At 42.5% G+C, this 60,948-nt stretch overlaps 2 protein-coding genes across 3 annotated transcripts; both read right to left on the bottom strand.

The window, feature by feature from the left end:
• Positions 1-559: 559 nt before the first annotated feature.
• Positions 560-36,647, bottom strand: MFN1 (mitofusin 1). 2 transcript variants are annotated; one of them, XM_058188249.1, is made up of 18 exons: positions 36,497-36,647; positions 32,766-32,887; positions 31,199-31,334; positions 29,449-29,611; positions 25,068-25,192; positions 23,334-23,442; positions 20,685-20,792; positions 19,955-20,108; positions 18,646-18,713; positions 13,817-13,938; positions 10,695-10,821; positions 10,197-10,301; positions 9,836-9,938; positions 6,837-7,066; positions 4,081-4,233; positions 1,955-2,151; positions 1,706-1,840; positions 560-898 (listed from the first exon to the last, which is right to left on the bottom strand). In XM_058188249.1, exons 2-18 carry the CDS (start codon positions 32,878-32,880, stop codon positions 820-822), a joined length of 2,229 nt encoding a protein of 742 aa, XP_058044232.1. In that variant the 5' UTR covers positions 32,881-32,887; positions 36,497-36,647; the 3' UTR covers positions 560-819. The 2 variants fall into 2 exon arrangements, with proteins under 2 accessions (XP_058044232.1, XP_058044233.1); XM_058188250.1 differs by lacking the exon at positions 4,081-4,233.
• Positions 36,648-40,797: 4,150 nt separating this feature from the next.
• On the bottom strand, positions 40,798-59,164 carry ZNF639 (zinc finger protein 639). Its single transcript, XM_058188655.1, has 5 exons — positions 59,051-59,164; positions 48,905-48,982; positions 47,111-47,218; positions 44,638-44,769; positions 40,798-43,644 (listed from the first exon to the last, which is right to left on the bottom strand). The coding sequence occupies exons 2-5, from the start codon at positions 48,960-48,962 to the stop codon at positions 42,491-42,493; spliced, it is 1,452 nt and encodes a 483-aa protein (XP_058044638.1). The 5' UTR covers positions 48,963-48,982; positions 59,051-59,164; the 3' UTR covers positions 40,798-42,490.
• Between the last annotated feature and the right edge of the window lie 1,784 nt (positions 59,165-60,948).

Genomic DNA, 60,948 nt, shown 5'->3' with positions numbered 1-60,948 from the left:
ATAGGCCATGGGGTGTGGCTCCATGACTCAGCACTCATTAAGGCCTGCCCCTCCCTTCCTTCTGTTGCCTCCGCCTATCCAGTCTTCTGATGCGAGGGTCACTCCAATCAGCAGCTGTTGGAAATAAACTTTCCTCAGGCTCACATGCTGTGGAGGAGGGGGAGGGGTCTAGCTGCTCCGTTTGCCTGGGCATGGAGCCAGGGCTGGGGCCGGGGGGTGCTCCCTCCTCTGCAGCCTGCTTGGGCATGGAGCCAGGACTGGGGCCGGGAGGCATACATTCCTCCGTGTTCGGGAGCAGATAAGAAGGCCCCGGCTGCTGTGAGAGCGGGCAAGACACAACAAAACACTACAAATCTCTTTCAAAAATTGGCAGCATTCTGTAATACTGTATTGGTTTGTAAAGAGTCTTTTGGGGGGGAAATCATCACTGCTCCCTCACACAGAGAATTGCAGTTAACAACAATATGATATTAAGACTGGGGTGAACAAAGAATTGTCTTGGATGCCAAAAAGAGGATCTGACTCTTGCTGTAAACATTTATACAAAATACTACGTGTCTCTTTGTTTATTTTATATACTTTACTTTTTACATTTCCAAATAAATTTTCATATACTACAGTAGGTACAAATTAGTTCATCTTATGAAAAGTTGCAAAATGATTCAATCAATAGTAAATAGTGCTTCCTTCCTGAGTTCTTGGGCACAATTCATAGCCTAAGTATCAGAACGGCCAGGTGGCGACGGAGAAACCGAGTAGTCAAAGCAGCAGGAAAAATTCATGTGACTAAATCCCTGTGAGGAAAACGGTGCTAATCTTTTAAATTCCACTCTTCTTTTTCTGGAGAAAATCCTTTGAAAAACAGTCAAATTCATCTTCAAGACAAACAGCTTTCTTCCTACAAAACAAAAGGAGGAAAATAATTAGTCCTCCAGGGACCTCCGACATTAACAATACCCAAGTCAGTTTGAGGAAAACTAGTAAATTAGTGTTTGAAATAAAAACAGTAATTACAATTAAAAGTACCTCTCTAAATGAATCTAAATTAGACACAGATACCCCATTCATTCGCATAACAGAGGTGCAGTGGCTCAATGATACTGGAGATGGCAGGGTGAGCTCTTGTCACTCGCCTCAGCTTCTGCCCACTTGTAGTTCGAAAACATGATCTGTGTGAGTAGATAGATAGGTACCACTTGGGCAGGGAGATAAGTTGGTGCTCTGTGCAGGCAGTCAAGGGCTCTGAACCTTCCAAATTGCGGGAACCTTCCCAGTGGCAGGAACCTTCCCAGTTCCTTCCAGGAAGGGAGGGAGCCTTGGGTGATGCGGCAGGTAGAGCCACTCGTCTTTCTCTCTGGAGCAAAGCCAGCTGGCCCACCATGGGAAGCACGCAAGTGTGTCCTATAACAGGGCTGGTTCCTTGGCAAGCCAAACTACTCTGCAATAGCACTGGACTCCTGGTTACTTCAACAATGCCATATGCTAATAATAATAAAACAATTAAAAAAATTCTCTATATGGCATTGTTACAGTAGACAAAGAGCACATTCACTTACAGTTTCCAAGTGATTGATTGGATGGATGGATAGATGATAGAGGGTGGGGGAGGATAGAATGGAAACAGTAAGTGAATATGCTCTTTGTCCGCTATTCAAATATTCCCGACCTTTCGTCCAAGGCACTGACCCCCCCTGGGCTTACTCACCGTAGATGCTTTGAGGTGTTCTGGATTTTTTCTAGCTGAGTAATTTTTTGAGACAATCGTTCAATCTCCTTCTCCAGTTTGCTTTCTGTGATATCGACCTGCTGGCAGAGGCGAGCAAACGTGGTGGCCATCTCCCTAGGAGAGAAAACAGCAGCGCCCAATCCCATCAGCAGCCCAGGGATAATACCGCACGACCACCAGAGGGAGGGAGGGAGGGGGTAATGCAGTGACAAAACAGGTCAGACATACTGTTGCACCTGATGGCTACAGTTGGCGCTGGTGAGGTTGATGATCTGTTGCAGCTTTTCTGTAGCATAGTTGACAAACTGTTGCTTGAAAGCCCGCTCTTTGGCTTTGACTGTCCAAGTAAGCCTCTCGTAGAGGTACAACACCCCGTACATACTCAGCGAAAGAGAGATGACCTTCCAGCCCACAGTTCTCCAAACCTGGAAGAGAACCACTTGATCAAAAACGGTCCCAATTTGAGAATGTGAACCTTGGCTAGAAAAACTTGACTTGGGTGGGAAAGGAGAAACTAATTTTTCAGTTTCTGGCTTTTTTTTTTTTTTTTAAATGCAAAGCTATGTTTCACAAGTTTGATAGAAGTTGGCTTATTAAGGTAGGTTTTTTTCTGTTTTTAACTTGAAGGTTTGCTACTTTTTCTTTAAAAAAAAGAAGAAGAAGAAGAATGGCTGCTTTTAAGGTTATACCTGTCATGAAATTTTGAATTCTGCAAACAATCTTGTGTTGCGAACGATTTGTGACTGAAACAACTGCGGTGTTTTATAGAGGAAGTACAAATGGAAGAAAAAAGCATTCGCTATGATACTTTTACATATTAAAAAGTGCTAGGAAGTGAGTGAGTGGCAGTTTGGAGGAAGAGGAACTGCACCTCACAGCGAGAAGATAGAGATTGTGAATGGCCCGTTATTTTAATTTTTGTAACTGCAAGAGAAACGTTCCCCTTTTTCATGGGCATCTTCGAAGCAGGGAAGTTCTCTTTAGATATGGGTGACGTCTGCTCGCTTCATGTAGCCTGCCTATACTTAACTTGAGAGCTTCCTGCCTTCGGTTAAAAAAAAAGATCTACCGGATGAATCCGCAAGCCCAAGTCTCAGCTGTTGAGAGCGGTGGGCTTGCTCTCAACAGTATGGCTAGAGAAAAGAAGTTGTCTTTTGGTGAGATACAGGTGTTATACCTGCCTTGTATGCAGCTTTATTCCTCTCTAGCGTTCATCTCCATAGTTCTGTGATGCATTTCCTGCCACTCTAGGACTCACCTCTCTGTGCTCCTGTGAGGCACTTCCTGTTATATGTTTGTGTGTGTGTGTGTGTGTATACATATATATATGTAGGTCTTGGCATTTTTGGGTATTTTCCCGTATAAGGCTGAGAGTATCTTGGCGACGTTTCGACAAGGTCTCACTCATCATCTTCAGGCTTGTGTCTTGGGCTTCGTGCTTCTCAAGCAAAGAGTGGTTGGAGCTGCCGTCTCTCTATAAATACTGGTGCGCCCCCCTCTGATCCCCACACAAAGCAGGCTGACACACACCAGGAACACGACAGGACCTCAAACTCGGAGCCTAATCAAGGCCCGGGATGCTGCATTACAGCCATCTGCTCAAGACATCACATCACAGAACTTCAGAGGCCACAACACCAAAGCTCAGGAACAAAAGACCAGGACCACACCCACACAGGATGCTACGAAACAGCCAACCAATCTGCAAACACCCACTCCATCTACCAATCAGGATGCAACCACAGCGCCAACCAACCCGCTCACAGCAACACTCCCCACCTCCCCACCAGTATTTATAGAGAGACAGCAGCCCTGACCACTCTTTGGTCGAGAAGCACGAAGCTGAAGACACCAGCCTGAAGATGATGAGTGAGACCTCGTCGAAACGTCGCCAAGTTACTCTCAATCTTACATGGGAAAAGACCCGAAAATGCCAAGACCTACATACCTATACCCGTGAAAACCTACGAAAACACACACAGACACACACATATATATACACACACACACACACACACACACATATATATATACATATGCACACAACTATATATATGATGGCTTGTATAGCGTTTTAATTGCATTTTTAATTAAACTACATGAAACAAATACAACTCCCATAGAATCCCTATAATGTAATTTTGCTACATAGCAAAGCAGTTCTGTACCACTACAGTTTAAGTGTTCACCTTGCTCTTCATTTAATAAAAGCTACATGAAATATGTCTTTGGAAAAGATGGGACGGGCTCAGACCTAGATCACCCAAGCTGTTTGGGCAGAAGGGGCTGGTTTGGAAGACAGAAAGCTCCCCCCACACACACACAACTAAGGCAGAGATGGTCATGGTACTCACCAGACCACCAAGGATGATAACCGTCATGGAGGTCCGAGATGTCAATGATGCCAGACTGGTGACCAAGGAAATCATGAGCTCCTCTTGCGAGGCACTTTCTGGGGTTAGACTGGGAACACTAGCACAAGGAGTGGAGGCAAGAGATCTAGGGATCTAGGGAAGAAGAATGCAAACTCCTGTTGCTCACGGTCACTCATGCTTGGGTCACCTCCTCTCTGGATTAGTGCATTGTGCTCTACATCAGGGGTCTTCAACCTTGATTCCTTTAAGACTTGTGGACTTCAACTCCCAGAGTTCCTCAGCCAGCTTTGCTGGCTGAGGGACTCTGGGAGTTGAAGTCCACAAGTCTTAAAGGGACAAGGTTGGAGACCCCTGCTCTACATGATGGGACTACCCTTGAAGGCCAACCAGAAACTTCACCCAGTCCAGAATGTAGCAGTGAGCACAGTAAAGGGGCCCCTCTAGGCTTGCCCGCGTAACACCTCTGTCGCATCAGCAGCACTGGTTTCCAGTTTCTTGGGTTCAATTCAAGGACTTGGTCATGACCTTTAAAGACCTAAATGGCTCCCTGCAGGACTGTCTTTTCCCTAAGGACATCTACCCACCCTTACCAAGTCAGGTAGGGCGGGCACGTTTCTATGTTCCTTCCCCTAAATATTATCATCTGATGGGAGCTGGGAAGTGTGTCTTTTCCGTGGCCCTGCCCCGTGGAACCCTCTCTACCCTTTGACGTCAGGAGGCCTTGAACCTTTCAGCCTTCCACAAGCCTTTAAAGACCCAGTGTTTTCCCTAAGCTTTGGCAGAATAACTACACATTAGAAGAGATTGATGCCCAGTTTTGCTGCTTTCAATGTTTTAATAAATTTGAGTTCACTTTAAAATAGCAACAGCCCTTAGATTTATATACCATTTCACAGTCCTTTACAGCCCTCTCTAAGCGGTTTACAGAGTCAGCATATTTGCCCCCAACAATCTGGGTCCTCACTGTACCCACCTCGGAAGGATGGAAGGCCAAGTCAACCTTGAGCCTGGCAAGATTCGAACTGCCAAATTCCAGGTAGCCGGCCATTTGATTTTATATCTCTTCTAATTTTTGACTGGGAGTTGCCCAGAGTAAATTGAAATATGGGTAGCTATATGAATGTTTTAAATAATAATAAAATTTACAGTAAGTCTGCTTGAGGGTGGGGGGTGGAGGGAAACTGGAGACAGCTGGGCTATTCATAAGAGCTCTCCATTCGTGCATTCATGAGCCAATCAAATGCTACCAAGGGTAGGTCTGAAGACACAGTGCAACAACAGCTTTTGGGAAGAGTCGCTCTCTATGTAAATGATATCCTGCTATTTCATCAGAGGCATCCATCTGAACAGGCAAGCTGTTGTGGCCCGCCGGCAACCAGCGGGGCTGGCAGCAGAGTCAGACAGTGAGGAGGTTGGGGAGGAATAAGGGCCTGTCTTGGGGGTTGGAGAAAGCTCGGATGAGAGCTCTGCATCAGAGGCAGAGAGGGAAGTAGACAGCAGTGAGGCAGAGGAACAGCTGGAGCCCGTTCCCAGTATGTGCATGCACAGAGTTGCCAGACAACAAGAACAACTCAGAAAGCAGGGTCGACTTGGGAGTAAAGCCACACCTTGGAGGTGATTGGCCCCTCCCATAGGAAACAAAAGAGTGTGAATGGGGAGTGGGCTTTTGCAGGAAACAATTTGTCTGTTCCGTGACTCTGAGAGACTGTGCCAAGTTTTGCCTTTGGAAACTAGTTACTCAGCAGCCTTCCAAGCGACATAAGATCTGTGTTGAGAAATATTCCTTTGAAAAACTGTTTGGACAAGCCTTGCTGACTGTGAATGAAAAGAATTCACAGTTGTGTAAATAAAAGAGGTGTTGTGACTCGTCCTCCCTCCTCTCCTCAGCTGGGCCCCTCCCATCTCCAACCGGGCCTTTTATCAGACTCCGAGTCTGATAATGAAGATGAACGGCCTGTCATGACTCCAGCCCCTGGCCCTGGCCCCATGCCCGGAGAGGATTCAAGGAGTGAAAGGAGAAGCCCAATAAACCTCACTCATACAGCGTGTGTTCCTTTGGCTCAGCCTTCAGAGCAGGAAGCCAGCCAGGTGGTGGAATTACCCGGGCCTACTCCCTCTGACCCCTCCCTTTCCCAGACGCTGACAGCAGATCCAGCTGAAGACAATTCAGCGTGGGTGGACCCTCGCTTCCCGAGATCTGAGAGGCGACGCCAGCAGAAGGAAGGGTGGGGCAGGCCTGGATAAATGCTGAGTCATGGAGCCACACCCCACAGCCTATATAAAGGACCTGCTTTTGGCATTCCAACCTTGAGTCAAGCAAAGTCTTATCTAGTTTGCTGATATCAGACCCTATCGCTGAAGTCACAACTTGGACTCCTGCCTGCCCTGATAAGCCTCGAAGGAACTTGGCAAGCTGCAGAGGCTTCGTTGCCAAGTTTGTTACGGACTTCCTTGACTCGTTCGTCGGAGTGGGGGTGGGACACGACAAGAGGTTTTGCTGAGACCAAGACTCTGCTTTCTGCTTTTGAAGGGAAACTAGCTCAGAACACAAGCACAACCAGTGGCACTTAGTAACAACAAGGCTCCCCTTCAATGTTTCTGGGAGCTGTTGACAATCATGAGCCATGACTGGTCTGCTGAACAATCTCCGATATTCAAATCTACTCTGCCATTTTGCATACAGGGGGACTATCTATACATACGAGCGCTAGAACGAAACCATCTGAAACACTCACTGCAAGAGCCGGTTCGGCCATGGTGAGCAGGACCCGATGGGCGTGTTGAGATCCTAAGAAGCGACTAACAAGAGCCGTCCAGCCCAGGGAGAAGCGAAACGTGATATCTTCTTGAAAATCGGAGCAAAGGGTGTTGCAGTTCAAATCGTAGCTCAGGTCAAATTGCCGGCATGGAATCAGCAAATGGAGCTTGTTCTGGACCTCTGACGGCAAGAGGGACTGCAGATTTTCTACAGCAGAAGAAAATAAAAAGCATTGAGTGGAAAAACAGCACATTGAACTAATTTCTAGAAATAGGGAGACAGGCCGGACTGCCTGCCTGCCTCCTCAGAAACCCAGACCCAAAGACATGAACTGCAAGGATGGCATTATTTAGAACACAGAACAGTGTTGGCGAACCCATGGCACGGGTGCCGGAAGCGGCACGCAAAACCGTTTCGCGAAGAATGTGCAGCCTCGCAGGCTCTTCTGCATTCCTGTGATCACACGCGTGCTAGTCAGCTGGCCATCATGCGCGCGGGAGCGGGGGAACTCGGAAGAGTGGTGTTCCGGCACACATGCACAGGCCAGCACCCGAACCTCCGGGTTGACATTGCGTGCATGCGCGATGGCCAGCTGTTCGTCGGGCACGCTTCCATTCCATATCCGGATGTTTGGGTGCCAGCTCGCGCAAGTGCAATGGACCGCTGCTCCTCCAGGTATCGATGCTCCTACGCGCGAAGGTCAGCAGGGCAGGGCATATCTCACGGGATGGTTTTGCGTGCCACTTCCATACTTACTTCCATACATACTTCCATACACCCTTCCATACTTCCACCTCTCACAATACTTGACAACACAGTATCAAAAGTAGAAACCTTCAAATTTCTAGGTTCTATCATATCGCAAGATCTCAAATGGACAGCTAACATCAAAAACATCATTAAAAAAGGACAACAAAGAATGTTCTTTCTGCGCCAACTCAGTAAGCTCAAACTGCCCAAGGAGCTGCTGATCCAGTTCTACAGAGGAATTATTGAGTCTGTATTTGCACCTCTATAACTGTCTGGTTCGGTTCTGCAACCCAACAAGAAAAACACAGATTTCAGAGGATAATTAGAACTGCAGAAAAAATAATTGCTACCAACCTGCCTTCCATTGAGGACCTGTATACTGCACGAATCAAGAAGAGGGCCGTGAAAATATTTGCAGATCACTCGCATCCTGGACATAAACTGTTTCAACTCCTACCTTCAAAACGACGCTATAGAGCACTGCACACCAGAACAACTAGACACAAGAACAGTTTTTTCCCGAAAGCCATCACTCTGCTAAACAAATAATTCCATCAACACTGTCAGACTATTTACTGAATCTGCACTACTATTAATCGTCTCATAGTTCCAATCACCAATCTCTTTCCACTTATGACTGTATGACTATAACTTGTTGCTGGCAATCCTTATGAGTTATATTGATATATTGACCATCAATTGTGTTGTAAATGTTGTACCTTGATGAACGTATCTTTTCTTTTATGTACACTGAGAGCATATGCACCAAGACAAATTCCTTGTGTGTCCAATCACACTTGGCCAATAAAAAATTCAATTCTATTCTATTCTTCCAGCACACAGGCCAGCACGCGGGAATGCAAAGGTTCACCATCACGGACACAGAACAATAGAGTTGGAAGGGACCTTGTAAGTCTTCTAATCCAACCCCCTCCTCAAGCAGGTGAGCCTATACCCGTGATGGTGAACCTATGGCAAGCGTGCCACACGCAGAGCCCTCTCTGTGGGCACGCCAGCCGTTGCCCCAGCCCAGTTGCACTGTGCATGTGCACGCGCCTCCTGCCGGCCAGCTGGTCTTTGGGTCTCTGTTGTGCATGCGTGTGGGTGGGGCCTTCCCCGACCTCTGCAGGTTCTATCCTCCACAGGTGCCTCTCTGTGGCAGGAATACAGGAGAAAGCTAGGATGCGCTGGGGGTGGGTGGGTGGAGAAACTGTGGAGATCGCAAGGCCCCCCGCCGGCCCTGTTTTGGGCCTGAAAAGCCTCCTGCACCAACCCGAAAGCCAGGGTGTATGCACGAGGGCTGCATGCGCAGGCAACGCGGGGCGCTTGCATTGCATTTTGGGGGTTGGGGCACATTCATTTGCACATGTGTGTGCACGCTTTGGGCACTCGGCACCAAAAAGGTTAACCATCACTGGCCTATACCATTTCAGATAAATGGTTATCCAGTCTCTTTTTGATGGAGCACCTACAACCTCTGAAGGCAAGCGATTCCATTGTTGGATTGCTCTCATCGTTCGGAAGTTTCTCCTTAGTTCTAAGGTTGTTTCTCTCCTTGGTTAGTTTCCATCCATTTGTTTCTCGTCTTGCTTTTTGGTGCTTTGGAAAATAACTTGACCCCTTTTGTCTTTGTAGGACAGTCATGGCTAACCTTTTCGGCACTGAGTGCCCAAAGCACGCGTGCGCAAATCCCCAAAATGCAATGCATGCACATCCCCTGCTCATGTGTCCTGCCCCCCTGTGCATGCGCACGCACCCCTACACATGTGCGCACAGCCCCATGCATGCACTCCGCCTCCCACGCATCTTCCTGCCCGCGTGCATGCCTCCCACCCCACTTCCCTACTGTACATACGCGGTAGAGACCCAGCTGGATGGCAGGAGGTGCACACACATGCACGGCGGAGCTGAGATGGGGTGACGGCTCGTGTGCCCAGAGAAGGCACTGCGTGCCACCTCTGGCACACGTGCCATAGGTTCACCACCACTGTTGTAGGATACTGGAACACTGCTATCATGTCACCTCTGGTCCTTCTTTTCATTAGACTAGACAAACCCAATACCTGCAACTGTTCTTCGCATGTTTTCTTAAGACCTACTTAAGAAACATCAAATGCAAAAACTGAAGGCAAGAGTTGGCTCCTGAAATGAATTCCGTATATAGCCACCCAAATATGCAGCGCAAGGGGAGAAATCAAAGGGCAGTATTTATTCATTCTTCTTTACCAATAATTTCTTGCTGGGATTGATGCATAGAGCTGTTGACTTCGCTGGAGCACCGGTCTGCCAGATTTCTTCCCAATCCTTCCTCTAGGTGCTTGCTGAGTTCCTGGCGAAAGGAAAATCAGGACCTTTACCATGAACCCAAATGTATTCCTCCTTTTGCTAAAACACCACACGGCAAGTTTATGAAATTTTGACCAGTTCTGGGCTCTACGTATTAACATCGTAGGAATTAGTAGATATGATGCTCAAGTAGTTGATATGGGAGTACCACACACACACACACACATACACATAGACCCCAAAACCAATCCATAGATATCAAAACTAGCCAAGGAATGGAAAGCCAACGGAAAGAACTTACATTTTTATAAAGTTTCAAAACTTGTGGAGATGAATGGAAATCAGAGTTAAACTCATCTACCAAAACGGAAAGCCGACAGATTTCATCAGTCATGGCAGAAGACACCTAGAAAACATGACGCATGCCTGAGTAAGGTCAGGAGAAATGAATGACATCTTTCCAACACAACCCGCCTTTTTAGAGCCCTGAGGAGTAGGCCAATAATCGCTTCCAAAATAAAACGGAGGGAGAAAAGATTTGATGTAAGATAGCGGCCTACCTCAAATTACTCAAGAGATTTCCACTACTTGGCCTATAATAATTTTGTAGTGGCGAAGCAGGTACCAACATGGCTAAAAGCTCAGTAAGGACCTGGCAAATGAACTAGTTATGGCAGTAACCATAGTTATGTGAATTTTGTTGTATGGGTATACTGTGTGTATACATACAATGACAATACACCTAAACTTGCTACTGTGGGAGAGTGCTGTGAATGGAGATAGAGACTTGGCTATTTACCTTGTTGGCAACTTCTTCTGTAACATCTTTAATTTTCTTCTTAACCTCATCTGTCAAAAGGCTGAGCTGGTTTCGTACAAATTCCAATCTATCCTTCAGGTCTTCTCGTTCTTCCATTGAATGCACTCTAAGGCAGGGGGAAAGCAGCCATCAGCCTCTGGTGGACATAAAACTCAGACTAACAGTGGGGCCACCAACCCTACTAGGTAGATTCCAGGCAAAATGAAGAGCAAGGAGACAGATTCAATTTGTAGCTCAATTTTAAGACTGTTTTTCTCCTCTGGTCTTAATCCTGGTCCTTTGAGCCATGTGCTTAATGTTGATATTAAAGGGTCACATATACCTCTTGATTATTGTGTGACCCAGATAATACTGTAGATCAGGGGTGTCAAACTCAATTTCATTGAGGGCTGTATCAGGGTTGTGTTTGACCTTGGGGGGGTGGGCATGGCCAGGGTGGGCGTGGCCACCTTGACGTCACTCGTGTTGGGGGTGCCTGTGGCTACCATGCTCCATTTTCGGCTGAGACAGCCTCCTGTTGCCCTCTGCTGCGAAAACGGAGCTCGGGGAAGGCCACTGTTCTGTCCCCCTCGCCTCAGTCCGAGCAATGACTTCATTAGCCGGCAACTATCAGCTCTGGCAGCAAACTAGCGAACGTCTGCCAAGTATCTCTGTTATCTCTCTTGATGCCGATGAGTCAACCAGGAACAAACAGTACTTCAGCTCTAGTTAAGCAGTTGATTTGCTTGCCACGAAGTGGTATAGCAGCCCTTGCTGCTTTTATATCCTGTGGGGTGTGGCTCCGTGACTCAGCACTTCCTACGCCTGCCCCACCCCTGCTTCGGTTGTTCCTGCCTCTCCTGCCTACGAAACCTAGGGTCCAGCCGGCCCTGATTGCCATCAGCCGGGTCTGGAGGCGTGGCAAGAGTCAGGGGACGGAGGCCTCGTTCTCTCCTCCACCTGGCCTGCCTCTGGCTCCTGGAGCTGAGCCAGGGAAGCCGGTGCTCCAGAGTTAAGTCCTGATGAGCCTTCCCCCTCACTTTCCGAGTCACTTTCTGGCAGGGGACCCGGCTCGGGGGGCGCAGACACAACAGCCACACATGCCCCTCTAAGCTCCATTTTTGCTGCCAGACGGCCGCAGGAGGCCATCGCGACAAAAAATTGAGCCTGGGAGAGCTGCGCGCAGCCCGCTCGAGTTCTGATTTTGCTGGCAGAGGTACCACTGGTTCTTCATTGTTTCCAGGCCTTGAGTTTGACACCCCTGCTGTAGATTACTCCCTGTCTGGGAGGGAAAAGAAGCCAGCCATTAATTAATTTGGAAGGCAGAACCTGGAGGTGATGTATGGAAGGGAGAGCCATGGGAAGAGACAAAGCAAGCACAGAATTCTTTGGCAGGGCACATATGGCAGCCATGACTCTTCACTCAGCTATTTCCAGAGCTAGCCTGCCTTTTTCTAAAAGGAACCTCGCTTTAATTATTTGCACTTTTTATCGCTTACTCGGACTGTAAGTAGCATGGTTGGCCTAGTGGTGAAGACACTCGCCTCCCACTCAGAAGGCTGAGAGTTCAATCCTAGATACCCTGGCAGATGTGTCTCTCTCTCAGGGCACAAAGAAAAAAAATATCTGCTGCAAACTCCACGTAGGCGTCAGGAAGGGCATCCGGCCAATAAATGCTGAGCTCCACTCAGTCGCCCCAATGCCACTTAATCACCCCAAGTCTACCACAAATTAAGGAATTACAGTGCAGGGTCGTAAAAAGAAAAAAATGCTTTCCCCCCCTTTAAAATGTGTTTATTGTGGAAGATTGAGGGTTGGACTAGTTGACATCCAGGCTTAGCTTCCACCTCAATGATTCTACCCTATAATATTTACTATATATATATTTAGTGCCTATGTCAGCTTTGGCTCCTGGCAACTGTCTGGACCCATTATGGTGAACCTTTGGCAGGCGTGCCACGGGTGGCACACGGAGCCATATCTGTGGGCATGCGAGCGTTGCCCTAGCTCAGCTCCAGCGCTCATGCGCGCGCTGCCCAACTGATTTTCAGGCCTTCCAGGCCCACCAGAAATCAGGAAACAGGCCGTTTCCGGCCTCCGGAGGGACTACGGGGAGTGGGGGTGGGGAAGGCCATTTTTCGCCCTCCCCAGGCTCCAAGAAAGCCTCTGGAGCCTGAGGAGGGCGAAAAATGGGCCTACTGGGCCCGCTGGTAACCTTTTGCCGTGTGCCAAAAGCGAGGAGAGCGGGGTGGGTGGGGTGTCACATGCGCATGCAAGGGGGTGGGGCATGGGGGGCACTGAATTATGGGTGTGGGCACAAACACACGCGCTCCCCCCTGCACCCCCCCCCCCCGCTTTCGGCACGTGACAGCAAAAAGGTTAGCCCACACTGGTCTGGACTATTCCCTGCAGCTTTCTTAGCAATATTTTTCAGAAGGGGTTTGCCATTGCTTATTTCCTAGGATTGAGTTCTCTCAGTGACTGGCCCAAGGTCACCCAGCTGTCCAAGGCAGGACTACAACTCAGTGTCTTCCAGTTTTCAACCTGGTACCATAACCACTACACCAAACGGGCAACCCATTTTAAGGGTTTTTAAACGATCATACCTGCAAACAACTTGAGCTCCTCCATAGCAATAGCACTTAGACTTATACACCGCTTCCCAGAGTGCTTTACAGCCCTCTCTAAGCGGTTTACAGGGTCAGCATATGGCCCTCCCAAAAATCTGGGTCCTCATTTTGCCCACCTCGGAAGGTTGGAAGGCTGAGTCAACCTTGAGCCTGGCGAGATTCGAACTGCCAAATTGCAGGCAGCTGGCAGTCAGCAGAAGTAGGCTGCAGTACTGCACTCTAACCACTGCGCCACCAGGGCTCTTGAATGACGGAAGGGTGGTATAGAAATAATATTAACAACAATAAAGATGACTTGGAGACCGTTTCGTGTTTGCATGGGACTATAGGAACTCGGCAGCGGGCCAATCCAATGTCACAGGCCAAGTCTCAAAACCTGCTTTCCTCATCTGCTCTACTCACCTCCTACTAACGGGGGAGAAAAGGTCAAGTGCAACCGGGTGGCTTTGTCCAGTTTTGGGCAACAAGGCAAATGCAACAGGAGAGGCCTACCTTTGATGGGCTGCCGCCACATTTACGTTGTCCATAATGTTTTTCACAGTCTCAAGGATCTGTTTAGCTCTGATAGTGTGCTGCTCAAACTTGGTTTTCACAGCTGACTGCGAGATACACTCCTGCGAGGGGCCCAAGCCACAACACACATTACTGTAATTCCGTCGCCAAAACACTTGGGAATTTCGAGCTTTCAGAGAACGCTCTGATGCGATTATAGGTATACATATGTATAAAATAAAGCTAAAGGGGGTGGGGGAGAAAAACAAAACACATACAACAACAGCAACAACAACAACAACAAAAAAGACAAGCAGTAACCAAAATCCCAACTCTAGAGCAGTGAAATCCTGCTCTCTTTTGCAGTTCAGCTAACAGTAATGTGTAGAAAATAAAAAGAACCATAAAGGCAACAGTTAAGAAAAAATAATAATCCACTTAACGCGAGCATTTGGGAATCTCAACAGAATTGCCTGCTACGGGTGATTTATATTACAGTTTAGATCAGGGGTCTCCAACCTTGGCAACTTTAAGACTTGTGGATTTCAACTCCCAGGAACTCTGGGAGTTGAAGTCCACAAGTCTTAAAGTTGCCAAGGTTGGAGACCCCTGGTTTAAATGAACTGCTGAGAAGCTAGTGGGAAAATGAGGAGAATCCATATATTGGAGGTGTCTGCGGGATCTGTAACACACGTAAGTGGGAGGAGCTTCAATTGCGCCACAGTGGCTGCCATTTTGAAAGAAAGATCTCTTTTGTAACATACACTGTGGACACTCTTGGCTGGATAAATGCATCTGGATTTCCTTGTGAATGCGTTCTTGAACTAGTTAGAACGTCTAGTCTGCAGCTAGAAGTACGTGCCAGCTTTGGTTTTTGAATGATATGGATGGTAGGATATAGCTGGTTTGACTATTACTCCTATCTAATGCAGAACCATCTACCTCAGGATTGGCTCTTGAAGGTCTCCATCAGGGATGGGATCCTACCGGTTTCACAACCGGTTCGCTGAGCGCACGTGCCAGACAAGCGCTGCGCGCACATGCGCAGTTTGCAGAAAATTGACTTCCGCATCGCTGAGAGCAAAGAAAACAGCTGAGAAGCGGCAATCGACTCTGATGCCCGATCAGCTGGGCTTCGGAAGCAGAAATATAAGTGAGTATAACGCAGGGATGGGCGGGCGGGCCCACTTCAAAGATTGAGAGAACCGGTTCGCTCACGGCTGAAAGTGGGAGCTAACGGTTCGCCCAAACTGGTCCAAACCGGTAGAAACCCACCACTGGTCTCCATCATTCCCGCTGCGAGCTATCTCTGGTCCTTCAGGATGAAGAAATCCTGAGGACCAGCTTCAAGGACTACATTGATGGTCCTTGCCCACATACCACAGAAAGGGGAAGGATAAATGGATTAATGCTTCCTGCATCCATATATAGTGGCTGAAGTATCTCCCACATGCCTCAGGCGGAAGACACATTGATCTACCAGCCATGCTGGTGCTATAATAATCTGATTCTGTTCATGGAAGGAAGCCATTTAGAAATTCCTACATGGGCAGTTTTCACCTCCATGTAAGTGTAACGAATAAAGCTGTCTTGCAAGAAGCTGTTTACATTATTCATATGAAGACAAGGTAGCCAAAAAGTCTCTGTAGCCACTACTGGGTCATCACTAGGATGGAGGTCTTCTAGTTCAGGGTTTCTCAACCATGGCTATTTGAAGATGGGTGGACTTCAACTCCCAGGATTCCTGTCAGCCATGTTGGCTGAGGAATTCTGGGAGTTGAAGTCCACCCTTCATTAAGTGGCCAAGGTTGAGAAACACTGTTCTACTGTATTCTCTGGTTAGCTTAGGTTAAATGTCACTTTCAAGCTCTTATGGCAACATGAGGAATATAATGACTCTTAAATACTTGAAAATCCTTTGTTGAAGAAATGGAGCCTATTCGATTAAGGTACAGGGTTATATCTGAACAGTTACTGGTGGCTCAGTAAAACCTTAAAACATTTTATTCACCTGTTTACCAAGAGAAAAAGTTTATTTTCTTCTTCACTGAATTCTCCTAGACTCTTGAATATATCCTAACAGAACTTAAAATTGCAGCTCACTCTCTCAACCTTAACAAGGGTTATTGGCCCCCCCCAAAAAAATGGCGTAAGAAGCAAAGGAGATATAAAATAGAAATAATAGACAAGAGCCATTACGCTCGACGAAGTAGATCTAGAAATCAGCAATGAAAAAGCAAGCGATTCACACGAGCAAGAGCACATTGTTAGAGCTAGACGAGATTCGCAGGAAAAGGCCAATTCCAGATCAGCAAACAGGTAGAAGAAGGCAGACTATACAACAAGCAAGTCCAGAGTAGGAGGCTATAACCATACCTCAGGGATGGAAAAAAAGAGAGAAAATAATAAAAGCAGACAATCAGTTCAAACAGTTCCCCTCATTGACAAGATCAGGACAGAGAGAGGTCTGTATTGGAGCAGGAAAACCTTTCAGCCAACAGTTCAAGAATTCATCTCTAGCCAGGCCCAGCTACAAGAGGGCAGTTGAATGGCTTGGCTAGCAGGCCCCATTCCCTGGACTTTGGGCGGCCTGGCTTAATACAGGTGTATGGCTTTCTAAGCTGACCATCAATCCTAAAGCAAACAAAAAAAACAGGACGAACAATTTCTAATTATTTCCTTCAATGATGTCAGTTCCTTCAGTCCTTCAGGTTTTAAGAGACGATAAATAAGAGCCGTGGTAGCGCAGTGGTTAGAATGCAGCACCGCAGGGCTAACTCACTGCTCACTCCAGGAGTTCGCTTCTCACTGGATAAAAGTTGACTCAGCCTTCCATCCTTCCCAGGTGGGTATAAACGATCACATCTGCTGTATAACAACAGCAATAGCACTTAGACTTTATATACCGCTTCACGGTGCTTTACTTACCACTGGCTAAGTGGTTTACAGAGTCAGCATATCTGCCCCCAACAATCTGGGTCCTCGTTTGGAAGGATGGAAGGCTGAGTCAACCTTGAGCCAGTCAAGATCAAACACCTGGCAGTGGAACACAGAGTTAGCCTGCAATGCTGCATTCTAACCACTGCACCACCGGTGCTCTGCAGGCGGCCTGGCTATTCAGTTGGTTAGTTTTTGTCCTGCAGACGTCTACAGCCCTTCATCCCCTTTTCAAATTTCCACCCGTTCCATATTTCTCCACTCTTCTTAAGAGATGTTGAGAATTGATTTTCATGCAAAGAGAAGATTCTGGATTGTGTTCCTAGAAAAGGCGTTAGCAAAGCATCCATAACATTACAGTTCTTTCGACAGAACACTCAAATTCCTTCTTAATCAAGATTTTTCATCTCTGAAGCTCGACAGGAACCGAATCAGGGAAACGTGATTGTGGCGCATCTCTTCCTCCTCCTCTTTTTATTTCTTAAAACAGTATTTGCAAACTACCTCAGTCAACGGTGATGCTGGCTGGACTGCCACCAAAAAAAAAAAAAAAAAATGACAGGCCATAATATGACATGGTGGCATACACAACAAGACCAATGACAGTCAACAATACATATAAGTCACACGGTCATCCAGCTTCTCCTTTTTTTTAGCCAGTCACACTGAAATAAAATGGCATTCAGGGTCTCACGGCAGCTAACAAGGATCAGGCTAGTTCCTGTTTTGTGAGAACTGCAATGCTTCTTCTGTAATGTCTCGTATCAATCTTTGCTGCCTTCTAGAACAAGGAGGAAATGGCGGTCCTCCAGGTTTTCCCCATACTATAATCAAGGCCATCCCTTACTATTGCCTGCTAGTCCCACAGACCTCAGAAGCATTTTAAGAATGATCATTCAATATACCGTATTTTTTGGAGTATAAGACGCACCTTTTTTCCCCTAAAAGGAGAGTGAAAATCTGGGTGCGTCTTATACTCCAAATGTAGTCCCCACCCAGCTTCTCAAACGGAGGTTTCAGAGGCTGAAAAAGCTTCAGAAAAGAAGCCCCCAAACAGAGCTTCAGAAAAGAAGCCCCCAAATAGAGCTTCAGAAAAAAAGCCCCCAAATAGAGTTTTAGAAAAGAAGCTCCCAAACAGAGCTTCAGAGGCTTTTTTTCTGAAGTTCTGTTTCGGAGGCTTTCAGAGGCAGAAAAATGTTTTTTCTGAAACAGAGTTTCAGAGGCAGGAAAAAAAAGCCCCCAAAAAGCAAGGCACAGAGCTCACAACCAAGGAACCTATTGCTAAAATTCACCTCCGGGAACAGCTGATTGGGGGTATTCCAGGAGGCCAATCCACCTGCCAATCAGCTTTTTTCTTATTTTCCTCCCCAAAAACTAAGGTGCGTCTAATTCACTCTTGGCTGCCAAGAGTAAATTCACTCTTGGCTGCCAAGTATCGGATACAGGAAATACATCTGTTGTTGTCATATTCAGAGTAAAACATTCAGGCAGAGAGAAAGGGGTCAGTTACATCATGTTTTTTATGACTGAATCTGAATTGTGTTTCCCCAGGAATAAAACTTCAGGCCTGGACAATACAGAAGTATAATAGGCCTAACCTAGAAGCATCTTCATCGCTCTACAACAGAAAAACAGTTGGGTTCTCTTGACTTTCGGATGTACAAGACAGCCCCTGGAAGAGAACAGAACTACACTTCGCACTAATGTGCAAAATTAGCTGAATGTAAGAGTCATTCATAATTATTTGAATGCAGAGTCTTCTGACTCTCTAAGAAAACCCACCAAGCGTCAAGATCAATTTCTTTCTTCAGATAATCCTGGAATGAACATATCTATGGATGGCATCATATACATAGCTCCATCAAACTGATTTAGATACTCTGGAAGTTTACCTCAAATATTTTTTCAAAATGCTGGAACTCCTGGAACCGTGTCTGAAATCCCTCGGCGATTGCGCCACCTACAAGAGCACAAAACAGAGTGGATGAACGAGACAGTTCTTGAAGCTGCAGGAGTCTTTTGAAAGATGGGGGCTTCTGGAGTGGTGTTTTGACCTAGGTTTGTTGTGTCTCGTCCGATCTCACCACAGCCGGGGCCTTCTTATCTGCTTCCGAACACGGAGGAATGTCCTAGTATGCCTCCCGGCCCCAGCCCTGGCTCCATGCCCAGACAGGCTGAAGAGGAGGAAGTATCTCCAGCCCCCAGCTCTGGCTCCATGCCCAGGCAAACAGAGCAACTAGACCCCTCCCCCTCCTCCACAGCATGTGAGCCTGAGGGAGGTCAATTGCCAACAGCTGCAGACTGGTGTGACCCTCGCGTCAGAAGACTTGATAGACGGAGGCAACAGAAGGAAGGGAGGGGCAGGCCTGGATAAGTGCTAAGTCATAGAGCCACACCCCATGGCCTATATAAAGGACCTGCTTTCTGGCATTCTCTGAGTCAGGCAAAGTCTAAACATATCTTGCTGAAGTCACTTTCTGGTCTCCTGCCTGCCCTGAGGACTTTGCTAGGACTTTGGCAGAGCTGCAGAGGCACACCTGATTCGGATTTCCCTGACCCGGCCGTCAGCGGAGGAGTGGGACACGACAAGGTTCCCTTAACAAGCAGGAGGCAAGAATTGGTCCCGGCAAAACCTCTTATATTTACACGACTGTGAATTACGTTCACTCACAGTCAGCAAGGTATGCCCAAACAGTTTTTCAAAGGAATATTTCTCAACATACCTTATCTCATTTGGCAAGCTGCCACGTAACTTGTTTCCAACCGCAGTACAAGGCAAAACTAGGCACAGAGTCTTTCAGAGTCACGGAACAAATAAATTGTTTCCTGCAAAAGCCCACTCCCTGTTTGCTCCTCTTTTATTTCCTATGGGAAAGGCCAATCACCTCCAAGGTGTGGCTTTGCACCCGGGTCGACCCTGCTTTCTGAGTTGTTCTTGTCTTCTGGCGCATGCACACACTGGGAATGGGCTCCAGCTCTTCCTTTGCCTCGCTGCTGTCTAACTCCCACTCTGCCTCCGACACAGAGTCCTCGTCCAAGCTTTCCCAGGCTCCCAGGACTGGCCTAAGTTTCTCCCCAACCTCCTCACTGCCAGCTCTGCTGGCCGCCGGCAGGCCACAACAAGTGGAAAAAAATAGCCAGCCTTCAAAAGACGTTAAGGACCATCATTGCTAGAAAGTGGACCTAACATACAATACACACCTCCTTCAGGCATGCCCTGAGCTTTGTGTTTCCTTGCACTGAGAACTTCCTTGGCTGAAACAAAGAAAATTCGGTTTTGGGCTTCAGAACGATCCACAACCCTGAGTTCATCCACCAAGAAAGTCAGGCAACGCTCCATGTGCTGTTTGCGTACCTGCAGAATGACAATGATAGTGCATGGGATCATCAGTCTGTCTCCCATCCATTTACAAAACACAAAAAGCAACTTCTAATTTCTCTGTACCGCCTCTTGAGGGGCTTACTTTGGGAAGAAAAATCTCTGAATTTATGAGATTTCCTTGACTGTCACCTTAAATTAGGGGTGTCAAACTCAAGGCCCAGATCCGGCCTGCTGGATGCTTAGATTTGGACCATGGGGCTGCCCTGGAAACAGTGAAGCACTGGCTTACGACACCTCTGGCAGCAAAAACGGAGCTCAGGAGGGTCGCATGCAGCCTTCCCGAACTCTGTTTTCGCTGGCAGAGGGTTGCAGGAGGCCGTCGCAGCTAAAAACGGAGCTCGGGAGCCTGTTTTCGCTGGCAGAGCTCTCGGGCCACCACAGGCACCCATGACACGAGTGACATTGAACTGCCCCTCCCCCGATCCCCCGAGGTCAAACACAATCCTGATGCGGCCCTCAATGAAATTGAGTTTGACACCCCTGACTTAAATACTACTCAAAGCACCCATCAACTCCTTTTCCCAAGAAAATTACAAATCTGTAACTCACATCCTCCATGTATTCAGGTTCTGATGCAGAAGCATCCCAGCGGTTGTTCAGGATGAAAATGTTTGGTTTAGAAAGTTTTTCGTTCACTTTGTGGAAAAACTGTTTCTCCTAAAATAGATACAAATATGGATCTAGATATAAACTCCCTTTTTACGACCCTGTAATCCCTTAATTCGGGGTAGAGTCGATATAGACAGACACAGATCTATTGAAAGAGCTTTGGGGAACAGCTAGTTGTACATCAACATGGCAAAGACTACAGCTTCATTACTTTCCTTCTTCTGCAGAACTGCTTCTAAGAGGCCCACAGAAGAACTGTTTACAATCATTTTTAAGAACTGATGACTGAAATAGTATTTTATCGCCCCTTTTTTATTTTATTTTACTTCCCCTCTTGTCAGATTAGACAAGCCCTAGACAAGCCACCGGGGAGTTTCCGAGCTTCATTTCAGGAATAAAGATTTCTGAATTTGTAATTGACTCGCAGATCCAAAGAGTCATAATTCTGTCTGGGATCCAAGTGCAAAATGCAAAGACAAGTGCAAAGTGAAAAATGCAAAGGCAAGCACAGTCTCCTAACTTCATTGAAATTGATCACTCAACAACAGATAGCTAATTGAAGTTACAGTCATGCTGATCTTTGATTTAAATTTTGTCCCAATACATTTCCAAAACATCTGACGTTTTACTTTGTAAATATGACACTTTCCAGCGAAGGATTAAAGAATTCCTGTGTTACTTTTTACAGGTGTATACAAGTGTAAAATCTTCCAAAGAAGCTTAAAATTGGAAATAATCAGAAAGGAAAAGAAACAACTATAAAAGATAAAACAGAGAGCAAAAACAGGAGTCCCTGAAAAGCTCCTATCTGCCTTGTAATTTATAGTTATGCCCTATAATTATAGCCTATAATTTATATCCTATCTAAAAAAAATTCTCTTCACATTTCACACTCTTAGGTTTTTTCTTTTCTTCCAGAATGGAAGAAATGTTTATACACAAAGAATCAGCAGTCCAGCGCACACCTTCTTAAGACTTAAGCTTCAATGAATACAGTGGAATTAATTCCCAAGGGAGCATTTATTGATCAGCAAAATCAAAAAACCTGTTTTGTGCTAACGTTGAGATGATCCCATACTATTCAAAAGTCATCAATTATTTAGTCATCAATGGGGTAAACACAGAAAAAAATTTAACGAGGAACAACAGCATCAAGAAACTAAAGAAGTTAGAACAGTCTCCCACCCAAAATAGCAATCCACAAACAGGGTAGTACTTGACTTATGACCGTTTGTTTAATGAAAATTCAATAGTACAACAAAAAAATGACGTGTGACTAATATTTGAAAATTATGACTGTCATACCACACCCATGGAATTACATGACTGCAATTCAGGCATAGCAACTAGCTTGCATTTACAACTGGTTGCAGCATTCTGCAGTCACACAATCGTGAGTTGTGAACTTTTTTGTTGATTTCTGGCCAAAAGAAGCCCAATTGGGCAAGTTGGGTTTGCTTAATGACCATGTGATTTCACTTACCGACCATGGCAATTCTCTTAATGACCATTGTAAAAACTATCATAAATTTGGGTCCAACTTGCTTACATAAGCAAGAACTTATGATAAAAAATACTGGTCCCAATTGTGATCAAAAGTCAAGGGCTATCTGTGACATCAAAAAATTAGTGGAAACTAGTGTGAGAAAATGAAAGGTTTTAATTCAAGATTTCTCTAATATGGATCATACAATATCAGCTATATATATATATATATATATATATATATATATATATATATATATATATATATATATATATATATATATATATATATATATATATATATATATATATAATTTGTTATTATACACACACACATATAAAATTTATATATATCTTCTCTGGTAATATTGTACTGCTAACCAGAGCATACAAAACATTTGCTAGACCAATTCTCAAATACAGCTCATCTGTCTGGAACCCGCACTGCATATCAGATATTAACACAATAGAGCTTGTCCAGAGATATTTCACGAGAAGAGTCTTCCACTCCTCTGCTCGCAACGGAATACCTTACGCCACCAGACTTGAAATTTTGAGCTTAGAAAACTAAGAACTACTCCGCCTTCGGTCCGACTTAAGCATAGTACACAAAATTATCTGCTACATCATCCTTCCTGTCAATGACTACTTCAGCTTCAACCACAAGAATACATGAGCACACAATAGATAAAAACTCAAGGTAAACCGCTTCAAACTCGATTGCAGAAAATATGACTTCAGCAACAGAGTGGTCAATGCCTGGAATGCACTACCTGACTCTGTGGTTTCTTTCCCAAACCCCCTAAACTTTAACCTTAGACTGTCTACTGTTGACCTCACCCCATTCCTAAGAGGTCCATAAAGGGGACATGCATAAGTGCACCAACATGCCTACCATCCCTGTCCTAATGTCCCTATTTATTCGTATGTTTATCCTGTATTCATAATCTTGTTTATACTTTTATCTGTTACCCAATACATGCTTGATGAAATAAATATAAATAAATAAATAAAAAATAAAACAAGATATACTTTCTACTTCGAGAAGAGGAAATATGAATAACACAAATGAAGGTTTTACTTAAAAAAAAGATGAAGACTTACTGTATTCATGAGGGTTGACTCTGAATTAGCAACTAGAACAAAAACATCGGCATCCAGGCAGAATTTGTCAATCCAGGTGTCCAGCTCTGTAGTGACATCAGTACCTGGACTACGAAATGAGGGGAGGGAGTTAGAGGTAGAATTTGAAAATGTAGAAAAATATAGACACACATCACGCAATCATAGCTTAGTAAGATAAATTCTGAAAGTGTTTTTGGCTGTACATAGAAGCTGGAAGGGACCTTTGAAGGTCTTCTAGTCCAGGGGTCTCCAACCTTGGCAACTTTAAGACTTGTGGACTTCAACTCCCAGAATTCCTCAGCCAGCTTTGCTTTGCTGGCTGAGGAATTCTGGGAGTTGAAGTCCACAAGTCTTAAAGTTGCCAAGGTTGGAGACCCCTGTTCTAGTCCAACCCCCTGCTCAAGCAGGAGACCATATAGCACTCCAGAACAATGGTTGTCCAGTCTCTTCTTAAAAGCTTCCAGTGATGGGGCACCCACAACTTCTGAAGGTAAGCCATTCCATTAATTAATTGTTCTCATTGTCAGGAAATTTCTCCTTAATTCTAGGTTGCTTCTCTCCTTGGCTAGTTTCCATCCATCATTTCTTGTCTTGCCTTTAAGTGTTTTAGAAAACAAAGTGATCCTCTTTTTTGTGGCAGCCCCTCAAACATTAGAATACTGCTATCATGTCAACTAGTTCTTTTTACTAGACTAGACATACCCAATTCCTGCAACCGCTCTTCATATGTCTAAGTTTAGTTTAGTTTAGCTTATTGTCATTGCACATAGTACAACAAAATTAAATGCCATCTTCAGTGTACATTATTACTATAAAAATAAAAACAGAAACACACGTCCTTCACATTCTATATAATTGAAATTGAAAACCCGATATTGCATTACTATTGCACTATATAGTAGAATTCAATATAGTTACTACCCTGGGATAGAGGCTGTTTTACAGCCTATTTGTCTTTGTTTTTATTATCCTGTACCGTCTTCCAGATGGTAATAGTTCAAAAAAGGGTGCCCAAGATGAGATGGATCTTTAAGAAGATTTTGAACTTTCTTAAGGCAGCGGAAGCTATAAAGCTCTTCCAAAGAGGGGAGAGGGCAACCAATGATCCTCTGGGCAATGATGTTAACCCTCTGGAGTGCTGTCCTATCTGTACAATTGGCAAACCATACACAGGTACAGTAAGTTAAAATATTCTGTATGGTGCAGTGGTAGAAGGTCACCAGCAGTTTTTCATTCAGTTGTTGTTTCCTGAGAAGTCTCAGATAGTATAATCTCTGCTGGGCCCTTTTGACCAATGCTGCAATGTGAGTGCCTCAGGTCAGATCCTCTTTTACGATAACACCCAGAAACTTAAAACTGGCCACTTGCTCCACTCGGTCTCCATTGATAAGCAAGGGCTGGATGTCCGATCTATTCCTTCTAAAGCCTTCAACTGCATAAACTTCTTAGTTGCCCTTCTCTGCACTCTTTCCAGAATCTCAATAAACAAGCCAAGAAGACTTCCATTCATTACAATTTCCCTTCTTTTTGGACCCTATGATTAAAAGTTTCTGAACAAGCCAGGATATTAAGCTGCAGTCGAGAGTTGGCTTAATCGCTTACTCTTTTCAGAGACTGGTTTGAACAAGGAAACAATGGGAAGGTACAGCCAAGACGGAGTGTGTGTTTAAAAGGAAGACACCTTTGAGAATGAATCCAAAAGAGTTGTTATACCTGTCTACTAAGACCAAGTCGTCTCTCAAGAGAGCACATTTGGTTTTAGGCCAAAAGACATGAACTAAGCAACCAGCTTCTAAGTCTTTATCCATATGGAGTGCGTGGGCAAGCTGATTGACAGTCTGCAAAGGAAGAACAAGTTAGGATAAGGTCAGTGGCATGACAACTTGAAGACACTTGAATATTACCTGACGCAGCAACAAACTACCGTATTTTTCGAACTATAAGACACACATTAGCTTTAGAGGAGGAAAACAAGAAAAAAAAACTGCCTCTGCCTCCCAGCATCCATCTGGTATTCATCTGGCTAGTGTCCTTGCAGCAAATAGCCTAGTTAGCTTCAGCACATTACTGCAGCCCCAGCATGTGGGTCATCAGGGCTCCACTCCATTGCACCCACCACTGGTCAACTGAACTGAGCTGCCAGCGGCAGCGGAGAACACCATTCACTGTTGCTGCCTATCGCCACCGCCGTCATTTGGTTACGGTGAACAACGGCGGCAATCCCTGCCGCCTAGAACAGCTGATTGGCGGTATTCCAGGAGGTCGATCCAACCGCTGATCAGCTGCTTGGCAGCGAAGGCTCCAGCATTCCATGGTGGCGGCAAACGGCGCTGCCACGCCAACCCCCTCCCCCACCGCAATATTCAGTCTATGAGACGCACAGACATTTCCACTCACTTTTTTGGGGGTAGAAAGTGATTCTTACAGTGTGAAAAATACAGTAAGTTTCTAGGATCCATTTTTTTGCGGGGGGGCTCCTAGAATTCCCTATCCCCAAACTAATGTAAACAAAATAAAAGCCAATGGGATCTTTACCTTAACACCTCAGCTTTTTTCAAAAGAGCAGGGAAAGGAAGGGAGCCCCTTCCTTCTGGCCTTCTAAATACGCCTGGGGCCTGAACTTTTAATATTACATAGGAGGAAGCGCATGGGAAGAAATATTGCTTTGCTCATGGAAAATCAGCCAATATTTGGGGGAAGTCAAATTAGGAATGGTGATACAAAGATGAGCAAATAGATTCTGAATTCATATGGCTTATAGCACAAGGGTTGGTGAAAAACCAAGCATGTGTACTAACTGAAGCATTACAGTATATATGCTACATGGACAGTTCATATGGAACTCATACGGAACTCTGGAATGACCTTGGCCTGATAGAAAGAGACAGAATATGATTTTAATACATACTGTGCAATATGGAATTCTAACCTCTAAGAGAGACTGGTTAAGCTCATTCAACAGACTAATCTCTGTATGTTTTGTTTAGTCTTGGTTTAGTGCAATGTCTGATCTGAGTTAGTTGTGACTAACTCATCAAAAAGAACCATGGCCACAGTTTGCAAAAAAAATTGTCCTATTAATTCTTTTATCTTTTGTCTATGGAACCTTTTCCAATTCCAAAATCTCACATAAGGAGAATAAAATTAAGCCATACTAAATAAGTAATATACTAACTATTGCTTGCCTAGATCTTGAATAATAGCATACATGTTTTCTAACACATATAAAGCCTTGTTCCCCTAATGGCTTGATTTTAGCACTGTGTACATAAAACATTAAAACGTACGTGCCCAACATTGTATAAGAAAACATTCTGACACTAAAACAGTCCATCCCGAGTATTCTCTTGTTCCTTGACTTACCACAATTGGGACTGGATCTAAGTGCTAAGTGATGCTGTCATTAAACAAGTCACACCCAATGTTGCAACCTTTTTGCTTGCAATTGTTAAGTGAATCCGTTTCCCCCCATTTACTTTGCTTATTCGAAGTCCCCTGGGAACTTTGCAAATGGCGAACCTGGGATACTGCAATACATCATAAATACATGCTGGTTGCAAACCGCCCAAATTGGATCACATGACTGTGGGCAGGCTTCAATGATCGCAAGTGTGAGGACTGTTGTAGGTGTTCCATGCCACTGTAATTCTGAACAGTCATTAAACAAAGGGTTGTAAGTTAAGGACTACCAGCATGCTAGCTAGAGAATTCTAGGAGTTGAAGTCCACACTTCTACAAGTTGCTTAGTTGCTCTATGCCAGGGGTCTGCAAACTTGGCTCCTTTAAGACTTGTGGACAACTCCCAGAGAAGAGTTCCGAACTCAGGGAGTTGAAGTCCACAAGTCTTAAAGGAGCCAAGTTTGCAGACCCCTGCTCTATGCTATTACCATACTTTTCAGATTATAAGACCCCCTCCCCCCTCCCAAAGAGCGTGGAAATGTTGGTGGGTTTTATACACCGAATACAGCCATTTTTGGCCTCCTGAAACTCCGCCCTGTGCTTCCCATTTTTGTCAAAAACAGGCCCATTTTTCGCAAAAACAGAGTTTGGGAGACCTGCAGAGTGCTCCTGAGGGCTGGGGAGGGCAAAAACGCGACAGGTGGGGGGTTTGGGAGGCCAAAAACAGGCCCATTTTTCGTGAAAACGGGATACGCAGAGGGTTTGGGAGGCCTGCGGAGTGCTGTTGGGGGCCAGGGAGGGCAAAAACTATTTTGTTTTCCTCTTCAAAATCTTAGTGTCTTATAGTCCGAAAAATACGGTATGTTCCCAGAAAAACAATTTTACACATTTTGCATCAAACCGCCTCTGATCTTTTTTTAAAAAAAATAAAAATTGGAGGACCTTTCTGTGATAGTGAGAAACCAACCCCTGTTTATAAAAAGAGAAAGTAAACTGCTTGTAGCTATGACTAATGACTTTTCTACCAAACACGGAGAGGAGGACAGATATGACCCTGGAGCAGATATGAGACGGCTGTTAGCAAAATATGAGTTCAGCCAGGAAAAAGGAATCTAAAATTGTCCTGTCTCACCACTGCTTTTTGGTATAAAGGGATTGGGAGAGGAAACTCTTTGTCAGGTTTTCAACGTTTTGTTATTGAAGTCTATACGGATAGTCCTCAACTTACATCCAGAGTTTTTCCCAAAAAATTCTGTTGCTAAGTTAGCAACATGGTTGTTAAAGGGAATCTGGCTTCCCCATTGATTTTTTTTTTTTTAATTTTTTTTTATTTGCATTTATATCCCGCCCTTCTCCGAAGACTCAGGGCGGCTTACACTATGTCAAGCAATAGTCTTCATCCATTTGTATATTATATACAAAGCCAACTTTTATTGCCCCCAACAATCTGGGTCCTCATTTTACCTACCTTATAAAGGATGGAAGGCTGAGTCAACCTTGGGCCTGGTGGGGCTTGAACCTGCAGTAATTGCAAGCAGCTGCTGTAAATAACAGACTGTCATACCAGTCTGAGCCACAGAAGCCCTTTGCTTGTCAGAAGGTTGCCAAAGGTAACACTGCAACCATCATGAACACGTGCCAGTGGCCAAGCGCCCGAATTTTGATCAGGTGACCATGGGGAGGCTGCAATGGTTGTGTGGAAAACGGTCATAAGTCACTTTTTTTCAGTGCCGTTGTAACTTCGAGCAGTCACTAAGCAAATGGTTGCAAGTCAAGGACTACTTCCTCTTTTAATGATCCCATAATCCATTGCGGGATGGAATCTGGGCAACTGATTGGAGCTGAGTGTTTACTGGCCGGATGCCCTTCCTGTTGCCAATGCAGAGTTTTTCTCCCCCCCTCCCAGCAGATATAGTCTCATTGTGCCAGAGAGGAAAATATCTGCCTCTACCTAGGATCGAACTCACTGTTGTGACCCAGGCCCAAGTAGATGGTAATAAACTTAGTCTGTGGAAAAACAAACTTTATTCGAACAGCTGGGAATTACTTCATTCCCAGCATCGTTCAAATGCCTCCCAACACAAATTCCTCAGTTATCTCACAAACCTTAGTCCAATTAGGCAAACTGCCAAAGGCCCTTCCTGGCAAACGTCCAGAAGCCACAAAAACAAAGACGTACATGAAGCAGAAGACGAAGCTGAAGACACAGCTACAATGTTGTTTTCCGGCAAAGCCCAAATACCGGTGCTGGTCTGCTTTAAGCTTTATGGGAGGGGCCAATCATCTCTTGGCCCTACTCCCGAGTTGTCCTCTCTGCTTGAGCTGCTCTTGCCTTCTGGCAGCTCTTCTCATGCGTGCATTAGAAACAGGCTCCTCCTGTTCCTCTGCCTCACTACTATCAGTCTCTGGAGGCTCTGGAGTCCGCGCCTCACTTCCCGATGGCCTTGGCCTCACCTCAGCCTCATTGCTGTCCGACTCCGTTGCCAGCTCCGTAGGCTGATGACGGACCACAACACTCACGGCCTCAAGATTGTGAGGCGAGAGCTCCACTTCTAGGCCACCTCACCACTCTACGTCAAGGACTACTATTTTAATAAAATACTGCAGAGTTCTTCTTTTATCTCCCGAGGTGTCTGTTTCCTGACCTACCTTATTTCAAGGGGCTACCAGCGAAACAGCCATGAGGAAGACTCACCTTGACGCTCTTCTTTTCGTCTGAGCCTTCAGTCATCAGGTAAGCTTTATCGCCATCGGTTCCTTCTACGCTGAGAAAGCAGTTAGTGGTGTGCCCAATGCCACTTGGCAACACTTTGTCCCACAGCATTGCGTTGATCACAGAACTCTTCCCACTGCTGGTTCTATACAACGGAGCAGGAAAAGAACAGAAAGGTGGATTTTAAAATCTTATACTGTAGCCAAGATTATGAATTGTCTGGGTAATAATTCCAGATTGCAGCCTAGAAAATGTTAATCCTGAAGCAAACTGTGTATATTTGCTACTACCCTGTGTACGTTTGTAACCTATATATCCTCATCATCTTCTTTTAACAACCCCATAATCCCTTGCGGGATGGAGTCTGGGCAACTGAATGGAGCTAGCAGAGTGTTTTAATGGCCGGATGCCTTTCCTGACCAATGTGGAGTTTTGTTCAGCAGATACATTCTCAGTGTGCCCAGAGAAATATCTGCCACTATTTAGGATTGAATTCACAGCCTCCTGATTGTGAGGTAAAGAGTTCCACCGCTAGGCCAGGGGTCTCCAACCTTGACACCTTTAAGACTTTTGGACCAGACTAGGAAAGTCTGGTCCAAACATTTTCAATGCTAATACTAACTTTATAATAACTTTATAATAAGGTTATAGTAACAGAACCTTGCAAGTCTGAATGGTCTTCTTCCCTCCTCTATGAGAATTAGGGATGATGCATGAGAATTAGGGACAGTCTTGCCTAAGATGCTCTCTCAAATTATATTTCTGCCCCTAACTCAGATTTCTTTTATCTGATTGTTGTTTCGTTTGCAGCTCTTCTTTCTTTTCCTCAAGGTTATTCTGTCTTCCCATTATACCTACCTCCACCCATTTCTACTATTTTGTTAATTTATTTTGGTTTGGGTAACGGTGGGAGAGAAAAGTAGCAAGGAAAGGCAAGGAAATCTTTGCAACTTTGCTAACCCTCGTTTTAATATACAGGCAATCCTTGAGTTATGACCAAAACGGAGCCTTGCCCATCACGGTCGTAAATTGTGATGGTTGTAAATGTTATTGGAGATTTTATGACCTTTTGTGTGGTGGTTGGTAAGCGATTCAATGATTCATTATGGGCCAGAAGTAAACGCAGATTTTTGGTGAAACTGTCGCAGAACATGGTCATGTGACCTACAGGGTGATGGAAACGGCCATAAAAGTGGCCTGATGCTGGGCACCTGAAATGTAATCATGTGACCGGGTGTCGTGTCATGTGACTGGAGGGGGTACACAACCATTGGAACTTAGAACCAGACTGTAAGTATCCCCCAGGTAGGTATTGAGGACTATCTATAGGTAAGAACTAGAAAGCTGTTTTCATGTCTAACGCTAGCAAAGCCGCTGAAAAAGCTAAATTGCACATATTCTATTTTTACGGCGAGCACATTGCGCCAGAGGCAAGATCTGTAGGAGCGGGCAAGTCAGAAAAGTCAAGATGGCAGCTGCAATTAAACCCTCGGCCCTTTTTCAGAGGAAAAAAATCCTGAGGCTGATATAATCTACTGAGAATTTATATTGTACAAGCATCAACAGTGAATGAAAATTGACTGTGAAATAGCATTGGGGTAACTCTCAATTCTGAGCTTAACTTCCTTGTGAAGTATGATTCTCAGGTAATGTGTTTGAAATAACTTGAAACATATTATGTTTCCCAAGAGAAGAACCTCACCCATTTACTCCCACAAACGGCAACTCTTACCTGCCAAAAAAAGCTACTTTCATATGCCGCCTTGCTAATACTTCACCAATTACGGCCAGCTTGTTTTTATAGGCCTGTATTTTTTTAAGCTCGTCCATGGTAGCTATGCATTCAAGCTGTGGGTTTTTGTGAGTTTCTGTCATCAGAGAGAAAAACAAGAGTTATAAGTTGTAGCAGGACTACAATACTTTTTCTATGCAATTTTACTAAATCCATGCAATTAGAATAGAATAGAATAGAATAGAATAGAATAGAATAGAATAGAATAGGGAAGGGAATGGAATGGAATGGAATGGAATGGAATGGAATGGAATGGAATGGAATGGAATGGAATGGAATGGAAATAGAGATGACACAGAAATACAATTTGCATTTTCCTTTACGTATGCTGTTTTCTAACAGATTTATTGTTCTATATTTGATATTTTCTATTCTGATATGGCCTAACAGTTAAGCAATGAAATATTATGCTTCGTTGCACAGTTAAGTCAGATGTTCTGAATTATTTTGGGCACTTCTAATTATCCCCGGTATATTTGATAAGCAGCATATATTATCTGTCAACTTTTAAGAAGCTCCTAATATTTGATTTGTCTTTAAAATCAATGTTCTCTGAGCAGCACTATAGGTACCAAATGCTGTTTAGGAGCCACAAAATATGAATCCGTTCTCAAAACCTCTGACTGCCATTCAGTTTCATAACCTAAGCCTTTTTAATACTTCTGTGACATCAGAGCAATTAACCAATCAAATGAAGCTGAGAGCATGTGTCATTCTCAGGCCAATTAGAACAACTCAAGCAATGATTCAGGAGATAATAGGTGGGCAAAGATCAAAGCACCAACATTAGCAAGGTACAATTAGCTTGCCATATTGAGAGGCCTTTTTCCAGTGTTATAAAGTGTGATGAGGCACCAATACAATTTTTGGCTATTTCTTTCTTTATAGAGTTATTATAAGAAACAGAAAACCTGGCAGCAATTTATTGGCTGACCAAAATGTAAGGAATGCGATATTTACCTTGTGGCAGTAGTGAAATCCAATTTTTTTTACTACCGGTTCTGTGGGCGTGGCTTGGTGGGCGTGGTGTGGCTTGGTGGGCGTGGCAGGGGAAGGATACTGCAAAATCTCCATTCCCACCCGACTCCAGGGGAAGGATACTACAAAATCCCCATTCCCTCCCCACTCCTGGGGGAAGGATATTGCGAAATCTCTATTCCCACCCCACTCTGGCCAGCCAGATGTGGTATTTGCCGGTTCTCCGAACTGCTCAAAATTTCCACTACCGGTTCTCCAGAACCTGTCAGAACCAGCTGAATTTCACCCCTGCCTTGTGGCACTGTGTACAATAAAACATTTGTGAATTTTAGCCACTGTTAAAAGAGCGACGAAACAAACACCTTCCAAAGGGGCACCTCATGAATATTCTAAAGTGTGAAACATTTCTCTTTGAATCCTTAAAGCTTTTGTGAGGTTCATGCAGCTGCTTCCTATCTTCCCGTACACGAGCCAGGGCAGCTGCCTCCCTTACTCTCCTCTTCCTTGCCCTACTTGGCTTAAAACCAACCTTCAACAAAGTTTGCTCCTTCGGTAACAAAATTCAGTAGTTCTTCAAAAATGGCAGCAATTGTCTTCTTGGCCAACACAAAGTGTTTGAGTGGAGAGGTATTAGAGTCCGCCATGATGGAACTGAAATGATATTGAAGTTAACAATCAGGTATTCAGCTGGAAACCAGGAGACTGTGAGTTCTAGTTCTGCCTTAGGCATGAAAGCCGGTGGAGGACTTTGGGTCAGTCATTTCCTCGCAGTCCAACTGACCTCACAGGTTTGTTGTTGTTGTTGGGAAAACAGGAGGAAGAAGGAACATCAGGTATATCCACCAACTGGAGTTATTTATATAAATAATAAAGCCCAGACATTAAATAAATAAATCCCACCCAGAAAATGTCTTCCATGGTCATAAACAGAGTTTTAACTCCATGATGACCTGGGAAGGAACATGGCTGGTTAACTACCTGTCTGAAGGGAGACAGAATACCAGATAGACCCACGAATTATCCATAAGACTTTTTCCAGCCCACAGTCACAGCAAATATGACAAGTCAGGGGACAGTTGAAACCGACACCATATTGGTAAAGTCTATTGGTATGTTTTCCTTGATTGTGGGAAGTGTGTGTGTGTGTGTGTGTATATATAGGTCTTGGCGTATTTGGGTCTTTTCCCGTTTGAGAGTATCTTGGCGATGATTCGACAAGGTCTCACTCGCCATCTTCAGGCTGGTGTTTACGGCTTCGTGCCTGTGCAAGCACAAGCACGAAATACCCGAATGCGCCAAGACCTACATACCTATACCAGTGAAAACCTACGAAAACAAATATATATATTTGTTTGCAGTCTAATTTCGAAATGTAAAAATTCAGGAATATATCTGTTCATAGAGAGTAGGACCATGCATTTTGTTGTGGCTTTCCATGTAATAAAGAATAAATGGAAACAATAATATATTTTTTGTGTATTTGCACACATATACACACAAACACACATACACATATACACAAACAATGTTAATATATTTTGCTATATAATTTCTCCATAAAATCCCCTCAGACTAAAAATCAATTTTGTGGCATTTCGTGCATGAATTTTGTTATGGATAATTGCCATACTTTGGAGAGAAGATGGGGCGCGGTGGGGGAGGAAGAATGCATAAATTAATTCATAACTGTAAAATATATTAAAAGTCAGTATAAAACCAGAGACATTCACTTCTTCCAACCTAGATTCAGCTTTTAATTCAAAACAGATATATAGTTAGAAAACCAAGCACTTATTACTCATATTTATCTTTTTTGTTTCATAACCCAACAGCTATTTTTTTCACCTTAGCAATGGAGTTTTCCTTCTGCGTATATTGTCAATATTTGGGTGTGTGTGGATGAAATGCAAAGTGGCTGAGGTTTCGAACTCTCTTTTAAAAACACCTTATTGCTTAAAACTGTCAAATGGTGGTTGAAACTGACTAGCTTTTTCAGGATAAAACCAGGAAACCAGGAAAATACAGCAGGGCTAAAATGCTTTTAGAGTCTTATTTTCCCAGTGCCACACTGACCTAGATACTCAGAGTATACGCGCCCTGCCTACTAGCACTGCCAATTTAATGCTGTACATGGAATCTGTTTTTCCCGGAAATGGATTGTGTTGCAACGGTGGCTAATCAACCCATGTTATTTGCAAATATATTAGTATCAAATTAACAAAACATTGCACAAATGCTATTGATGCTGCCCAAATTAAGATGTCTCATTTGAGGAAACGAAGCTTTCATTTTCATACAGCCTAAACAGAAACAAAGGAGCATGCAATAGCAACGAACAGTTTAAAATATTAATCAAAGCAGAAGGGGTTTAGGCAGCAGAGGCTATGTCTCACACATTCATTCCTAACACTAGTGTGCTGAGATATGGGCAAAGCACAAACCAAAATTAAATCCATATGGAATCCGGTCAAATGATCAAGAAAACTATTCCCAGCTGGACTTTGACCACAAAAGGTAACTTGTGCACACATACAGAGCATATTATTTTACAGAAGGTTGGTAGGAAGCTCATATCTAGTTCTCTTATAGCTACATTTTTGTATAGATCTAATGTCTATGCTGGGTTCTCCAAAGTGGACAATATTGACCCCAGGGGATTATTTATGATTATTAGTAGTACCATTAAAGTAATATTTATTAAATTACTGTCTTATAATAAATGTTTGGGGGGCAATGCGCATTAAGGAGACAACAAGCTGAAGAGTTTGGTCGACCCTATCTTTCAATTGCAGCAAGTAGATGAAAAGAAGGATGAGGAGCTAGCAAAGTATAGAAATCTCCCTCTGAAAGTTCAAAACGTACATGAGCACAACCTTTGGTCTGCAATTTTTTAACCAATCTGCCTGTCTTTATCTCCCACCCAGAAGTTTCCATCTGTTGCTCCTTAAAGCAAGACGTTTTCTGGCCATCAGCTGACCAGGCTCCTTCCTCTCCCCAGGGCAAGACCTATGGAACAGTTGTGGGAGCTTGATCGATTGAGACCTTCAAGAAAAGATTGGACTGCCATTTGTCAGAAACGGTGTAGGGTCTCTTTTTTTTGGGGGGGGGAGAGTTGGACTAGATCAGAGGTCTCCAACCTTGGCAACTTTAAGACTTGTGGACTTCAACTCCCAGAATTCCTCAGCCAGCAAAGCTCTGGCTTCAACTCTGGAAGTAGAAGTCCAAAAGTCTTAAAGTTGCTAGGGTTGGAGATCCCTGGACTACTAGATGACCTATAAGGTCCCTTCCAACTCTGTTAATCTGTTATTTTGTTAAGATCCTCCCAAAATCAAGTTCCAAGCCAAGGATGGGTGGTGGAATGGAATGGGGTGAGGTGGGGGTGGTTGTCCAGGGCCAGCTTTTTACCAAAAAAAAAAAAAAGACTCTTTGGTTAAAGTTTTAAGGGGATCAGCCTTGCCCAAAAAAACGGACACCACCCCCCACCCTTTCCTCAAGACTTGCAAACTTCAGAACGACCAGAAAAGAAAACTTTTCAATGCATTGAAGATGCTCCCTAAATCAGGCAATGAAAGCTCTGCAAGAAAAAAAAAACCACCCAGGGACCCGACCGAAACTTTTCAGAGGGAACATTCCCCCCCCTTCCCGCAATATCCCCTGCCCCCTTTCTCTCCCCCCCCCCACCCCAAAAAAAACCAGCTGCCCCTAAACCAGGGGTCTCCAACCTTGGCAACTTTAAGCCTGGAGGACTTCAACTCCCAGAACCCCCAGCCAGCAAAGCTGGCTGGGAATTCTGGGAGTTGAAGTCCTCCAGGCTTAAAGTTGCCAAGGTTGGAGACCCCTACCCTAAACCCCCTCCGCTTCTTCTCCTCTTCCTCCCCACCAACCTGATTAAATTAAAAAAGAAATATACAAGTGACTGCAAATGCCCCGGAATTTCAGGGTTGGGGCTGCCCAGGAAACGTGGGCAACCAGGAAAGTCCCACCACCCCGCTTCAGCCCGTTCCAGAGACTTGGGACTACAACTCCCGGGCGCCCAGTCCGCTGGGCACTGTAGTCCAACGCATCTGGAGGGGAAAGCACGAGGTTGGGGAGGAAGGAAGGCTGCCAAAACGCCATTGGGATGGACACGAAGCCCCCACCCCTCCCGCGCTGGGGTCTACCAATGACATCCTCCCCCCCCCCGCGCCTCACTAATTAAGAGGAGCGGGCTAATTAAATGGCTAAAGGCTCATTAGCCGCGCGCGCCCCCACCTCGCTTACCTGGCAGGACGCGCGGGGCTCGCGCCCCTCGCCGCCTCAGAACCTCAGCGGCTTTGCCCCGCCTCCCGCTCTCACCCAATCACGAGGAAGCAGTAGCAGCAGCGGCCACTTCCGCCTCCTCTCCCACGCCGGCTCTGCTTTGCCTCATCTTTATACTCCCGGTTCTTACGCGCCTGGCCTCGGGTGTTGCTGGGTGTTGTTGGTTTTTTTCCTTCGGAGCATGCGCAGGACGCTTCGGTGTTCTATCTCGCGAGTCTCCCTCGGCTCCTTCGTACGACAGCCTGAAGTGTAGTGAGGATACAACCGCTTTCCCTCTTCATTCCCCCCCCCCCCCACACACTTTCTCTGCTCCTTCAAAATCCGGAGGCAAAAAATCCGGACCCGTTCCAGGTGGCAGTAAACAGTTTTCTAGGGTTATTTTTAGGGTATCCTTCTGGATTTTTGCAGCCAGATAGGATAGGTTTTAACTTAAGAGGTCGGGGTAAATGGAACTGCCATATATTTCAGGTTGCCGTATGACTGCTGACTTTTGCGGGGGGCAAAGGACAGTTTTCTCCAATCTGACTATTCAGGGAGATAGATATTGAAGTGGTAGTTGAGTCCAATTAAAGGTTTATGTAAGGTAGTGCCGTCCTTCTCTCTCTTTTGAAAAAAACTTTTATTTAAAAGAAGATTTTTTACGCAGATTTAAAAAAAAACCTGTAGAAACATACCAGTAAAAGAAAAAGAATAGAATAGAATAGAATAGAATTTTTTATTGGCCAAGTGCGATTGGACACACAAGGAATTTGTCTTGGTGCATATGCTCTCAGTGTACATAAAAGAAAAGATACGTTCATCAAGGTACAACATTTACAACACAAAAAAGCAGAAAAAGAAAGAAAGGAAAGGAAATAAATAAAGGTTATTCTTTTATAAATTGTAACAAATGTAATACCAAAGTGTGAGACTATCTGTTTGCTGTTTTCTGACTATGCAAAGTGACTACAATTGGTAATGTAATCAATTGTGGAGACAATGTATTATGACTTGATAAGAGCTCCCCGAGAGTACGCCTGAGCCAAAAATCCTATCAGGAGACAGGAACATCGGCCCAAAATGAAAATTACAAGTAAATAAGAAAAGATATCAGAGGATGGACAGAAATTGCCAAGATGACCCTTAAAGGTGTAAAACAACTAAAAGGACAAAGAGGGTAAGGGGGGAATTTCTTAGGCGTGGCGTGCATTGTGTAGGAGTATAAAATGTGTAGCTTGAAAACTGCTTCTTGCGCTCTTTGAACTCAATCCAATTGGGAAGGGTCTAAGAGGCCGCGCTTGCAACCGCTTTTTTTTTACTTTCATGTTTTTTTACAATAAATCTTTGATTTTGTTAATCAGACTTGTCTTGGAGTTGTGAGTATCAAATTTGGGTTTTAAATCTCACAAAAGTATAAAAGGATGAAAGAAAAAATGGAAGATAAGAAAAAGGAAAGAAAAAAATAAAATACCTAAAGAAGTGCTTTCCAATCTTTGTGGAAGTTACAAACATAGCAATTGCCACCTCTGTCTTCTACTATTGTAATCACAGTTTTCTTCTTCCCATAGACAAACTTTTAATCAATAAATCCTGGAATCACCAGTTCATTTTTCTCCATTTTCAGCAAAATGTCTCTAAAGGGCTTTAAGTTTTTTAAACAAGTAATTATACTTTCTTAATCGAACAAGCCAATTTAGCCATTTCTGCAACTTAGCATCTGTAAGGCAAAGTTTCCAACTTCCGCAGCTATAAGATGGATGGACTTCAACTCCCAGAATTCCTCAGCCAGCCCAACATGCACAGATTGAGAAACATTGCTATAAAGCAGGGCTCTCCAAACTTGGCAACTTGAAGCCTGGAGGACTTCAACTCCCAGGATTCCCCAGCCAGCAAATTCCTCCCCAGCAAAGCTAGCTGGGGAATTCTGGGAGTTGAAGTCCACTAGGCTTCAAGTAGCCAAAGTTGGAGACCCCTACCATAAAGCGTGTAGTAGTCTAACCTGCAACTCCTATTCCTCTATAAATGCACCTGTCTTTTTCCATGAAATACTGTATTAAATTTTAGCTAAGAGAAGAAGCCAGGATTTCTTAGGGCTCTCTCTCTCTCTCATAGACTGAAAACAGCATCAAAGACAAAACCCATTTACTGAATGGGTCTGAGATAGTAGACTTTTATTCCAAATCCTTTGAAATATAGAGTCGGTAAGATAATTTGGACAAAGAAAATAAGACTCCAAAGTGTTAGATTGGTGTTGCTTTTTAGTGTTGCTTTGCTGCTCTTTTGTGCAGTTTTATCTTTCCTGCCATTTTTCTCTCTTGGTGTTCCTGCCTACATATTAATGTTACTGGCTTTTTATATGTAGCTTTAGGCTTCCTATAAATTGGCACAGCCTTGATCCTCTAATATGTAGTTTGTGCCTGTTTGTTAAATGAGGTTTCAAGAGCTCTCCCTCAATATTTAAAATTTGTAGGGAATGCTCAGAAACAGGTTATTTGTTGTTTGGAAGGGAGACTCATGGATCTGTTAATGACCTCAAGGTCTCGGATGTCTGGAGGCTACAGGTAGCCCTGACCTCCTGAATGAACTCCAGACAATAGGACAAAAGAGCTCCTAAACCTCCAAGGCCGAAATTGATAAAGCCTATCTTTAGATAGGGAAATTGGCAAATATCAACAATCTAAATAAAACTAGGGGGGGGTGGGAATCTCAAGATATTACAAGTTCCTCACACACCCTCTATCAGAGGTCACAAAAGATAAAGATTGCAAAATCCTCCCCCCCACCCCACCCAGGGAGTCAAGCTGCATTTCCTCCCTACCAGTTTTCTAGTAATCTCTAAGGAGGCTAATTTTCCATGTTTTTTAGGAATAAGGAAGACCTCTCTCTAAAACCAACCACTTCTAAACTATATGTGGCCACCTTCAATTCTTAGATTACGCTACATTGTTTACCGAGTTGGTTAATTCCTTGATTGGGATATTGCTCATTGCTTATCTGGGTTTTAATTGCTTGGCTAGGAGATATTGTAGTCTTTTAGGTTTGAATATCTATGAAGATTCTCAGTCATCCAGGTCACGGCTGTCCCAAAGATGCTTTTTTCAAGAGGCAACTGGACTTTCTGGTTTTTCTTTGAAGACTTTTCTCTTTTGAATGGTATAGAAGAGGGGTCTCCAACCTTGGCAACTTTAAGCCTGGAGGACTTCAACTCCCAGAATTCCCCGGCCAGCTTTGCTGGCTGGAGAATTCTGGGAGTTGAAGTCCTCCAGGCTTAAAGTTGCCAAGGTTGGAGACCCCTGGTATAAAAACATAAAATAATAGGGCTGGAAGGGATCTCAAAGATTTTCTCAAGGCAGGAGGCATGCTATCCTAGTAAAATGGCTGTCCAGTCTGTTTTTTTCAAGAACATTATTCCATTAATTGTTCTCACAGTCATAAATTTTCCTTGCTTTTAAGTTAGATCTCTCTTTAACAAGGACCCACCCATTACCTCTTGTCCTGTCCTCTGGTTGTTTGGAGAGTAAGCCAGTCCCCTCTTCATGACATCCCCTTAAGTACTGGAAGACAGCTACCAGTATCATATCCCTCCACAATATTTCTCTTCTATAAGCTACAGACACATCTAGCTCTCAACTGTTCATCATAGGATTTAACCTCCAGATCCTTTTAACATCTTTGTTCTTCTCTATACTTTCTGGAATTTCAGCATCTTTTTTGAGGTGACCAGTACTCCATCTGTGGCCTCACAAGTGCGGTATAAAGCAGTATTATCACTTGTGAACTTGTGTGTGTTTGATTTTGTTTGTATATGTTGTTTAGTTCCATGTGCCTGTTGATGGCTGATTTGACCAAGTGCTAGGCTTTCCGGAATTTTCTAGCATTTTTGGACTTAGCTTCGTCCAAAAGTGGGATCTCTCCTCATTCAAGAACATTGTTTTGGTTGGATTTTCCCAAATGCCATCACTCTGCTAAACAAATAATTCCTTCAACACTGTCAAACTATTTACTAAATCTGCACTACTATTTATCTTCTCATCGTTCCCACCACCCATCTCCTTCCACTTATGACTGCCTGACTTTTAACTTTGTTGCTTGTATCCTTACGATTTATAATTATATTGTTTCCTGATTATTTATTTGTACCCTATGACTATCATTAAGTGTTGTACCTTATGATTCTTCATGATCGTATCTTTTCTTTTATGTACACTGAGAGCATCTGCACCAAGACAAATTCCTTGTGTGTCCAATCACACTTGGTCAATAAAAATTCTATTCTATTCTATTCTATTCTATATGGGGGAACAGCTATCTTTAGGCAAGGGGGATGACGGACTTCTGTTATACGTCTGTGACAAGTAATTCTGCTACATAATGTACAGGTAAGTCATCAACTTATGATATTGAGCCCAAAAATTATGTTGTTAAGTGAAACGTTTATTAAGTGAGTTTTGCCCCCATTTTACAACCTTTCTTGCCATAGTGGTTAAGAGAATCACTGCAGTTGATAAGTTAGTAACCCAGTTGTTACTGAATCTGGCTTCCCCATTGGCTTGTCAAAGGATTGCAAAAAGTGGATTAAATGACCGTGGGGCACAGCAATTGTCTAAGTATGAAGTTGCCAAGCCTCTGAATTTTGATCCCATGATCATGGGGATACTTCAAGGGTTGTAACTGTAAGTCCCCTTTTCCAGCAGTTGTAACTTTGTACGGTTGCTAAATGAACTGTTATAAGTTGAGGACTACCTGTGTAGCCTTATTTCAACCATGGTATGACTGATCCAAATCCAAATGTATATGCCGAAATCTAAAAATGTTTTAACTGCAAGTGAACATTATAGAAATTGGGCAGATAGGGAGCTTTTGACTGAATAAAATCACATTAACCATCGAACAAGAGAATTAAATCTCCACAGCTACAGTACGTACTCATGACAATTGTTAGATGTCCCTTTCCTTAAAATGAAGAATCTTTTGGGGCCACAGTATTCTATTAACAGAACTGCTAAAATAGCTCGGCATATACAGGTTGTTAAGAAATGGTTTACTCAATAACTAGCATTAGTGGCGTGATGCTTTACATAGCAACGTTTCATTCTTAGAACGAAATTGCTTTACAAAAGGTTTGGAAATTAAAACACGGGGTAAGAGTACGTCTTTCCTGGGGCGCACGTCCCATTTAACTCAATGGAACTTGCTTCTGAACAGGTGGGGTTAGTACTGTAGAGTATTATGCTGCTGATAATATTTTAGGCTAATTGGTTCTCTTGTCTCATGACTGATTCATACTGAATAGGGGATATTTTATCTTTAATAAAATAAATGGAAAAATGACATTGTGGATATAAAACAATAATGAAAGAAATATATTTCTGTGTTGCAATCAAGGAAACATTTGTTTGTGATAACAAATCACAAAGTAAAAATGATATGAAAGATTTTTGGAAGAGTATTTAAAACTCATTAGCTATATTGCTTATTTATTTGTTCATTCTCTTTTTATTTCGCTCTTTAGCCAAAATGGGATTTCCAATACTATCATTATACTAAAATACTCTTAATGGCTAGATTTAAGGGAATATATATAATCGGCTTTGTGTATGAGAATGACACTCAAAGTCTGTTGCTTCTATAAATAAAAGCAAATACTAGGAAATCTGTGAGGTAGTAAGTTCATCATGCGCATAAAGTAAGCTCAAATGACAAACTCATGTCAAGGGTGAGGCCACATCTCTAAATAAGTGCTGTTTTGCTTTTAAGTAGCAATGTGGACACAAATAATACACATTTGGCTGGATGGTTATGTTTATTTCTGCCATAGAATTTAATGCTATGTTTCCAGACAACTGTACTTGTTATCTATTATGCATTAAATGTTTGATGAAATGCACCATCCTGAGGCTCAGTTGCTTTTTATGCTGATGGGAACTCTGAAATGCTATTATTCTGGGACAGGTGAGAAAATTCACACAACCACAATCAAGCAGTTACGTGTTCGTGAAGATGACAGAAAAGTTCTTTTTGGGTACCAAACCTCATCAAACAATCTTTGCACTTGTGAGGCAGTTCAGCCGAATGCCTGAAGTCCAAGTGACTTCTGAGGTCTCCAATCTGTCCGGTCGAATATTCGCAATATTGACACAAATAAATGCCTTCCATCAGGTGACTGTTTAAGTGTTTGCAATATTCCAACATGCCTGAGAAGCCTTTCCCACAATCATCGCAAACATGAGGGAATATTTTGGTGTGCTCTATCGCCAGGTGGCGATTGACATTGGTGTGAAGCCTGCTGCGGAAGCCGCACACTTGACACACAAAGAAGTTCCTGTACTTGTCAAAGCTGATTTTGCTGACCATGCTGCAATGGGCCTGGGGCTGCCTGTTGTTAAAGCTGTCGCTCAGCTCTATCAGCCGGCCCGCGTGCTCGTTCACCACATGGCTATGCAAGTCCTCGGGGTCGCTCGTCTCGTGCTCGCAGAACTGGCACAGGTAGAGCTCATCACAGCTGTGCTCCTGGAAATGGAGGTATAACTCGCTACTGGAAGAGAACTGAACATCACACTGCTCACACCAGTAAAGATGGTCGCTGAAATGCGTGTCTGCTATATGCTGGCTCAGGTTTTCAATCATCACGGTTTTGTAGTCGCAATATTTGCAAACGTAGGGGTCGTCCTCATGGGCTTTCAAGTGTTCAATGAGCACCTTCTTGGAAGAGAAGGTCTCCTTGCACATGCGACAGATGTGGCCCTCAGGGCAGGTTTTATGCTTGAGAACCACGTGCTGCTTCAGGTCAGAGAAATATTTGCTGTTAAACGTGCACCGATCACACTTGTACAAACCGCTGCTGTTCGCCCGAAGCAGGGGCCATTTGGGCGGAATGGCGGCATTCGAAGGAGGAGGATATTTGTCAAGCCTCTTGCAACTTCCAACCGGGATTTCCTCTGCCTCTTCTGCTTCCAGCTTCTCAGGGGAAACGGTCTGAGTTTCAATGTCGTGGACCTCTACGGCTTGGACTTCAGTAGTGGAGATCTCTACAGTTTGAATGTCCAAAGGTTTCTCCTCTTCCGTTAAACTGTCACTGAAAACGGGGGACTCGCACGAATCTTTAAAAACTCCATTACTGTTGTTTTTATCTGCAAAAGGAGTCAAGACCAAACTTACAAAGAATGGACTCTATTATATTTTAATTTACTGAGTAATTTTTTTTAATGAAAACAATCACCACCACCAGGGGATAGATTTTAATTGTTTTCCTGAGAGAAAGAAAAAAAAACTGCCCGATCTCCCCAAGAATAAGTAGTGAGGGATACTGAATGCTATGATAGAAAATAAAAGCAAACTTGCAGTATCATTGGTTTTGTTGGAACACTACTACTGCAATTCTTCGCATATTTATTTTTTCAGTTCTGCTGAATTCATCTGAACTGCAGCCAGATAAATCTTAAAGAGGCGTATATTGTTATTCCATTCTTTTGTTAAGAAACTGAAGATAGCTTTCTTATATTCTATATATTCTTGTATACAACTCCCACATGCTATGGGAACAAGGATTCTGATTTACAGTCCCGAACATCTGGAGGGCATGTGAAGATCTAAGGTAAAAGGTAAAGGTTCCCCTCGCACATACATGCTAGTCGTTGCAGACTCTAGGGAGGCGGTGCTCATCTCCGTTTCAAAGCCAAAGAGCCAGTGCTGTCCGAAGACGTCTCCATGGTCATGTGGCCGGCATGACTCAACGCCAAAGGCGCATGGAACGCTGTTACCTTCCCACCAAATGTGGTCCCTATTTTTTCTACTTGCATTTTTACATGCTTTTGAAACTGCTAGGTTGGCAGAAGCTGGGACAAGTAACGGGAGCTCACCCCGTTACACGGCAGCACTAGGGATTCGAACTGCTGAGCTGCTGACCTTTCGATCGACAAGCTCAACGTCCTAGCCCCTGAACCACTGCGTCCCTCCTGTGATGATCTACCTTTGTTCTAATGACTGCAATGCATAGGTTCTAAATTTTTTACTATTCAGAAAGGGTCTTTATTACTTGACATCTATTTTCCCCCCTTCTCATTTTGGCACTATTAAGAATAGGGAGAGTAAATAGGAAGTGACACCAATTGCCTTTCCCTTACCTTTTCTCTTAGGGTCCATCAAATGTGTCCCCGGAACATTAGATTGGATCCCACTCCATTGAGATGTCCCAGCATACACCTGGCTGCCATCCTCATCAGTATCTATACTAGGCGTCGTGTTATGAAATCGACCTGTGGAGAAAAAAAAATCTATTTAATTTAATCATTTATATAGGCACCCATCTAGCACACAACTCAGGGTGTTCCAGTGTTAGCCTCCTAATTCAGTTCATACTTTTTCAGTAGCTCTAAAACATGCAATTCAGAGCTTATATCATACCTTGTTACAAGACTCATAACAAATAATATGACTTTCTCCTACTTGAGTACACTGTAGTAAAAAATTTTTAAAGCTAAAATTATTTCTCTGTAGGAACAGAATAACTAGAGACACTGAGAAAGTGTAACTTATGCCTGCTTCTCATAAACTTGTATGGATTGTATGTACTCCTGCCCATATTTATTATGTCATGCATGGTATGTGATGATATAACATGATCACATGTTTTAAAACATTACTGTTCCCTTAAATATTTACATTTCCAATGCATATTTTAACATACCAATCTGAATTGATTATTTGGAATCACATCTTTACTCAGAGACAGTAGTTCTTTCAAAAATAATAGTAATCCTGTCAAGCGTTTCTGAAGTTATCTATATCAGTAATAGGTAGCTGCCTATAAAATGGATTTATCAGCTGTTGCCTTGTGTAATCATGACACATCATGATTACATGTAGCCTTAACTAACTTCCACATTTTAATTTCATTATATATAGCTCTCATTCATCAAGCAACCATATTCTCATAAATCACGCTACATTTTATGGCCTTCTCGTTTTATCATAAATTTTAAATATCAAACATCCAATAAGCTTTTTTTCATTTGCATATATAAAAATCTCTTCTGCACACATTCTATTCAACATAAAGCCACCGTACACCACCCACAATTCTGCAAATTGACATCTCTTGTAACCTTTTGATAAAATATTGGGTGAATATTCCTAAGCATATAACAAACTAATGTCCTTGTAGATTTTGCATTCAATTTTTATCTTTCCTTTGTACAAAATATTTGTCAAGCACAAATGCACACAAATATTAAATGAACAGCAGACACATCAAAAGCATTTTTTTCATCAAGTTACAATCTACTTCTGTAGTCTTACAATTTTTTAACAACAACAACAACAACAACAACAACAACAACAACAACAGAGTTGGAAGGGACCTTGGAGGACTTCTAGTCCAACCCCCTGCCCAGGCAGGAAACCCTACACCATTTCTGACAAATGGCTATCCAACATTTTCTTAAAAACTTCCAGTGTTGGAGCATTCACTTCTGCAGGCAAGTTGTTTCACTTATTGATTGTTCTATCAGGAAATTTCTCCTTAGTTCTAAGTTGCTTCTCTCCTTGATTAGTTTCCAGCCATTGCTTCTTTTTCTACCCTCAGATGCTTTGGAGAACAGCCCGACTCCCTCTTCTTTGTGGCAACCCCTGAGATATTGGAACACTGCTATCATGTCTCCTTCTTTTCATTAAACTAGACATACCCAGTTCCTGCAATCATTCTTCATATGTTTTAGCCTCCAGTGCCCCAATCATCTTTGTTGCTCTTCTCTGCACTCTTTCTAGAGTCTCAGCATCTTTTTTACATCGTGGCGACCAAAACTGGATGCAATATTCCAAGTGTGGCCTTACCAAGGCATTATAAAGTGGTACTAGCACTTCACGTGATCTTGATTCTATCCCTCTGTTTATGCAGCCCAGAACTGTGTTGGCTTTTTTGGCAGCTGCTGCACACTGCTGGCTCATATTTAAATGGTTGTCCACTAGGACTCCAAGATCCCTCTCACAATTACTACTATTGAGCAAGGTACCACATATATGGTACCTGTGCATTTTATTTTTTTGGACTAAATGTAGAACCTTACTTTTTTCACTGTTGAATTTCATTTTGTTGGTTAGCGCCCAATGTTCAAGTCTGTCAAGATCCTTCCGTAACTTGAGCCTATCTTCTGGAGTGTTGGCTATTCTTGCCAGCTTGGTGTTATCTGCAAATTTGATGAGTTCCCCATCTATCCCCGTGTCCAAGTCATTGATGAAGATGTTGAAGAGTACTGGGCCTAAAACAGAGGCTTGGGGTACTCCACTGCATACTTCCCTCCATGTGGATGTAGTTCCATTGAGGTTGAGTGTGGTTGGTCAGCCAGTTATGAAACCATCTGGTGGTGGTGCTGTCTAACCCACATTTTTCTACGTTATCTAGTAGTAAGTTATGGTCTACTTTATCAAATGCTCACAATATTTATGTTTATCTTTTTATAAAAATTTTGGTTGGTTCCCTGTACATAGTCCATAAAATAGGATATTCTGTAGAATACCTTAGAATCTTTCAGAATATGTACAAGGAGATAGGCAACCTGCTCAAAAATATACCTGCGAATGAATTTGCAAAATCTTTACCTCGGTTATCAGGAACTTTTGTGTCTAGCTGTTTCATGGAACAGACACTGTAACAATGATCAGAAAATATGCCACTGTTATCTATGTATTTTGGAATTCCTGAAGAATCTAAGACAGAAAAAAAAAAAGACAAGAGCATGAGCTTAAAATATCTGATAGAATATATTTCTTGACATCTGTATCAATTTTCTTATGGCTAAATTATTTGATGTTATAGAGAATATAATGCAATCTTTAGTAGGTTTCTTTAAAAATAAGTGACATTTATTCCCATTTAAGTGTTACAGAACGGCAGACCAAGAAAGAAATATATAAACGCACAAAAATTGGACTGTGGTCTAATAAACTTCAACTAACATAAAACCAGTAGGTGACTGGTAACAGATGTGAGAGAAGAATTCTTTCTCTTCTCTTGATCCCCTCTACCAGGTATTATTATATTTCTGAAAGAAACAGGTAAGTAATAACAATACTTCGTATTGAAGCGGAATACAAAACAAAAATGGGATTTGTACTCCTGTAGATAAAATTCTATTTTTGAATCCACATTTCTGTTTCTCATGCAGATCTAACTCTTAACTCTTTTCCTTCCAGTTCTAAAATTCAACTTTTCTGATAGTAATGATATAGCCTATCAGAACAAAAACTTGAAAGCCTGAAAGCTTCTTTTCCTCTCCTTATACCCAAGATAATCAAAATGGGCCAATCCTGATTTTCTTTCTCACCTCCTCCTGCCTTTCTTAATTGCAAAAATTCTTCAGTGCCATCTGTCTGCCTCTACCCAGAGCATATAGAGACATTCTCTTTCGTGCCTCCCTTTAACTAATCTCCTAGCACAGGGGTCTGCAAACTTGGCTCTTTTAAGACTTGTGGACTTCAACTCCCAGAGTCCCTCAGCCAGCAAAGCTGAGAACTCTGGGAGCTGAAGTCCACAAGTCTTAAAAGAGCCAAGTTTGCAGACCTCTGTCCTAGCACCTATCAGTCCTACCCAGAAATCTCAGATTCCTTGCATTTTCCTCTTTTTTGCCAGGTTCTCATCCCAACTTCAGTCTCTTGGTTTCCTCCTGTGTCAGAAAATCACTACTATTTCTTTATCCATTCTTCTGTTAGTCTCTAAATCTGATGGCCCTTTTTATTACACAGTGGCTTGTCCTTTGATTCATTTTCTTTTGGGAGGGTAATCTATGGCTGCTCTTGTCTTCATTTAAGCAAAGAAAGGTAGCTGTGAGGTCATTCCAAAGTACTCACAGGTAATTGCTTTAAAAAAAATAAGACAGGACCCAGAGGGCATCACTATCCTCTCCATAAAGAATTCTATTAGGTCTGAAAGACTCTGTTTGCCAAAGTATGTTTTACAAGTTTTTAAAATGATGAGAGAATTGGTGTTGTGTGGAAATATGTTAGATTATATATGGTTGTGTGGTTTATTTTTCCTTTTTTCAAATCTCAAGTTTATAATAAAGAACAAAAACCATAGGGATAGCAACTTACAAATAAAGTGTATAGGAAGTGGGTTAAATTTAGGGTTTGGGCTAGATGATCTCCAAGATACCTTTAACCTTTACTTTCTAGGATACAGACATCAACATTTCTACTGCACCCAGTTACTTTGTCCTGTACTTATACAATGTAACAATGAATTATAGACAGTCTACACAGAATTTTAAGAATTCAGTTTTTAGATAACCCATCTCACTCAAAAATCTAGTTTTTTGGAAAGTGTAATAGACACATTTGGAAGGAAATGCAATTTATGGTAACTGAAATGGGTAAATATAGCTACGTTTGATTTACCTGAGTAGCGTGAAGGATGCAGAGTCTTCCTTTTCCTTTTCTTTGGATGCTCATTCATTTTGCTTTAGTCTGAAATAACTGCAGGCAGCAATCAAAGTCAAACATTTCAGTTAATGCACTACTGGTCAATTTACAGTTATAAAGAGTAAAGAGAAACCTAGATGGAATCCTCAAATGAAAAACCCACTCCATTAACCAGCACAATCAGTCTATCTGCCAAAACACTCACAAAGTGCACCTTCAGGCAGGTTCAATTAGAATACAGACCCAGATCTCCCAAGTACAATTGTCCTTAATTTGGGGCATCAAAAATACAGATCTGCTGAGAATTTTGCAGCTGCAATTCAACCGACTGGGAAGCCAGTTGGAGGTGGAAGTGCCAACTGGTCCTTGGATGTTTTTTAAGAGAATGTCTTCATAAATCCAGGCTACCAATTATTTAACAGCAGCAGCGACAACAATAACACAAATTCCCTAGAATTGAGCTTATTCCTGGTTTTCTTGGCAATGAGATGAAATAACTTGCCACTGCTTTTTTTTTTTGATTAATTTCAGACATTTCCCAATCTAACTCTGGAATGCCCTGGAAGTCTTGCAGTTAAACACAAGTAATCCTCGAGTTATGACAGTTCACAGTGACCATTTGAAGTTACGCATTAACCCCGCAAGTATTTATGATATAGTCCTGAAATTACAAATGTTGCAGCACCACGGCAGCCGTTCACCCTTATGTATGACCGCAGAGGCACTGCAACATTCATCCTGCCTATTCCCCCCTCCTTGCTCCCCACAATTGCTTCCCCTTCCCTTTCTGCGTTCATTTAACGACAGTGCTTCAATGGTTGTTCTAATAAGAATCAAGTTGGTCATGCAACAGACCCATTTTACAACCGTGATGGGCAGGCTCCATTGGAGTCATAATTTGAGGACTACCTATAAAGAGCAAATGGGGTTTGATCCCACTTTTTTCTGGCAACCCCTTGTTGCCAAAACAGAAACTCAAATATAAGTTTTATTAACATGCCAATTTAGACATAAGAATGTTCTCTGTACTTTGCTTCCTTGTGTGTCAGAGCAGCCACTGTATAATTATTTCACTGATGGAAGAGTATCACTTTAGATTGGCCGTATTATTTAATAAATGATTTATAGTGGGGGTTTTTTTTAAGGATAAGAATTGTGTGTTATTAAATGTAGCTGCCCAAAGGCCTGAGGCATTAGAAATGCCATTCAATAATTTCTCAAATAAAAGAAGTTCACAAATGCATTTCAATTTAATGTTACCACACAGCCGCAGGAGTCTCAGGTCAGAAATGTTCTTGCTAATTAAAATATCAGTTAAAGATTTCATAACAAAATAGCCTTTCTCTCTATAGATAAGCCCAAAAGTATGATGAAACAGATATGACAATATTTGCTCAGAGTGATTCTTTTCTGTCAGTGTCAATGCATAATTCATAAGTGTGATTCTGATAAGGCAGAACCCAGCCAGACAGTTCTCAATTCTCACCAGGCAATTTATTTTAGTATTGTGTATTACTTATAAAATAAATTGTTCTTGATTTGATCTCACTTTTAAACACAAGCGGGACCAGTGCAAATCTGTAAATTCAGTAAAGCTGCTGAGAAAGTTCAGACATTCAAAGTCATTTATATAAGGTCTCTGATTCCTGGAGATCTGAAAATAAAATGACAGATGACCTGTTTAAATGTGGCTTGAGGCTGCATACCTGGCTTACAGCCTAAAGCATGCATTTGGAAAAAAAGCAGGATCGGAAACAAAAGGATCCATTCTTCTTGGGTAAGTTAGTGAGAAGCACTATTTAAAGAGATGTGAGTGAAAAAGGATTATAAATTATTCCTCCGTAATTTTTTTTAAAAAAAAAACATGTAATGCCCCTCTATCCACACCACAAAATGTTAAACGCTAAAAATTTTCCAAACTGAATGGAAGTATACTTGTGATGGTCTTTTATCTACAAGTGGAATTTAAAACCCAGCAGGAATAAACAGTAGATCTCTGTCTTGGTCTCTCTCTGTTGTTGAAGAAACTCTTTTCAAGAGGCTTTAGATTATTGACAAGCTTTGACAATTAGCTGAAATTCGTCATTATCACCAATGTAACTCCCTGTTCGGAGGCCTGAACAACAAAGCTTTCATTGTGATGTAAAGTTAAGCTCTGTAGTTTAGAGGCCAATGAGAATCAGCCTTTTCTTGAAATTGGAGAGAGTGTATTCATTGTAGTTTTTGTTAACTTCTATGGGGTTTACCAAAATGTAAGCATTTTCTCTAAGAATTATAAAACTTTTGGCTTTCACTGATTTTTGAATAACTCATTTTTTCCCTCCTCTTTGATGTTCAAGAATAATATTGTGGGCAGAATGAAATGATCAGAAAGAAAATTTGTCTGAGCATTTCTCTCTAACTACAATGAATCCTTTGTCATATGAATTTTTCAGGTTAGATTTTAAATTGACCATTTGCATCTCCAAATCTGTAAAAATAAAAATATGAAAGAGCGTTCAAGTTGCTAAATAAAATTTCTTTTTAAAAATATTTTTATTCGAAAGATAAAAATTAAAAATCTGAAAGAGAAAGAAAAAATATCAACAAAAACAAAAAACAAAACTAGACAAGATTAAAAAAATATGAAGTGAAAAGGACAAAAAACCCCACAAAGACACGTGTTATCCACCCTAGTTGAACACTGACAAACAATAATAGCTCCCCCCCACTTGCAAAACAGGTCCAAAGTTTATAAATTTCTACATCTCTTTGCAACCTAAGTGACCTGTCATATTTTTATATATACATATACATATACAGAGAGAGAGTCGGAGAGAGAGATCTGAAAAATGGTAGCAAAGTTAAAGTTCAAGGCCCTCTGTTAACAGTCTACCATTGTAATTTACTCATAGAAAGTCTACCACAGTTTCTTATCTATCACAAAACACCCCAGTGTTATTATTGCTCATCTGTCAAGGATCAAATATTGTACCCTTGTTTGGCTCTTAATAATGAAATCTTTCCTTAGGTTTTTAATTGGAAACTTTCCCAGCAACTTCTTCTCATTTCCATAGTTCCTAAGTCTCTGTTGTAAATACATGCAACATCCATGTTTGAAAAATTCTCCTTAAAAACACATTCCTCTTGCCAAGGAAGTCCAGTCCATTGTTCATCAATTCCATTATCTCAGAATTTCTGGCATTCATATTCCTTCCAATCTCTTCTGGCATATCTACATTTTTCAAACCAAGGGCTTTCTTCTTCACATCTGACATCAACAGATCAGATTCCAATTCATCAAGTTGCAAATCAAATCCTTAATGCCTCAGCATTAAGTCCTTTTAAAAGTTGATACCACTGTTATTTCCTGCTTTTGGATATATGGTCTTGACTGTGGTTCACAGCCATTGTTGACCCAGCAAATGCTTTGCTTATATTTTCAAATAAAACTGTTGGGAGAGCATTCTTTTTCAAATGCTTCCCAGAAAATTATACTGCCTTTTAGAGACATTTGAGAAACACACTGTTCTTTCCAAGGACATAAGAAACAGATAAGTCGTAAATCAGCATCCACAAATAAAAGCTGATAAGGGTTTTTTTCTCCAGAATCAAAAATGACTAAAGAAAGGGGAATTTCCCCATTAAAAGTTGAAAAACAAGTATCAACACCTTTTTATTATTAAAGAGCTAGAAAGAGCAAAACTTGTATAATGTAAAATGTAATAAATGTAAAATGTATAGGGTGACTTTCAATTGGATGACTTTCACTGCCAGAAAATATACTTTCATGACAGATCTCCTTACAGCTAAAATGAAAATGGTTTGGAATTTAATAGAAAACAATGAAAGAACAGGGGGAAAAAATTGCAGAAATCCAGAAAAGGATTATAAAATAGGTCAGCAGTCAACTAGTTGTAAATCAAAAGGCAGTAAAGCTTCAAAATGTTCAATTAAAACCCAGGTATGCTTAAGCAAAACAAACAGCTAAGAGAAAAGATGGTAAGAGACCCAACCTTCTGATTGCTCCTCACCAAGAATTGCAGTCTTCAGGATCCCCTCTTCTCTGTAGATCAGTGGTTCTCAACCTTTATAGTGCTGCGACCCCTTTAATACAATTCCCCACGATGTGGCGACCCCTTTAATATAATTCCCCACGATGTGGTGACCCCTTTAATACAATTCCCCATGATGTGGCGACCCCAACCATAAAATTATTTTCGTTTTGAATTTATTGCGCCTGAAGCCGTATTGGCTAGCAATCTGAACTGCTTGCGATTGCCTTGAAGACAGAGGCATTAAAGCAGAGACTCCACCCATATTAAGTTTATCATGCCTGAAGCCAGATTAGGCTAGCGATTGGGAGTGATTGCAGCTGGCTTGAGAGGGAGACATCAGAGCAAAGGTTTCTCTCTTTTTTAATTCATCATGTCTGAAGTCGAATTCGGCTAGCGATTTGAAAAGCCTGCAGCTGGCTTGTGGAGTCAACCATTGGAGCATGATTCTTCGACTTGCAAGTATACTTCCCATATTTCCGATGCTCTTAGGCGACCCCTGGCAAATGGTCATTCAACCCCCAATGGGGTCCCGACCCACAGGTTGAGAACCACTTCTGTAGATGTATGGTTGTCCGAAGGTCGTATTGGGTCTTTACTAGACTCCCTTTCCAAAATACAGGGAGGCGAGCCACCAAATAACCAACTTTGGCAGCAAAATCAGCTGTTCATCGGTGGGAGAAAAAAAAGTCACCCACTTCCCATCATCTTGGGAGAAGTCCACTAAATAGAATTTCTGATTATTAGAAAAAGAAATAACATCAAAGGATTGAGAACTACAAATTGTCCAAAATTAAAAATAGGGATGTTATTTAACTCCCAATTGGAATAAATTATGCAACTCCAATATTTGTATAAACATGGACAAATAATTCTTTTAATAGAAAAAAATATTTGTAGCTCAGGGTTGAACTGTAGTGTCCTTGCTGCTCTCTAAGCTTGGTTGTTTGCTTGCAGACATTTCATTACCAACTAGGTAACATCACCAGTGCTAATGAGTGTGGGATTTTCTCCTGTTTGTATTATAATAGCTTGCTTTGCCAGTCTTGGTGGTGGGTGTGATTTTCTCCTTGGTAGCTCCTTGATTTAGGGTATTGTTTTTTGCTTGATTGTCTGGTGTTAATCAGACAAACAATCCTATTTTAATTTTCAGTTTGGAAATTGTATAGTTTGTAAATATGGACAAAGACTTCATAAAAAGAGCCCCCATCTGGAAGCAAACACAAATCTCAAAATGAATAAAGCAAGGCTTATAGTAGTGTTTATTAAGCCAAAGATCCCCAACCCCCAGTCTGTGGACCAGCACTGGTCTGCAGCATGCCAGAAATGGAGCCGTGCAAACAAGAGAAGCCCCATCTGCAGGCGGCAGGCAAAACCATGCCCCCTCTGGTCCACAGAAAAACCTCTCTCCACAGAACTGATCCCTGGTACCCAAAAGGTTGGGGGCTGCTCTTATTAAACAATAAGTTCTAGTGGGACTCCCTCCAAAGAATATTGAGAGAAATCCCACCCACTCATATTTATACATCCCAGAAAGATGGGAGAGACTAATGCATAAACAACACATTATGTACAGTACGCATACATATTCATAGGTATTGGATTTTTGTTGCTACAAGTAATGGACCTCGGGCTACTATTTGCCGTTTTCCTTTAGAAACTAAAAAGAGGGACAATAAAGCAATAAAATAGGGCAGAAAACATATCCCATAAATAGAGGCGATTTGGGAATGCCAAATACAAAGAGAAAAACATTTCCCATTGCAAATCTAAGGGATTATTCTAAAAATTTATCAAACTGTAGCCTTATATATTAATATCATTTAATCAATTCTTCTCATCTAAGAACTAATTTTCCCAAACTCAACATGATGTTCACAGATCTGTGCATTCAAACTAAGCTGGCTTTTTGATTTGTCACTGGCATGCTATTATGGCAGTTATTTTGTAATTGGACATGTCCCTCCAACATAAACATAAAGAGAGTTATCCATCACTAAATTCAAGGTTGCAATTTACAAATATATCTATGTATGTGTGTGAACATAACATATTTCCTAAGAAACTGAATTCATCTTAAAAAATCTTAAAGGGTTTCTAATTCCTGGTTTACAAAATAGAAGTGTTCCCAAGGCAATGAAATGTCTTGAAGGAAATTCACTAAAAACAACACCCTAAACTATGCAGGATACAAGGCAATCTTCAAAAAGAACAAGGGTAATCTATGCGCAGGCAGATGTTTTTCAAAGGGAGAATTATGCTCGGTTAAGCACCTGTTAAGCCCCTCGTAAGAGCTATGAGAACAGTCAATGACAAAAGTCCTTGAGGTTTCTATCTTCTATCTAAGCCTGTCATCCAGTCACCAGTTGGCAAACCTTTTATTGGTATAATGGAGATCTGTGCACAATGAAACTAGCAGAGGTGTTAAATAGGCTAAGAAGGGATTCGCTCCCTCATGAACCTTTGAACTATATTCTATTATGTAGCTGGGGTTCAGAGAAGCTGTAGTCATAATGCCATCAAGCTATTTAGGCATGTGTTTTCAAGATATGGGGGAGAAAAATAACAAAAGTCTATAAAGAATCTGAACATTCTAAAAACTATATACTGCTAAATTTCTCATGTCTGTTTCATCATTTGTAATCTTCAATTGAGCCAAAAGATGCACTATAGGAACAGTTTTTGAATTGTGAACCTCAAGTGGGCTAACTTTTAAAGAATGCATCCAAAATCCAGGACTCCTCTGGAATTGAAATTTGGCAAGGTTGTAGCCAGGGCTGCCAAGCCCATTTACAGTCATGTGATTGGCATTTTCAATTCTCCCTGCCAGCTTTCCTTAAGGTAAGTCAATTGGGAACCTGGCAGGAAGTTCCCTGCACTCCCACTGCATTTTTGCCCACCCAGGGGCATTTTGTTTCTCTGTTTAGGCAAAGAAATATCTTTGAAAGAATGATCCAATGGGTCGAGATTATCTTGACTATATCAATGGTAAATATTACGATGAGAAAAAGCACTTGGGAATGGAAAGAAGCGTGGCTGTTCATGCTTTTCTCACTTTCAGATATTGCCTGCCAAGTTTCCAATTTATCTTAACTGCACTGCTCATGTTTTTAGACCTTGGATGCCATATCTCCTCAATAACAGAGAGAACTCTTGCACAGGAAGAGAGCACAGACCTACCACGCTCAAGTATGCATCTCTACTTCCAAATGAATAACCTTTGGCTGAGTTCCAAAATTTCTGTGTTTGCCAAAGGCAATTCCTACCACAGCAGGATCTCAGGGATCACCCTGGTCTGTCAATTGGGTGGAGAGTTGGATTATATATGAGGCTATATGGATCAGCTGAAAATCAGACACGAAACCTGCATCTAAAAATACCCAAAAGTCATACTGAGTGAAACCTCAATTTCTTTTCCTTTTATGCCAACAGAAGTGTGTGTGTGTGTGTGTGTGTGTACCATCTGATCAGTAAATGACACAGGAATATTGTATAAAAGTGGTGCAGATGAGCTGACCTTTACATAAAACATGAAGAAATAAACGTAACAATAAATGTTCTTCAAAGAGGTGGATTGAATTTTGGTTTGTTTTCATCTAGTGGGACCCAGAAAGCATGCCTTTTCCATAGGAGACCTGCTGTGGAACACCCTTCCCCCTTGAGAACTAGCAAGCTTTCATCCCCAAATATCTACCTACCTACCTACCTCTGGGATTCCACAGCTCAGGCATTTCCAATCCATGACCCATGGGCTGCATGTGGCCCTGGACAGCTAGAAATGTGGTCCCACAATTTTGTAAACTTTGAATATTATATAGTATAGTTACATACATTAACTATATTATATATTTTATATGTGTCCCAAGAAAAATCCTCTTTACTCAACGTGGCCTAGGCAAGGTGAAAGTTTGGGCACCCATGACATACCGTAGATGAATGTGATGTACATGATGGATTGGGTGCTTGGTTTTTTGCAATATATTTCTTGGTATTTTATTGTTTTTTTATTTTATCCACTGTAGTTAGCTACCCCAGGTTGTAGGCACTGTACTGCAAAATGGGCAGACATATAAATATTTTAAATTAAATAGCTATAAATAAAGATTGTGTGCTTTGATCCATAATCCGACTTTCTCTGTCAAAAATTCTCAGGTAGAAGAGAAGAATGGAGTTATTTTAGAACAGAGGAAGGAATCAATCTTCCCTATCAATACATTAATATAAGATATACACGCTGACTGGACTCATACAATGTGCTTAAACTGGTTACATTTTTCTGGATTCCCATATTACAATGAATCATAAGCTAATGAAAGGGGGCCTTGGTTTGTTTATACATCATATTAAAACAATATTCTTCCCACCCTGCAATAAAACTAAGTTTCACTGATATTCACATGTAACCACTGTCTTTAACTAATTTATGGACTGCAGAAAAAAATAGACACGCAGAATCTGGGGAGGAAGGTGGTGTTCTAAGTGGAGAACAGATTTCAAGTATTTCTTCAAATAAAACCTTTAGAGCAAGGAAGAATGAAACGTCCTGGTCTGCCATTCTATGCTCCACTCGTTTCCCATTTAAAAAGACTTGATGTGTTACAAAGATGGCTTCTTTGAATGGGGAAAGTTTGAACTGGCACAAGGCATTTTTACAACACCAAGGTGCTACCACCATCTCCCTCTAGTGAGGTATACCATATTTACCCAGGACAGAGAGAAAAGGCAGTGGAAGGGGCACCCATTTTTGCAGACTAATTTCAAAGACAAGAGAAATCCTAGGGATCTATTAACAATCCGCAGAAATCTCTTTTCAGAGGCATTTTCCTAATTGGGAGAAGTGCAAGAGGGGAAAGCAGTTAAACCCCTATTTTAATTTTTTTTTAAAAAGCCTCCCCTTTTTTTAGCAAGGTTTAAGTTATCATTAAAAATTGGCTGAAATATATTGTATCTTATCCTGTAACTATTGTATGTTACCCTACTTTTTATTTTAAATCATTTGTGTAAGATTTTATTGGCGATATGTTTGCACCTTGTGCTTTGATATGGCCAATAGGCTAATCAAAGCTATCATTTTAATCTGTATTTTATTCCAATTCCGTTTCAAATCGTGTTTTATTCCAATTTCATTTTAAATCGTGTTTTATTCCAATTCCATTTTAAATTGTTTTTTATCAGATTTTATTATAATCATTTGTGTCTGGAACTCTGCACTTTGATAGGGCCCAAGGGCTAAGGAAAAATAAAGTATATTTATATCCCAACCGTTGCAGAGGAGATGATGTAAAGAAAATCATCCTATACCATTCAGGGGCATTTTCGAATTGGGAGAAGGGAAAGCAGTTAAACCCCTCGCATTTTCATATTTTTTTAAAGCCCCCCCCCCTTTTAAAGCAAGCTTAAGTTATGATAAAAAAATAATAATCGGCAAACGATAAAGATATATATCCCAACCGTTGCAGAAGAGATGATGCAAAGAAGATCCATACACCATATTCTTATAGGAAGGATGAATTATTTCCTTTTGTTGTTTTAAAATCTCCTGCAAATCCCATCTCCCTCCATCAACTCAGACCCCCCCACCCCCCCCCCCAAAAAAACCCCTCCCCCCCAGTCTAGTTTCTGCTGGGGTTGCACAGTTTAGTATTTCGGACCCGAGATTCCCTTTATGGGGGGAATGAGAATGGACTCTCCCGAGGGGAATCCGAGGCGACCCCAATTGCCTGGCGGGCGGGAAGAAAGGAGGCTTCCTCAGGAAACAACGCGGGGTTCTCCGTTTAACCTTGGGGAGAGCGCGGGGAAAACACAACCGCCACCATCCCGATCGGAGAGGTGGTTCTCCGGCCTTTCTGAGGAGCCCGAAGAGGCATGGCAGCCCTCCTCCCCCACCACCAAGACCCTCCCTCGGGGAAAGCGGTCGGGCTCCCTGTAAGATGAGTCGGCGTTTCGAGCTCCCGGGAAAGGGAAATTCATGTGTGGGAAGAAAAGACTCCCTCCGCCGGTCCGGCCTTGAGGCGGTTGCTCCTCAGCGCACACGAGCGAGCGAGCGGGAGAGAGAGAGAGAGAGAGAGAGAGGCGCGGCCAAACTCACCTCAAAAGAGAAGGCCGCAAGCGTCGCCCTCACGCGCCGCCGGAACACGGGAGACCCGGCGGGGAACGCGCGAGAAACCTAACCGAGCGCGAGGGACGGCTGGCCCCGCCCCGCTGCGCCCCGCCTTCTCTGGGAAAGGCAGCCGCGCGCCAATACGCAGGCGCGCTGCCTTCCCTCGTCTCCTCGATCCTGGGTGAGGAATGAGGTAAACAGAAAAATAGAACTTGGAAGGGACCTTGTAGGACATCTAGTCCAGGGGTCTCCAACCTTGGCAACTTTAAGCCTGGCGGACTTCAACTCCCAGAATTCCACAGCCAACAAAGCAAAGCTGGCTGGGGAATTCTGGGAGTTGAAGTCCGCCAGGCTTAAAGTTGCCAAGGTTGGAAGACCCCTGATCTAGTCCAACCCTCCCCACCCCACGCCCAAGCAGGAGACCCTACCTTCACCATTTCTGACAGATGGCAGTCCAGTCTCTTCTTAAGCCTCCAGGGATGAAGAGTCCTCCATTCCTCCACCTGCAATAAAATACCTTATGCCACCAGGTTTGAAATTTTGAAATTTTGGGCTTAGACAACCTAGAACTACGCCGCCTTCAGTATGACCTAAGCGTAGTACATAAAATTATCTGCCACAAGGTCCTACCTGTCAATGACTACTTCAGCTTCAACCACAACAATACAAGAGCACATAATAGATACACACTCAAGGTAAACCGCTCCAAACTCAATTGTAGAAAATGCGACTTCAGCAACAGAGTGGTCAACGCCTGGAATGCACTACCTGACTCTAGTTTCTTCCCCAAGCTCCCAAAACGTTAACCTTACACTGTCTATTGTTAACCTCGCCCCATTCCTAAGATTAGCTGTGATGACCAATTAGCCCCCATCTTCACCCATATCTTCAATAAATCACTAGAGATGTGCTATGTTCCTTCTTGCTTCAAACGCTCTACCATCATCCCAGTGCTGAAGAAGCCCACCATCAAGGAACTGAATGATTACAGATCAGTTGCTTTAACATCTGTAGTCATGAAAGCCTTTGAAAGGCTAGTGCTTTTCTACTTGAAAACCATCACGGATCCGCTGTTAGACCCCTTGCAATTTGCATACCGAGCAAATAGATCAACAGATGATGCTGTTAATATGGCTCTGCACTACGTCCTACAACATCTTGAATCTCCAAAGAGATGTAAGGGTCCTCTTTGTAGACTTTAGTTCAGCATTCAATATCATCGTTCCAAACGCTCTTCTAACTAAGCTAAACCAGCTACAGGTACCTGAACAGACTTGTAAGTGAATCACAAGCTTCCTAACAAACAAGAAGCAGCAGGTAAAGCTAAGCGGGATCACTTCAGATACCTGTACAATTAGCACAGGGGCCCCCCAAGGCTGTGTGCTCTCCCCACTTCTTTCTGTATACCAATGACTGCATCTCCAACAATCCCTCTGTTAAACTACTGAAGTTTGCAGACTGGCTTGATTTTTTAAAATTTTAATTTGATTAATTGGGGTTTTAAATTTTTTGTAATTTATAGGGTGTAACTGTGTTTTAGTTTTGGCCAATTGAATGAGTTTTTTAAGGGTTGTTTTTAATATTGTCTGTTTTCCTGTATTTTAACTGGCTATTCACCGCCCTGAGTCCTTCGGGAGAAGGGCGGTCTATAAATTAAAATATTATTATTATTATTATTATTGTTGTTGTTGTTGTTGTTGTTATGATGATGATGATGATGACACAATAGTGATTGGTCTCATTCGAGACAATGACGAATCCGCATATAGACGTGAGGTCAAATCACAGCTGAATCACAGATGCTGTACCTGTTCTTTTAGTTACAGAAAATCCAATATAAAGTCTTGAACCTAACTTACTTAAAAATATTAAAAATCCAATATAAA

The sequence above is a fragment of the Ahaetulla prasina genome, chromosome 6, assembly GCF_028640845.1.
Source record: "Ahaetulla prasina isolate Xishuangbanna chromosome 6, ASM2864084v1, whole genome shotgun sequence".
NCBI classification, from domain to species: Eukaryota; Metazoa; Chordata; class Lepidosauria; order Squamata; family Colubridae; genus Ahaetulla; species Ahaetulla prasina.
The sequence above is the reverse complement of the archived record's forward strand: the minus strand, read 5'-3'. Positions and strand labels throughout refer to the sequence as shown.

Excerpts from the sequence above, each read along its gene's own strand:
- MFN1 (XM_058188249.1), bottom strand. The coding sequence starts at position 32,880 with ATGGCGGACTCTAATACCTCTCCACTCAAACACTTTGTGTTGGCCAAG. Across the intron at positions 20,109-20,684 it reads AACCTGAATACATGGAGGAT|GTACGCAAACAGCACATGGA; the intron begins GTGAGTTACAGA and ends GTCATTCTGCAG. Across the intron at positions 2,152-4,080 it reads TTATCATCCTTGGTGGTCTG|GTTTGGAGAACTGTGGGCTG; the intron begins GTGAGTACCATG and ends GTTCTCTTCCAG.
- ZNF639 (XM_058188655.1), bottom strand. The coding sequence starts at position 48,962 with ATGAATGAGCATCCAAAGAAAAGGAAAAGGAAGACTCTGCATCCTTCA. Across the intron at positions 47,219-48,904 it reads GCATCCTTCACGCTACTCAG|ATTCTTCAGGAATTCCAAAA; the intron begins GTAAATCAAACG and ends TTTCTGTCTTAG. Across the intron at positions 44,770-47,110 it reads AAAAGTTCCTGATAACCGAG|GTCGATTTCATAACACGACG; the intron begins GTAAAGATTTTG and ends TTTTCTCCACAG.